This window comes from Pinus tabuliformis, chromosome J, assembly GCF_031772625.1.
Source record: "Pinus tabuliformis cultivar Carrire ecotype Pingquan chromosome J, CPIR1, whole genome shotgun sequence".
Lineage (NCBI taxonomy): Eukaryota > Viridiplantae > Streptophyta > Pinopsida > Pinales > Pinaceae > Pinus > Pinus tabuliformis.
This window is the reverse complement of record NC_142295.1, coordinates 1,021,401,304-1,021,473,392: the sequence shown is the minus strand read 5'-3', so window position 1 is coordinate 1,021,473,392 and position 72,089 is coordinate 1,021,401,304.

The following is a 72,089-nucleotide window of genomic DNA, read 5'->3' as shown; positions in this document are numbered from 1 at the left end:
TAAATTGAGTAATTACATTTACCTATTTACATTGCTAATTAGTAAATTGTTTCAAATAGAATATGACACACAAGTTTGAAAAAAAACCAATAAAAAACTTCTTTGAGACATCCTTATATTAAATGAAAGCCATATTGGGATAAATTTGGATTTAAAACAAAAAAAGAAAAACACTCATTTGATTAAAGATCATTTGATGATATCCAACCATGGCTTGATTGTGGTTGAGCACCAACCATGGCTTGATTGTGGTTTACCATGGTTGATCATGGCTAACCATGGTTGATCATGACCAAACAAAGGGACATTTGCTTATCATTATCGTTGACATTGTTCAACTTTATAGATGTTTGTTGACCATGCTAAACTAGCCTAACAATAGATATATTGATTGACCATTATTGTTCATCAAGGTTAATCACAATCGGCCATGGTTAATGATGGTTGACCATAAAGACCTTGATTTACCATCTTCAACCATAGAGATGTTGATTAACCATGTTGCACCATGCTAACCATAGATATGTTAATGATCATTGTGGTTGACCATAGATATGTTGATTTACCATTATCCCATACCAATTTCAAACATACAAGTCTTGGTTGACCGCGATATGCTAGCATGGTTGTTCATGGTGACCAAGTTGATGTCCATTGACCATTATGGTTAATTGACCATGGTTGACCATGCTTGATTTTGGTTTAGGGTGGTTGATCATGGTTAACCAAGTTAGATGATTCTAACCCTAGAGATTTTGATTGACGATTACCATTGATCACGGTTGATTATATCTAACCATGGTTGATCATGGCTTACCATGGTTGACTATTTGTAGCCATTATAACCATAGTGGTCTTGGTTGACCATTGCGCTTCATCATGGTTTATCATAATTGACCAATAAATCTAATTTTCATTAATTAATCCTTTTTAAAGTAAATTTAATTTTTATTAATTAAATTTTTATAGATAATTTATGATAAATAACACAATAAATTTGAAATAATATTTTGTAAATTTTTAATTTAAACCTAATTTAAACAATAGTTTAAATATGCAATAAAATTATGATTCTAAATTCCTTGTATTAAAATATAACATCAAATAATGATTTGAATTTTGATGAACTGATTAGAAAAAAAGTCATTTAAATATAAATTCAAATAACAAGAGAGAAAAATTCTATAATTTTTTGTTTTTCATTTTTAACTTAAGTTTAATTATACAATCTATAGAGTTTAAAAATTTCATACCTCTCTTACCCTAAATTCATCCCTGAAGTTGAAACGCGGTTATTTTAACACAGTAAAATTCAGAACAGTAAAGAATAACTCCTTTTAAATTTGATTGTGCAGAGTGGTGACCGTGACATTAAATTTTTCAAACCACTTCCTCCAATGCCATGTCTAAATTTTTTATTATATTAAAATATTAAGCGACACTAGAGTGATTAAAAAATCGATAAAAATCGAGCTGAAAAGCATCCTCCTAATGCCACGCACATAAACGTTCTTTACTTTCCGGAGACTATATATATATATATATATAAAGCTTTCCAAATTTTCGTGGTAGCCATAATATGTGAAAGAGGTACAAACTACCACAGTCGATGCTGTGAAAGGAAAATTTGAAATTGTTTGTCTGGATCTTTGTTTTTTTCAGCGGTTTCTTCTTCTGCATCATCCGCTTCTCCTTCCTCGGCTTGCTTGGATTTCGATTCTATAAATTGAGATTCCTCTCAACCACCACCGTTTGACATACTGTCTGCCAGCGCGTCTTTCAATATTGGTGTTTCCCAGGAGAAGAGTCTTGGCCAAGCTTAGCCGCGGCTTCTGTTTTTCTCCCTTCGACCAATTCCTTTCGCATTTTGTCTAATCGCCTCCTGCTTCTGTTGTTCGGAGATGTGACGCAAAGGCAAGGAGATACGGAGCGTTTGATCCCTAAACTCGGCCCTGATGCGCCCATCATTATTCAAATTTTGGGAATGACAATAGCCTTTGTGAATCTTTGCATTTTGTCCAATCTTCCTCGCATATCTAAAGCTGACCAACCAAACCGGGTCGACCAAGATATTGCGCATACCTAAGGAACCATGTTACCGTTGATAAGTCACATGTCGGATCCGCGAATTGTGTAGATAACTCATATAATGCGAGGATATAACTCATAAATTGCGTAGATAAGTGGTATATTACGCGTAGATAATTTGGATACCCTAAGAAGATAACTCGCGTATTTGTCATATTCCGCGGATAAAAATGGTATATGAGCTTGATAAGAAGCATATTTGACTTATATAACCGCGTATCTAAACGACATAAATCGCAAAACACTGGCTAATCGCGATAGGTGAGGCGCATTTGTAAATTATTATGCGATATGCGAGTTATTTGCATTGTATACGCTGATTATCAAATGATATGCGATTATCTCGGTTTAAATATGCGGCTTATCCCGCTTCAATATGCGACTTATCTGACCGATTACGCGAATTATCATAAGGACAGGGGATTATCGCCTCCAGATTATCAACGCGGTCGTGGCTCAGGCGGAAATGGTTCGCGAAGCCCCTTGTAGTCCGTAATGGCGATTCCAATCTCTGTGTGTCAGCAGACGTGATACACATTTCGCTCACTATCGCCTTCATCTACTACTCATTGTTCGCAATCCATTTATTGAACCAGAATTCGATAATGAACTGAAGGCTCTAGGAATGCTGCAATTAGCGTCCATTCTCTTAATTTGAATCTCTGTGCGACTCTCTCCATCAGTTTTAGGGCATACCGTTTTAAACAAAGCCTATCATTGCTGCAATTGGCATCCGTTCTCTCAATTTGAATCTCTGTGAGACTCTCCATCAGTTTACCCACGCCATACTATTTTAAACAAATCCATGAGATACACTTTGTAGAAGAGGTATCTATAATATGTCCCATCTAACTGGTGACACCCGCCTATTATGCGTCACTGTGGCGGATGATTACTTCCAAAGCTATGATCACCCCACTAAATTGGTCTAGCCTCTTCCGAATAAACATATTTTACTTTGGAAACTTCCAAGCATTTTTTTTGTCAACAGAAATTCATGAACGCCATGGAATGTATACAAGAAAGCAAGCTAGGTGATCTGTACGAAAAATGCTGGATAGTATTGAAAATAATTGTATATTAAATCAAATAAACCCAGATAATCCCAGGTAATCAACCAATCAACTAGTCGTGTAATTAATTGTAATTGGATCCCTTAGAATGACTGTTTGACGCTAACACGATTTCCATATAATCTTTTTTGATGTATATAATCTACCCCTACTGTGCCATTTTCAGGCTCTAAAGCTTTTTCTCCGTTATGCACTCACAATCAAAACAACCAAGGTGTCACATTTGCTTCCTATACCTGTCTTTACGAGTCTTGTGAGAGGACTGGAAATAAAAAATTGCGTTTTGCAAGCGATGTTGGACAATGCGAATAAACTGCCGTATTGGCAAGCTGATGTGAATTGTCCAGTTGACATTTCATGTTGGAACAGAAAGCCTTAAATATCAAACATTATGGTAATCAAAATATGGCATCATAAGGCCCGAAAATTAACCTATAGTTTGAAGGTACGTACACAATCAAATTGTTGCTATGATTTCAGTTTTAGATTGCAGGTTTCATTTCATTATGCAACTTGCTATTAGTATTTGCTATTAGTATGCGGTACCTAAGTAAGTCTGCGATGTTACGCAACTTAAGTCTGCGATGTTACGCAACTTGCACGAATTCCTCTTCCTCCCATTACGAACCATTTTATTAAATAGCCCTTTTTTGAATCCCAATGGTGTGAATATTCTCTTTAAACTTCTCTCAACTCTGTTTTTTTTATTATCGAAATTACAAAGCCTCCAGTAGTCGGTCAAACCTCCGTGCCAACTCACAGCTTTGGACTTACAATTACAATACCATAGGCCATGTAGTATAAAGACCAGTAGGTTTATGATCCCGTTGACACCCACTTAATAAAATAAAATATCTGACGTATACTGCTTTTATTCGAAAACGACCTTAGTTGGTATACACCTAAAAGTAACTCTTTCTAATTAATATAGAGAAAGTTCGTTGGTAGCGCCAAAAATAGTGCATATATAGAAGTGTGAGTAGATGGACCTTGCTAATGAAGTTTAGGGCATTATTTTCCCGAGTTTAAATTTATATTTTGCTGTGTTTATTGAATTTAGTGAATTAATTTTTTATTATATTTATATATATATATTTTGGATTTTGATGGTACATGAATTTAGTATTTTTCGGAAATTTTGGGAATTTTATAATTTAAATTTGTTATTTAAACAGATTTTTATTTAATTTAGAGTACATTCCACTTAATAATATATTCAGAATACTCAAAAAATATAATAAATAGAATATTAAAAAAAAATAATAATAAAATTTAAGATATTATCAATCTTTTTGTAAATGAATTTTTAAACATTGTTTCTATTTGAATATTTATATATTGCAATTTATTCAATTCAAAATAATATCTAATTTATTATTTGAATAATAAATTCTTTCAAATTTGAAATTTTATTGGTGTAAGACATGCTGCTTTCCATCTATTTAAAATTCAATAATTATAGTAAAGCATTTTCTTTCCATTCAAATAAAATTTTATAACTAAATTTTGTATATTTAGTATAGTGAGACTAATAAAATAGTTTTCATGTTATAATTATTTATTCAAAATATCTAATTTATTATTTGGATAATCAATTCCTTCAAATTTGGAATTGTATTTTGTAAGACATGCTACTTTCCTTCTATACAAAATTCAATAACATATTAGCGAAACATTTTCTTTCCACTAGATAAAATTTGAGAACTAAATTTTGTTTCTTTGGAAATTATGAAATTATTGTAGGATTAATCGAATAATTTTAATATTATAATTATTCAATTGATTTGAGTTATAAATTTTTAAAATCTAATTGAATTCAATTAGAATTTTTTTTTTTTTTAGAATATGAACCGAATTGATATCAAAGTTTCATCCAATTCTAAAAAATTTTCAAAATTTACCATTAAAATAAATAAAAATAACTCATTATAATATTCTATGAAAATTCTTAGTGAAGAAGCCCCTATTATAATAATATTAATATTAATATCCATTTTTAAGGTCAGAGCCAAGGCAGACACCAAATTGGTGTATGAGACCCCCTTGTTTGTGGGACAAGGGACCCACCTCCGCGCAGAGATTTGACTGCTAAGTCTCGATTTGACTACTAAGTGTACGGAGGCATACATACTCTACCCCCCTCTGGTTTTGAACCTGTGACCTCTTAGGAGGAAACACATGCTCTTAACCATTATGCCCACTCAAGCTATATATTAGGCCCACTCAAGCTGTATGTGTTTCCACTCGAGACTAGAATATTGTTAATACCGAAAGCCAAAAAATTCGGACCTGCCACTAACAAATTCACATAAATTTGGGGGAAAGTACTAATGTAACAAACTTCTAATTTTATACAGTGATATATCTAATTGACCCATTGGAATTTGGATCAATGGTAACAAACCTTAATTTTATATATATAGAGATATGTGAGTAGGTATTTGTTGGTAATATAAAGAATTACCAACAAATTTGACATTGTAAGGATTGAGTTTTGGTCAAGTGAGTCTTCCCAAGATGACGAGGAGGATTACGATGATTCTGCCATGCATTTTTTTGTTAGGATATGTACAATTTTAATATTCCTGAATTTTGTTAACCTATTTCAATAAGGTAATATATTCATTATTATAACTATTGATATCTTAATTTATTCAATGTATCTTATAGCTTAAATTTTTTTATAGCTTTTTTATTTTTATATATTATATTTTCTTTATTAAAAATATATTTTTATCATAATTGTAAAATTTAATTTAATGCTTTAAAAACTTTTCTAAAATTGAAAAGGGTTTTCCCACTAGATTTTCATGTTGCACATTATTATTTTCCTAAAATTTATTATTTTAATAAACAAGATCATAATGAAATTAATGTATTTTTCTTTCAAAATTTAAGAGAGTTCTTCCACTACATATTTATATTGCATGATATTAATTTGGTGAATTTACCACTTGAATTAGAAATAAAAATGTATTAGAGAATGTGATTTCTACCTAAAGACTTTGATTAATTCATTATAGATCACAAAAGCTTGAATACAGAAACGTATTAAATGTTTTCTTAAACAAGAAATTCTTAATATAGTGAGAATTGTTATAGGATTAAGAATAGAAATAATAAATTATAAATTATTGTAAAAAAGATAGAATCAATTCTATGAGTAGTCATTCATGTTCATAATAACATGATGTTCATAGTCAGATTTTTCTCATAACTTAGGTATCTATCTAAGAAACCAACAATATATCAACATATAAACAAGAACGGAAATGTTCATAATAAGATGACGATGTTGATTATATGAGTTTCATAATAATATGTTTTTTCATAACTTAGGTATCTATCTAAGCAACCAATAATATATCAACATATTGTTATGAAACCAACTCACAAAAAGATAGAAAAGGTAGATGAAAGCCTTAGAAATAAACCTCTTTGAAGGGGCAACCTCCTTTACATTACACACATGAACAATTTTTAGATGATTCAAATGAAGAAACCTCCTTTCTATATATAAGAGTCTATGTGGTCACAATATAACCAAGCCAGCCTAACAATAATAATATAAAGGCACAAAAATAACAACAGGGTGATTCTATGGGGCACAATAATAACAATATGGTAACAATATGGGAAAAATAATAACAATGAGGGATACAACGACAATAGTAATGGGCAGATCACTAATATTATAGGGACCTAACATGCCCCTCTCCTTCAAAAAAGTGTTGTCCTCAACGCTTCAGTAGCTCTGGATGTTTATGTATAAAATTCTCATCCTCCCATGTGGAATATTCAATGGGTAAGTTCTTCCACTTGATGAGATAGTCAGAAATTGAGCTATTTCGTAGATGTCGAGTTCTTGTTTCATTGACTGCTTAAGGTTCCAATATTATTTTTCCTTCTTCATCAAGTTCTGGCAATATTGTCTGAGATGGAAGCTTGTCACCTATAACCTTCTTTAAGCCTGAAACATGGAAAACTAGATGCACTTGAGAGGCTGCAGGAAGCTCCAATTTGTATGTATTAGTACCTGTCTTTTGCAACACCAGGTACAGACCATAATACTTTGGTGATATTTTTTTATCCTTCTTAGCTTGCTTGAGGGACATTTGTTTATATCTCTGTAGTCGTATGAATACCAAATCGCCTACATCAAAAATTATTTTTCTACGATGTTGATCTGCATGTTATTTCATTCTATTTTGTGCCAAGATGAGGTTATCCTTTAAGAGTTGGATAACTTGTTGTTGATGCTTGATGTGATCTTCCACTGCTTGAACCTTAGAATTTTATCTTAAATATGATGTGATGGATGGTTGATGATATCCATAAAGTGACATAAATGGGGTCATTTTTGTTGCAGTATGGAAGGAAGTGTTATACCGCCATTCAACTAGAGGCAACCATTTGACCCATTGGGTCTGTTTAACAGATACAAAGCAATGATGATATTCTTCCAAACATTTGTTTACTATCTCAGTTTACCCATCAGATTGAGGATGTTGAGATGAGTTATGAACTAAGTGAGTACGAAGACAAGAAAATAATTATGTCCAAAAATTTCCAGTGAAAATGGGATATCTGTCACTTACAATAATCTTTGGGTTTCTGTTAGGTCTCTATACTACTAGTGTAACCTGTTATTATTATTAATACAACCCCCTTATTATATTGTTGTGCCCATGTAGTCCCCATATTGTTATTATTGTGCCCCATATAAGCTGACTATTGTTATTATTGTTCCCTTACATTATTATTGTTATGTGAGATCTGATTATATTATTACCTCTTAGAGTCCTATATATAGAAAGGAGGTCTTGTCATTTGTATCATCCAAGAATTGTTGACTTGTGTAATGTAAAGGAGGTTGCTCCCTCGAAGAGGCTTATTTCTAAGGCACTCATCTATCCTTTCTATCTCTTTTTGGGATGGTTTCTTAACATTTTGTATCAAAGCATTGGATTTTAGGGTTTTGATTCTCCAAACAGGTCATTGTGGTACTTTTGCTATAATTGTTTTTCTGTGGCATTTCAGAAGCTAAACAAAAACCCACTTTAGAATAAATCTTGCTGAAGTGTGCATCTGAATGTTAGAAGTTGTCTCGCCATATCTCTAGATATATGATCTAAGGAAGTTAGGGTTTTTGCGGACTCCTGAATTACGTCCTAAACAGGTGACCTTGGGAAAATTGTCTTAATTTACTCTCTGAGAAACAAATTGAAATTTCATAAGAAGTTACAAAAGAGGAAGGACTGTAGTTTTCTGTGCCTAGTTTCAAATCCAAATGTCGAAATAATGACACATGGCATGCCGTACAAGTTCGTTATACTGAAATATTATATAATCAGGTCATATTAGGAGATTGGGCATAACTCTTTCTTGGAGAATTAAATGCTGATCAGACTTGCAAGGTTAGAAAGAGGACTCAGAGGGCTACTGCAGTAGTAAATTTTAGAACTTTGAGATCTAAAAGTACATAGTTACAGTCATTTCAAGATCGCATTCCTGAAATCAAGAAAAGGCGATATTATGAAGTTTGATGGGAAGGATCCAGTAAATTGGATACTACAAATGGAGCAATATTTTGATCTACATGGTGTACCACTATTACAAAAGTTATATATTGCATCTCCATATTTAGAATTGGATCAATTTTTATGGTATAGAGGGCTTTGTTCTCATAAACATCTTGTTACATGGTCAATTTTCATAGCATAAATGATAGCACATTATAAGGATACAAAGAGAAACAACTTCTTTAGAGCAACACCACAACAATTGGAAGAAAAGAGAGAAAAAGGGCTTTGTTACAAAGTGGAAAGAAAAATTATGGCAACAAGAAAGTCTACCCCGCACAACTATAAATATGGAAGTGTTGTTTCCCTTAGCTTTCAAAAACCTACAAGGGTCACACCACAACAATTGGAAGAAAAAAGAGAAAAAGGGCTTTGTTACAATTGTGATAACAAATACATTAATGGTCATAAGTGTGGTGAGAAGAAATTATTTCACATTAATTGTGCAGAGGAGGAAGAAAAGGGTCAAGGAACGTCAAAAGAAGAGTATATACACCAGGAACCAACCCCAGAGAATGAAAAAATGAATCTGACCATATCTTGTAAAGAATTGGAAAGAATTACCACTCCTAAAAATATTAAGATAGAACGACATATCAAGAAGAAAAATGTTCAAGAAGTGAAATATCATATCGAGAAAGAAGAAATGAATCTGACCATATCTTTTAATGCCTATTCATGAAACCATGGAGCCCATCATTTGATCCCTCAACAGTAGTCATAACCTCAACAGCAGTTTGGGTGAGATTGCCAAGCATACCTTTGCATCTTTGGAATCTCTCCTCACTAAAAACCATTGGAAATGTAATTGGGAAATTTTACTACAGGTGCCAAGAAATAGAGGAATATGCTCGAACCACCTATGATGTGCATTTGTGTGGAAATGGACTTCAGTGCCGGATTCCTAGCTGAAATAAAGCTAACAAGTAAAGTCAATGTGTGGAACCAGAAACTCGATTATGAAAATGTCCTCTTCAGATTTCGATCGTGCTTTGAGACAGGCCATCTAGCCAAAAATTTCTCAAAAGTTTCCCAGAAAAATTCAGCTAGAAAAAACCACCACTAATCTACATGGTGGGAAGGAGCACAAAAGGAACACTACACTATCATTAAAGAAGAATGCTCTAGAGAAAACTCTAAATCACAAGAAATCGGGCAAGAAAGAAGAAACTCTTAAGACAAGCAGGGAGAAAGCCCCGCCCAACAACAAAAAAGTGAACTCAATGACCACTCAAGCATCAACAGTTATGAGGATTTGGATACCACAGAAAATAAATCTTCATTTAACAGCAAAGCAAATATCCTAAACCAAACTTCTTCTCTGACTATCTTCAAAAGGATGAACACAATAGGTCACGAAGCTAAGACACCAATGTCCCAAGGACCAAGAGAGATGAAGGAGATGCACGATAAAGGAAGTTGGAAGACCATAGAGAAAAAAAGAAAGCTACAATACCAATCTCACCAAGAAAGACTAGGATCTAGACAATTAAAAACTAAGAAAATTATAGGTCCGATAGATCAATTTGGTCCCAATGGACATTAACTATTATCATCATCATCATCATCATCAATATGTTAAATTATTAATGATGTTAATGGATATTTTTCACAAACATATTAATCTATCAACATTAATGAAAAAAATTATGATAAAACTTTGCATTAATCACATTATTATTGTTTTGGTAGTAGTATTTATTAAAAATAGGTATTATATTGATTTAATATGTTAAATGATTAATGATGTTAATGGATATTTGTTAAAAACATATTAATTTATTAACATTAATGAAAATAAATTATGATAAATTTTTGCATTAGTCACATGATTATTGTTGTGGTAGTGATATTTATTAAAAATAGTTACTAATTATGTTTTTTATCTTAAAATATTATGTTAACAAAATGTTTATGTTTTTTTTCAAACATTCAAATTAACTATATATATATATATATATATATATATATATATATATATATATATATATATATATATATATATATATTTTTATTTATATTTATACATTTTTAAAATGATATAAATTTATATTAACCAAATACAGTTAAAAAAAAAAGGAAAAAATAATAATCTCATTATAATTAAAAATCAATAAAATAAATAAACATTAAAAATATGATACGATAAAAAGATAAGACTTAATTAAATATAAATAAAATACACATATTCATGTTTATAATAAAATTCATGGCTAATACAAATCAACATAACAAACACAAGCATTCATTGACAAAACACTCATAATCATACTTAATCAATTTCAAATAAACAAAGATACGACATACAATTTCAAAGGTAATGGAATATAAAATTTAAACACATACATTCACAAACATTGAGAAAGCCACCCACAGATACAAACATTTGAAAAAAGAAGTTCTGACATGTATATGAAATTTTAGACAACACCTAGAATACAAATTTAAATGAGAAAATATACAATTTAAAATTTATAAATATCAAACACAAAATACAAATTCAAATAGAAAAAATGATAATATACAATTCCAAATAACGAAACACACATCATACAATTTTCATTCAATACAAAACAAACTATAAAATTAACTGCAATCACAATTTAATACAACAAACACACTATTACAATTTCAAGTCACCTACAATACAAATATTCATAAATAAGCACACACACACGTATATATCCAATTTCAAATAAAGGAATATACAAAGTAAAAGTTGAAATAAACAAACATACAATACACAAATTCAACTAAACACACAACATACAATTTCAAGTCAATAAAAAAAAATGCTAAAATATGATTATGCAACTTTAAAGAAAAGTAAACTCATAACATGCAAATTAAAATCTACATTATACATACACATTGAAATTCATAATTCAATACAACAAACAAATGATTACAATTTCAAATTAGATACAGATATTTATAAATAAATATTCATACAACCATTCACGTATATATGTAATTTCAATAAAATAAACATACAAAATACATGTTCAAATAAGAAAACACACAATATACAATTTCGTGCCCAAATATAGATGAAAATAATCATTGTCAAAACCACTCATATATAAGAAATTTCAGACAAGAAAACACACAATTCGACTAAACACACCGTCAAAGCCACTCACATATACATGCAATTCAACTAAGCACAAGCTTACACAATTTCAAATGAACAAACAAAAATGGTACACAATTTGAATTCAAAATATCAACATAAATGCATAAAACATTTTCAAAATCACAAACATATATATATATATATATATATATATATATATATATACAAATTCAAATAATGTTACAACTCTCTACATTTAGAGGTATAGTATTTCCAGTGAATTAATTAATTCCCAAATTCCTTCACAAATATCTACTCCTTAGCTACTAATGATACAAGAAAAAACTTAACCTCAACAAAATAGATAAAAATGGTATGATAAAGTCAAAAAATAGTTGTAATAAAGATATTTAGAAAAGTGTGAGATACCTTTTCCTTATCTATCCCTAGAACTATAAATAAACTTCATTTCAAATACCAAGCTTGAAGTTTAATCCTAAAGTAAAAGTGTGACAATCTAAAAAAGTTCCAAAAGATATTAAGTTTGCAGAGACTAACTCAAGGATATTTTACTAAAATCTAGTACTCCTCGGGGCGTTTGAAACACAATGGAAATTAAAATTGGTGCCATCAAGTAAGGCATACATAGATATATACTTTTCTTAGTTTTTAATTTTCCATCATGCATAGTCAAAGTGCTACATATGTAGCCCTTTCTAGTATTGCAAAATTTTCATGAAAACTAAGTGAAGGATATTGTATCAAAAATTCCTACTCTTCGAGCTATTTTAAATAACTAAAAGTTAAAATAAGTACCATAAGGTAAGACATGCTAAGGTGATTTTTTTATTAGTTTTCTAGCAATTTCAAACAACTAAAAATTAAAATAAGTACCATAAGGTAAGACATACTAAGGTTGATTTTTTTGGTTAGTTTTCACTTGTTTTGAATTTCCCATCAGGCATAGATGAAGAGCTAAGCATGAAATATCATTTCTTCTATTTTTAGAACAAAATATTTTGTTCTTGTTATGAAAAAGAGCATAGACTACTGAGGAAAACCATTCAATAATAAAAAAGAACCTAATAGAAGAAAATAAAGGACACATCTATAGATGCTAACAACTAATTGTGAAGACACCACAAAAAGATATATATGATTACCATACCTTGTAAGTAAAAGTAATTGTGAGAAATTGAAATAGATTCTCTTCAACTCAATGTCAAATTGGATGGTGAAATTATTAAAATAAATAAAACCCAAAGGATATACCAAGTATGTAACCGTTGTTGAGATAACAAGGAAGAAAATCTTATCATAATGCTTAAATGTAACACATTTACTCATTTTATCATAATGCTTCAAAGCAACACATTAACTATTGAAGATGACAACATAACAAAATTCCAGGTTATGTCATGTAAGGGAAATATGTAGTCATGACATAGAAATTTTTGTTGCGGGTAATCAACGATTAAGGTAAACATTGAACTGACTTATAACACTATGTAGCAACGTGTGTGAAATTACCAAACATTGTAATTTATCTACATAGTAAAGGTTTGAAATTATTTGTAATCTATCATGACTCAATCTTGCATAGTATCAACCTAATAGCATTGTATGGAAGAATATTTGTTACCATGACTTTTTATAAATTATAAGGGAAATCATTAGTTATTGAAATATGTCGCTTCAAGCTGATAATGTAGCTTAGCTATTCATTTTAATTCAAACAACTAGCATTTTGAATAAATGAATCCCCGAAAAATGAGGAAAATACTAACAAACAAGACATCCTCACCAATTACCAAAACCAGATCGAGAGTATATACCTAAACCAAAATTCTTCCTATAACCAACTGAGCTCATTTCCTTAATATCAACCTCTAGAACGAGCATTGAGCACAACAATAGTTTTCATGAATATTAAATAGGAACACATAGTCAAGTTAATTAAATTGGATTTTAACTTAAGCACATGTAATGTTCATGGTGAAATGTATACTTTGAGAAAACTATTAAGCACACACCTAAGATCAAATCAAAATGTGGGTAGGAAAAAAAATCATAAGTTTCAAGAAGCCATATCAAATTGGGACATTGAGAATAGTAGTCATTGAAATGAGGGAAAACTCACCTGCCAAAAAAATGCCTTCTAGAGTGTGCACATCTTGTTAGGAAATTAAGAACAAAAAATGTTTTTCACTGGGCTACCTATAAAAATGGAAGAGTACTGATAGTTGAGAAATGTAAATACTAAACCATAATTCATAGAAATATATATCTAACTTGCAGTTTACACAAATTGGTTTAAAAAAATCCCATCCACCCAAGTACCTCATACACTGTTAAATCTCAAATCCAACTATATTAGTGTTAATAAACAATATTAGATTACATTTCTAAAAGCACGTAGTAAGCTTCTTTCCTAGATAAGTAAAATGGGCAAGAATCCTACTCCAATAATAAATAGAAAAGGTTTATGGAAGACACACATAAATTATGAGTTTTAAATACAAATTTAATTAGGAGCTTTGAGATGTTCATGATATTTTTTTGGCTTGGCTATGTGAAATATATCATGAGGTGAGTGTTTTGATGTTCATTTGAGTTTTCCAACCATTTCATTTATAGGATACACTAATTACTATATTCCTGTCAAGATCAAAGAGCATGCCTCATTATAAAGATTCACACACACAATTCCACTTGCCCTTTTTAAAATTTATTAAAAACATTTTTGTAAATTTATCAAGATACTTACCCTACATACATATTGCTTTACAATTTTAAATAAAATATTATATTAAAATCCAATAAATTTCATATAACAACTATTAAAAAAAATAATAACATAATATATCCATCACACTCTCCAATCTTAAATCCTTTCAACACAAATAAAATGAAAAATGAATAATAAATAGACACTTAATTATAAACTGCACATCCATATCATAATATGAGTAAATAAAAAAATAAACAAAAACAAAAACATGAATTGAAACCTTATTGTGCATTTGAGATTTCCCTTCGGAAAAAGCATTAATTGAAATAGAATAAAAACAAAAAAATCATCCACGCAACAAAAAAGGATGAACCTGGCAATCAAATCATCACCTCAACATCAACGGAAAAAACATGAACATGGCAACAAAATCCTGGACAGAAAAATCATGAACCTGGCAACAAAATCATCTGTGTGGATGGAGAAAGAATGAACCTCGTAGCAAAAGCATTAGCCCAACCTAGATGGAAAAAGCATGAACTTGGTAACAAAAGCCTCAGTGCAACCTGGACGGAAAAAACATGAACATGGCAACAAAAGCATCAGCGTGGACGGAAGAATCATGAACCTGGCAACAAAAGCATCACCATGGATGGAAAAAGCATGAACTCGACGGAAAATCCATTGTCCTGGCAATAAAATCATTTACCTAACATCTTTTTCAAAAATAGAAAGCACAAGAATAGAAATTTAAAAAAAAGCAGAAGCATCAACCCATTCGTTTCCAAAAAATAGAAAAGTGTGAGAATTGAAATTTAAAAAAAAAACAAATAAAACATGAACCCTATATATATCTATATTAAGTCTTTATGTCTATATCCAGTCTGGTATGCTTGTGTCGGTGTGGTTTGAGTTTTGGGTCTGTTTTCTATCGATGTCTAGGTTGAGTCTGCGACATTCTGTGAGAGGAGGAGGTTGATAATAGAAGGGAAGGGAATGGCAGAGCTAGGCATTCGATTTAATTTGAGTTGTTTAATAGTTTTTTGGGCTTATGGAGATCAATTATCTCTCAGAAATGGTATGGATCAAATTCAATTCTATTTAATTTCATTTCAGTGTTTATTATGTTCATCTCTGCTGTGGTGTGAGAACTAATTCCATTTCATAACCTTATATTTTTGTTGGGTGCATTGTAAATTATTGGCAAGGAAATGAATGAAAGAAGAAAATAGGTGGTTTCCTAGCCTATTTAGCTCAAAAAATTAAATATAATCCTAATTCCAGGTATTTGTATATGTATCTCTCCTTTTGATTAGTTTAAACATGGTGCTTTAGCCATTTTTATATTGAATTTAAGCCTTTGCTTCCTCCTCAATAATTCATAGTTTTTCTTCAATCGGTCCTTGTACACATGTCTCTGGCTCTATCTTCGCCAATTTATCCTATCCCCTAGGAATTCAATCATCACTGTCTATGTCTTATTAATTTACTTTCTTGTATAACACCTCTTCTTCTTTATTATATTAACCCATGGTTGTGTCTTGTGTTCTTTGTTCCTTTAACCTGTGGTTTGGTGGTTGTTTTTTCCCCATTTTTTGCATAACGTGTTGTGTCATGTGCATTAGCCATGGATTTAATGCTTTGTTTCCTCAATAATTTTAGCCTTGTTCCAAGTGCATCAAGCATGGATTTAAGGCTTTGTTTCCTCCTCGAATGTGTCCACCATACCAGTTCTATTAAATTGAATGGATTTTTCATTTAAGGCTCTATTTCCTCGTGGGATGTGTCCACCATACCAGTTCTATTAAATTGAATGGATTTCTAATTTAAGGCTCTATTTTATCCTAAATAAATTCACGAGCCATGGATTTAACACTATCTTTCCTCCCGAAAAAATAGGCAAGACATGGATTTAAGGCTTTGTTTCGTCCTCAAATGTGTCCACCATACGAATGAGTTTTACATTTAATGCTCTGTTTCCTCCTCATAATTTTAACCATACCAATTTTATCCACGTGTGTACTCATGCATTTCTTTGGATTCAGATTCACCTTAACTACCCGCATGTCTGTGTATTGTGTTATGTGTCAATTAAACCCACCCACCAATGAATTTATTTTCTACTCAAACTCAGTAATGGGACCATATTCCTGCTTCTATCATCTTGCGGTTACCCTTCCTTTGTTTTGACAGGTTTATTGAACTTTCAAATTAATATATAATATCCATTTTCAAATTAATAATATATATATACATAAAACTCAACTCCCTTCTGTGAGTTACTAGTTTATTCAAATTTTATTTAGCTTAGCTCACCTCTTTCCCGTCAATTGGGAATTCTACTGTTCCTACTGTTTTTTCCTAGAGATAGTTTAAACCACATAAGTTGAAATGGCCTTCTACATATGATATTTTATATTTTTCACACAGCTGCTGGAGAAACCTCTCATACATTTAAAAAATTAAATTAATTATATCAGTAATTACGATATATAATCATAATTCATACTATATATTTTTATTTAAATTATGTTTATCATTTTTTGGGTTATTTTATGAATAAGAATATTTGTTTATTTATTTTGTTTTCATGAATGACTCATAAATAACTATTTTACATATATATTTTTATTTAAATTATGTTCATTATCTTTTGGATTATTAGATGAATACCAATATTTGTTTATTTATTTATGATGTGTATATTTTTGCAAGTTTGTTTCTAGGAATGACTCACAAATAATTGTTTTATATATATATTCTAATAGAATTATGCACACAATTATTAATCAAGTTATTTTTTATGGAAGGGATTCAAAATACTCCTTCCAAGTGCTCAAGGAGGATGGGGCACCATTCTTCATTGAGTAGTGTAGTATTTCTTGTTTGTATTGACCATATTTCTTTAAACTCATATGCATCACAACACATTTTTTAAGACACATTTACTTTACAACATTTATATTTGAGGCATGTCATCTTACAATTCAATGATCATCCATTCATATTATAACACTTTTCCCAATTGTATTTAAGCCAAAACACACTTACATTGAAAAATTTTTAAATTTTTTTACAAAAATACAAATTATACAATCTTCCACAATGCATTGAAAGGCCCTAAGTATCTCTCTAATTAACAAGCCCTTCACATTGGAATTTTTCTTATTTTTTGGCCCTTTTCTATTTCATTGGCTTTTAAAGCTTTTTATATTGTATTATTTTATATATTTATATAATTAGATAAGATTCTACACATATAATGTAGCTTCTGATATATACTTGGTTAAATAGTAGGATACAAATTTACTTATTCGAAATTCTATATATATTTTTCTGATTTTGAAAATGTTTATGTATTTATGTTGATATTTTGAATTCAAATCGTGTACCATCTATGTTTATTCATTTGAAATTGTGAAATCGTGTGTTTAGTTGAATTTCATGTATATGTGAGTGGTTTTGACCATGTGTTTAGTTGAATTATGTGTTTGCTCGTTCGAATTGTTTATATATGAATAGTTGTATGAATGTTTATTTATGAATATATGTATGTAATTTGAAATTGTAATCATGTGTTTGTTGTTTTTAATTATGAATTTCAATGCGCATGCATAATGTAGATTTTAATTTGTATATTATGAGTTTACTTTTGTTTAAAGTTGCATAAGCATATTTTAGTGTTTTCCTTTATTGACGTGAAATTGTACGTTGTTTGTTACTTGACTTTGTATATTGTATGTTTCTTTATTTCAACTTGTACATTGTATGTTTCTTTATTTGAAATTGCACATATATATATATATATATATATATATATATATATATATATATATATATATATATATATGCATATTTGTATTATATGTGACAATTGTAATAGTGTGTTTGTTGCATTGAATTGTGATTGTAATTAATTTTAGAGCAGAAATAGTGTGTAGGTTTTACTTTGTATATTGTGCATTAGCTGATTTAACGTTGCAAGGGCATGCTTGAATGTCTGTCTTTGAATTGACTTCACATTGACATTGTATGATGTGTATTTCCTTATTTGGAATTGTATATTATGTGTTTTTCTGTTTGAATTTGTATTTTGTGTTTGATATTTAAAAATTTAAAATTGTATATTTTCTTATTTAAATTTGTATTCTAGGCATTGTCAGAAATTTCATATACATGCGAGAATATGTTTTGACAAATGTTTGTATGTGTAGGTGGCTTTGTCAATGTTTGTGAATGTATGTGTTTAAATTTTATTTATATACTTGGTTAAATAGTAGGATACATATTTACTTATTCGAATTTCTATATATATATTTTTTTTATTTTGAAAATGTTTATGTATTTATGTTGATATTTTGAATTCAAATTGTGTACCATCTTTGTTTATTCATTTGAAATTGTGAAGTGGTTTTGACCATGTGTTTTGTTGAATTGTGTGTTTGCTTGTTCAAATTGCTTATATATGAATAGTTTTATGAATGTTTATTTAAGAATATATGTATGTAATTTGAAATTGTAATCACGTGTTTGTTGCTTTTAATTATGAATTTTAATGTGCATGTATAATGTAGATCTTAACTTGTATACTATTAGTTTACTTTTGTTTAAAGCTGCATAAGCATATTTCAGTGTTTTCCTTTATTGACATGAAATTGTATGTTGTGTGTTTAGTTGAGTTTGTATATTGTATGTTTCTTTATTTCAACTTGTACTTTGTATATATATATATATATATATATATATATATATATATATATATATATATATATATATATATACTATATGTGACTTGAAATTGTAATAGTGTGTTTGTTGTATTGAATTGTGATTGTAATTAATTTTAGAGTTTAAATAGTGTGTAGGTTTTACTTTGTATATTGTGCTTCAGCTTATTTAATGTTGCAATGTCATGTTTGAGTGTATGTCTTTGAATTGACTTGACATTGACATTGTATGATGTGTATTTCCCTATTTGGAATTGTATATTATGTGGTTTTCTATTTGAATTTGTATTTTGTGTTCGATATTAAAAAATTTAAAATTGTATATCTGCTTATTTAAATTTGTATTCTAGGCATTGTCTGAAATTTCATATACATGTGAGAATATGTTTTGTCAAATGTTTGTATATGTAGGTGGCTTTGTCAATGTTTGTGAATGTATGTGTTTAAATTTTATATTCCAGTGCATTTGAAATTGTATATTGTATCGTTGTTTATTTGAAATTGATTAAGTATGTTTACTAAGTGTTTTTTCAATGAACCCTTGTGTTTGTTATGTTGATTTGTATTAGGCATGAATTTTATTATAAAATTGAAGGTGTGTATTCTATATAGATTTAATTAAGTCTTGTATTTTTATTGTATAATATTTTAATGATGATGATCATGATGATGGTTAACGTCCGCTGAGACCAAATAATGGTCTATCGGACCTAAAGAAACAAATTATCTATTTTGATTTAAGATTTTATTCCTATGCTCAAAAAGCTTGGAGAGAAGCCTCCCGAGCTCACTATAATTGTGACATTGTAAAAGGCTAGAAAGGTCAGTATTGTAACAAAGATTGTGAAACTGAGATCTAATGTGGTTATGCACGGGGCAATCTAAGAGGAAGCGGTTTTCATCCTCGATGTTCCTATTCTCACATATATGGCAGATCCTTTCTGTCCATGGCATTTTAGGAACTGCCCAACGACCTGTTTCACTATGGAGCTCATGAGAATTCGTTCTAATATTTGCTATATTAATTTTCTTCTTTGAGCTAGTTAAAATAGAGAGATACTTTTGACCTTCTTATAATAACTTAATTTTCTTTTAGCCACTAAGTCTTTGTCACACCACATTATATTGAGTTTTAATTATAATGAGATTTGCATTTTTTCTTTCTCTTCTTTAATTGTATTTGGTTAAATGTATAAATTTAATTAAAAATCACAATATAAATACTAATCTTATTTAATAATTTTATTTTATTTTTGAATTAAATTTTCATCATCATCATCATCATCATCATTATTCTTATTCTTATTCTTATTCTTATTATTATTATTATTATTATTATTATTATTATTATTATTATTATTATTATTATTATTATTATTATTATTATTCTTTGTTTATTTCTCTTCGTATTTGTCATTTTCCATCTAAAGATTAATAAGTTAATTTGAAAATTATCAACATTTTAAGATAAAAAAACATAATTAGTAACTATAATAATGTGATTAATGCAAAATTTTATTATAATTTATTTTCATTAATGTTAACAAATTAATGTGTTTTTAAAAAATACCCATTAACATCATTAATCATTTAAAATATTAAATCAATATAATAACTATAATTAATAAATATTTCTACCACACCAATAGTAATTTGATTGATGCAAAATTTTATAATAACTTATTTTCATTAATGTTAATAAATTAATGTGTTCTTAAAAAACATCCATTAACATCATTAATAATCTAACATATTAAACAATATAAGTAAATCATATTTGCATGTTGATAAGTAAAAGAGCCCATATACAATGAAAAGTTTTTGGGGCATATAAGTTTACACATTCACGTGGTTGACCGTGTTAGAGGAGATTTTTTAATTGTTAATGAAAATTAGCATAACACATATTTAAAAATAAACATATTTAGCCATTTTAAAATACAACATTTCAAGCAAATGAACATGAATCAATCACTACATTATTCTATAAGAAAATACTAATTCAGTGAAACCTTTTCATGAATAAATTGATGTATTAATGTTAGGTCGCCTTGTTTGTTTGGGAAAATCCCATAGGTTGAGTTAAGGAAATATGGAAAATATGATTCAACCAATAAGAGAACCTTTAGGGAACCTATTAGATCTATGCATATCGCTGTATCTAAACTGCTCAATTTGGTGTAAGTCTTCTTATGTGTTACCACGTGTCAAGTCTAGTAGAGAAGGGAAAAGGGGAAAATATTAAGCGAGAAAATCAACATTAGAGGTCCTAAAAAAACTTCTTCGAGGGGGAAACATCCTCTGCTCTCAATAATTTAGGATCCCTCCTCCGGTCATTAAAAAAAAGTTCCAATGCACAATTATATTAAGCTAAATAAATAAAGGGTGAAAGAAGAGAAAGGCTTCTAGTGTAGGGAGGTGAAGCTAGTGATTTTTCCAGGGTATTATTCAGGCTAGCTGGTAGCAAAGAAACTTTTGTGCTCTTGAAGTGAATTCATCAAGGTATTGTCTAGGCCTGCTGGCAGCAGAGCAACACGAATATGGAAAATCATATTATGAAAATCATAAATTTCCATGCACATTAACCTTTCTTATATTGAAATAATTGTGATATGGCGTATGTTTTGTCTATCTTCCAACCAAGCTGAGAAAATTGAGATGCTATGTGTAAAACTGGGTCGAAGAGGTGAAGTCAAGGAAATCAATACTTCCTGAAGGTCTGGCCCTTAACCGAAAGCTATTTCTGGACAAAGAAGTTGAAGTTCACCCAGTGAGACCACAAGTGTTGTCGTTGCTACAAGACCATCCAAAATTTCACTACATTTGAATTTTGGAGCCTATTATTACTATTGAATCTAGAATCGCTTTTATCAACAAATGTTGTTTATGTTATTTTGTGTGTTTATTAAAAGAATTTACTAAAGCGTTATAAGCCCTAAACCCTAAACCCTAAGCATTTTACAACATTTTAAAAAGTGTTTTGTAACTTTAAACTAAGTGTTTATTAAAATAACTTACTAGTTTGTTTTAAACCTTAAACCCTAAACATTAAACCCCCAAACCCTAAACCCTAAGTGATTTATAACATTATAAAAACCGTTTTGTAAGTTTTAATTAAGTGTTTATTAAAAGCATTTACTAAACTATCATAAACCCTAAACTCTAAACCCCAAACCCCAAAACATAAGGATTTTATAACATTTTAAAAAGTGTTTTGTAACATTTATTTAAGTGTTGATTAGAACCATTTACTAAAGTGTTCTAAACCCTAAACCCTAAACCCTAATCGCTAAACCCTAAACCTTAAGAATTTTCTAACATTTTAAACCCCAAGCACTAAACGCTCATTATTTCCTAACATTTTAACAAGCATTTTCTAACTTTTTTTAAGTGTTTATTAAAATCATTTACTAAAGTTATAAACCCTAAACCTTAAGCATTTTATTACATTTTAACAAGCATTTTGTAACTTTCTAAAACACTAAACCCTAAGCATTTGATAAAATTTTAAGAAGAATTTTGTAAAAAAAAATTATTTTTTTACTAAAAGCATTTACGAAAATGTTATAAACCATAAACCCTAAACAGACAACCCTAATCCCTAAACCCCAAAACAATTACCCTAAACCCTAAACCCTAAACCCTAAAAATTTTAGAACATTTAAAAAAGTGTTTTGTAACTTTTATTTAAATGTTTACTAAAAGCATTTACAAAGTGTTATAAACGTTAAATGCTCAACCCCAAACCCTAAATCCTAATCCTTAAGCATTTTATAATCCCTAAACCATAAACCCTATACACTAAACCCTAAACCCTAAGCATTTTATAACATCTTAGAAATCATTTTGTAAATTTTATTTAAGTGTTTATTAAAAGCATTTTGTAAAGTGTTATAAAATTTAAACCCTAAACTCCAAACCCCAAACCTAAACCCTATGTATTTTATAACATTTTGAAAAGCATTGTGTAACCTTTATTTAATTGTTTATTAAAAGAAGTTACGAAACCATAAACCCTAAACCCTAAACCCCAGATGCCAAACAGTTATCCCTTAACCCTAAACCCCAAACCCTAAATCCTAATCATTTTATAACATTTTAAAAAGTGTTTTGAAACTTTTAGTTTATCAAAAGAATTTACTAAAGTATTATAAAACCTAAACCCTAAATACTAAACCCCAAAATATAAACCCTAAATCATAATCCCTAAACGCTAAACCTTAAATGAAAACCCTAAACCTTAAACCCTAAACACCAAACCTAAACCCTAAACCCTAAACCCTAATAATTCTATAACATTTAAATTTCTTTTTTTCGTTTTCATTTAAGTGTTTATTAAAATAATTTACTAGTGTTTTATAAACCCTAAACTCTAAACACCAAACCCTAAACATTGAACTCTAAACCTGAAACCCTAAACCCTAAACCCTCTACTCTAAATCCTAGACCCTAAACCCTAAACTCTAAGCATTTTATAACATTTGAAATCATTTTGTAAATTTTATTTAAGTGTTTGTTAAAATAATTTACTAAGGTGTTCTAAATCCTAAACCCTAAACTGTAAACCCTAAACCCTAGAACCTAAGTCCTCTACCCTAAGAAATTTATAACATTTTAAAAAGCATTTCGTAACTTTTTTAAGTGTTTATTAAAAGCATTTAATAAACTATTATAAACCCTAAACCTAAACCCTAAAATCTAAATCCTAAGTATTTAATAACATTTTAAAAGGCGATTTGTTACTTTTTTTAAGTGTTTATTAAAATAATTTACCGAAGTGTTCTAAAACCTAAACCATGAACCCTAAGAATTTTAGAACATTTTAAAGCCTAAACCCTAAACCCACAACAATTTATCACATTTTAACAAGCATTTTGTAACTTTTTTAAAGTTCTTACTATAATCAATTACTAAACTATTACAAATCAAAAACGATAAAACCTAACCCTAAACCCTAAGCATTTTATAACATTTTGAAGAACATCTTGTAAGCTTTTTTTAAGTGTTTGTTAAAAGCATTCACTAAAGTGTTATAAAACCTAAGCATTTTATAACATTTTAACAATATTTTTTAAGTTTTGTTTAAGTGTTTGTTAAAATCATTTACCAAACTTTTATAAAACCAAACTCCTAAACCTTCAACGCTAAACCGTAAACCCGAAACCTAAAACCCTAAACTCTAAACCCTAAGCATTTTATAACCTTTTAAAAAACATTCTCTAACTTTTATTTTAGTGTCCATTAAAATAATTTAATAAAGTGTTATAAACCCTAAACCCTAACCCTAAACATTAAACCCTAAACCCCAAACCCTAAACCTTACACCCTAAATCGTAATCCCTGAGCATTTTATAACATTTTAAAAAGCATTTTGTAAATTTTTCTTAAGAGTTTATTAAAAGCACTTACTAAAGTGTTATAAAACCTAAACCCAAAACCCTCAACCCTAAACCCCAAACCCTAACACTAGTATTTTTAAAAACATTTTAAAAAGCGTTATAAACACTAAACCATAAGCCCAAACCCTAAACCTTAAACTCCACACCCCAAACCCTAAACCCTAAGAATTTTATAAAAATTTAAACCCACAAGCATTTTGTAACTTTTATTTAAGTATTTATTAAATGAATTTACTAAACTTTTATAAACCCTAAACCCTAAGCATTTTATTACATTTTAACATGCATTTTGTAGCTTTTTAAAACCCTAAACCCTAAATGCTAAACCCTAAGCATTGTATAACATTTTAATAAGCCTTTTGTAACTTTGTTTAAGGGTTGATTAAAACAATTTACTAAAGTGTTACAAACCCTAAAACCTAAGAATTATATAATATTTTAACAAGCATTTGGTAATTTTTATTAAAGTTTTTATTCAAATCATTTACTAAATTGTCCCTAAACCTTAAACACTAAACATTTTATAACATTTAAACGAGTTTTTTGTAACTTTTTGTTGAAGTGTTTATTAAAAGCATTTACTAAATTGTTATAAACTCTAAACCATAATCCTTAAACCCTAATCATTTTATAGAATTTTAAACCCTAAACCCTACACCCAAAACCCTAAACCCTATACCATATACACTAAACCCTAAAGCCTAAGAATTTCATAACATTTTAAAAAGAGTTCTGTAACTTTTTTTGAGTGTTTATTAAAGGGATTTATTGAAGTGTTATAAATCCTAAACCATAAACACAAGCATGTTATAACATTTTAAAAAGCATTCTGCTACTTTTTTAAAGTGTTTATTAAAAAATTTATAGTGTTATAAATCCTAAACCCTACACTCTAAACCCTACGTATTTTATACCATTTTAATGCATTAAACTAAACCCTAAGCATTTTATAACATTTTAACAAGTGTTTTGTAATTTTTTTAATGTTCCTTTTAAAAGAATTTACTAAAGTGGTATAAATCCCAAACCCTAAACCCTAATCCCTAACGCTAAACATAAAGCATTTTATAATATTTTAAAAAACGTTTTGCAAGTTTTTTTAAGTGTTTATCTAAGCCATTTACTAAGGTGTTTTAACCCTAAAATATAAGTATTTATAACATTCTAACAAGCGTTTTGTAACTTTTATTTAAGTGTTTATTAAAATCATTTACTAAAGTGTTATAAACCTCTAAATCCTAAAACCTAAACGCTAAATCCTAAACCTCAAACCCCTAACCCTAAACATTAAGCATTTTATAACCTTTTAAAAAGTGTTTTGTAACTTTATGTAAGTGTTTATTAAAAGAATTTAATAAAGTGTTATGAACCCTAAACCCTAAAACCTAAACCCTAAATACTAAAACCTAAACCCTAAACCTTATGTATTTTATAACATTTTAAAGAGATTTTTGTAACTTTTGTCTATGTGTTTATTAAAAACATTTACTAAAGTGTTATAAACCCTAAACTGTAAAACCATAACCCCTAAGAATTTGATAAGATGTTAAAATTTGTTTGTAATTATATTGAAGTGTTTATTAATTTTTTTTACTAAAGTATTATAAATCCTAAATCATATGCCCTAAACCCTGAACCCTAAACCCTATAACATAAACCCGAAGAATTTTATAACATTTTAAAACCTAAAGCCTAAAGCCTAAACCCCAAACGCTGAGCATTTTATAACATTTTAAAAGGTGTTTTGTAACTTTCATTCAAATTTTTATTAAAAGAATTTACTGAAGTGTTTTAAACCATAGACACCAAAGCCGAAGAATTTTATAACATTTTAACAAGTGTTTTGTAACTTTTTTTAAGTTTTTATTAAAATCATTTACTAAAGTCTTATAAACCCTAAACCCTAAGCGCTAAGAATTTTAAAACCTTTTAAAAAGTATTTATTAGAAGAATTTAATAAAGTGTTAGAAACCCTAAACCCTAAACCTAAACCTTAAAACCTAAACCCCAAACCCTAAACCCTAAAAACTAAACATTTTTTAACATTTAAAAAAGAGTTTTGTAACCTTTTTTTAAGTGTTCATTAAAACACAAAATCTAAACCATAAAACCCAAACCGTAAATAATAAACCCTAAATCCTCAACCCTAAACCCCAAGCCCTAAATCCTAAGCATTTTATAACATTCTAAGAAGTGTTTTATAAATTTTATTTAAGTGTTTATTAAAAGAATTTACTAAAGTGTTATAAACCCTAAACCCAAAACCCAAAACCCTAAACCCTATACACTAAACCCTAAGCATTTTATAACATTTTAAAGCCTAAACCCTAAACCCTAAGTGTTTTATAATACCTTAACAAGTGTTTTGTAACTTTTTTTTAAGTTCCTATTAAAATAATTTACTAAGGTGTTATAAATCCCAAACACCAAAAACCAAACCCTAAACCCTAAATCCTAACTCTAACCCTAAGAATTTTATAACATTTTAAAAAGTGTTTTGTAAATTTTTTTAAGTTTCTATTAAAATAATTTACTAAATTTTTATAAACCCTAAACTTTAAACCCTAAACACCAAACACTAAATCCTAAAACAGAAACATTTTATAATATTAGTTAGATTCTGGAAACAGTAGTATCAATATCGTAAGCTAATTTTATTTCCTGGTCGTGCGCCAGTCAATCTCCGTGACTAGCGTCTCACATAAATACGACTAAATCGAGATCGTAGTTTCCTCAAGGGCTCAACTTCCGCTGTTGATAAAAAGAACGAGGAAGGAGGCATTACAGATGAGTTAAATGTTAGTTTAGGAAGATGGAGGTGGTACTCCAAGTACCCATGAGATTTTCCCAAACAACTAAAGGTTGTGATGTGAAAGGAAGACAAACAGAAAGAGGAATGTGAGTATGGACCACACGACTGAATACAGGTGATAGATAGAAGAGGAAGTGTTTTCTATGGGGTTTGATAAGAGCAAATACAGATGACAGATAGAAGAGGAAGATGTCAACAAAAAAACATCGAACTATTCGCTTGAACTTACCCATATATATGCACCGCACAATAACATTATCTATTTCAAAACGACATAAAAATTCCAGGCCACGGCTCCTTTATCTCAAAAAAGATGTGATCCGTTAAAGGTGAAACGGATCACACTTTACCACAACGTCTATAACAGAAATGCGTGACATGTTTTTTTGGAAGTTCTTGTGCATAAAGATTCCAGGCGTATCGGTTAAAGGAGGAGCGGATCACAGTTTAATTTAACATATCATAAAAACTTAAAAACTAATTAAACATATTGGTGAAGCTTATGGAAATATGATATATTAAATTAAACTCCAAAGTAGTTCAATTATTAAAAATGTTTCTGAAAATTATTATTCATAAAATTCATGGCAGATTCATCGCAAATTCATGGAGCCATGGCCGCTAATCTATTCTATTGAATGAGAATGGGAATGGACGCTATTACATATCTGTACCTTGAATTTTTTTGGAGAAGGATGTTGAAGAGTTTGCATTATATTGAAGTCCGGTGAATTCATTGAAAAGGTCAACATTACCATCCTCCTGCAAGATAGGATGACATGAACAGATTACCAATAAATGAACACGTAATTAAATATGTAACAAACGCGTTGTTAAACCTGTAACATTTTCAATTAAATTTGATACCGAAACAAAAGTTAAAACCATACTATATAAATAAAATTAAGTACCATCCATGCATACAATCACATACATAAACATGGCATGACTGTCACACACAAATCGACATACTCAAACAACAGACTTACTCACTCACTCACACGGAAACCAAAAACACATCTAATCACGCAGACTTGCCAATCTGAATATAGAAGATTGAAACCAACCACACATCTAAACACACAGACTTGCCAATCTGAATATAGATAGATGAGGAGAAAAATATTGGAAAATGATAAGAATTTCCCTCCTTCCTTCGACGAGTATATTCTCCGGGCTGCCGGGTATATGTAGTTCCCACGCCCTTTTGATGGTTTTATCGACGCCGAGCATTATACGTTGCCGAGTGTTAAACGTTGGTTTCCGGTTATGTTCTAACACGCGCCCGTAAATGCCGGCGTGTAATACGCTGACAAACGATATTGATACTACTGTTCAAATCAAAATGTGGGTAGGAAAAAAAATCATAAGTTTCAAGAAGCCATATCAAATTGGGACATTGAGAATAGTAGTCATTGAAATGAGGGAAAACTCACCTGCCAAAAAAATGCCTTCTAGAGTGTGCACATCTTGTTAGGAAATTAAGAACAAAAAATGTTTTTCACTGGGCTACCTATAAAAATGGAAGAGTAGTGATAGTTGAGAAATGTAAATACTAAACCATAATTCATAGAAATATATATCTAACTTGCAGTTTACACAAATTGGTTTAAAAAAATCCCATCCACCCAAGTACCTCATACATTGTTAAATCTCAAATCCAACTATATTAGTGTTAATAAACAATATTAGATTACATTTCTAAAAGCACGTAGTAAGCTTCTTTCCTAGATAAGTAAAATGGACAAGAATCCTACTCCAATAATAAATAGAAAAGGTTTATGGAAGACACACATAAATTATGAGTTTTAAATACAAATTTAATTAGGAGCTTTGAGATGTTCATGATATTTTTTTGGCTTGTCTATGTGAAATATATCATGAGGTGAGTGTTTTGATGTTCATTTGAGTTTTCCAACCATTTCATTTATAGGATACACTAATTACTATATTCCTGTCAAGACCAAAGAGCATGCCTCATTATAAAGATTCACACACACAATTCCACTTGCCCTTTTTAAAATTTATTAAAAACATTTTTGTAAATTTATCAAGATACTTACCCTACATACATATTGCTTTACAATTTTAAATAAAATATTATATTAAAATCCAATAAATTTCATATAACAACTATTAAAAAAATAATAACATAATATATCCATCACACTCTCCAATCTTAAATCCTTTCAACACAAATAAAATGAAAAATGAATAATAAATAGACACTTAATTACAAACTGCACATCCATATCATAATATGAGTAAATAAAAAAATAAACAAAAACAAAAACATGAATTGAAACCTTATTGTGCATTTGAGATTTCCCTTCGGAAAAAGCATTAATTGAAATAGAATAAAAACAAAAAAATCATCCATGCAACAAAAAAGGATGAACCTGGCAATCAAATCATCACCTCAACATCAACGGAAAAAACATGAACGTGGCAACAAAAGCCTGGACAGAAAAATCATGAACCTGGCAACAAAATCATCTGTGTGGATGGAGAAAGAATGAACCTCGTAGCAAAAGCATTAGCCCAACCTAGATGGAAAAAGCATGAACTTGGTAACAAAAGCCTCAGTGCAACCTGGACGGAAAAAACATGAACATGGCAACAAAAGCATCAGCGTGGACGGAAGAATCATGAACCTGGCAACAAAAGCATCACCATGGATGGAAAAAGCATGAACCCAACGGAAAATCCATTGTCCTGGCAATAAAATCATTTACCTAACATCTTTTTCAAAAATAGAAAGCACAAGAATAGAAATTTAAAAAAAAGAACAAGCATCAACCCATTCGTTTCCAAAAAATAGAAAAGTGTGAGAATTGAAATTTAAAAAAAAAACAAATAAAACATGAACCCTATATATATCTATATTAAGTCTTTATGTCTATATCCAGTCTGGTATGCTTGTGTCGGTGTGGTTTGAGTTTTGGGTCTGTTTTCTATCGATGTCTAGGTTGAGTCTGCGACATTCTGTGAGAGGAGGAGGCTGATAATAGAAGGGAAGGGAATGGCAGAGCTAGGCATTCGATTTAATTTGAGTTGTTTAATAGTTTTTTGGGCTTATGGAGATCAATTATCTCTCAGAAATGGTATGGATCAAATTCAATTCTATTTAATTTAATTTCAGTGTTTATTATGTTCATCTCTGCTGTGGTGTGAGAATTAATTCCATTTCATAACCTTATATTTTTGTTGGGTGCATTGTAAATTATTGGCAAGGAAATGAATGAAAGAAGAAAATAGGTGGTTTCCTAGCCTATTTAGCTCAAAAAATTAAATATAATCCTAATTCCAGGTATTTTTATATGTATCTCTCCTTTTGATTAATTTAAACATGGTGCTTTAGCCATTTTTATATTGAATTTAAGCCTTTGCTTCCTCCTCAATAATTCATAGTTTTTCTTCAATCGGTCCTTGTACACATGTCTCTGGCTCTATCTTCGCCAATTTATCCTATCCCCTAGGAATTCAATCATCACTGTCTATTTCTTATTAATTTACTTTCTTGTATAACACCTCTTCTTCTTTATTATATTAACCCATGGTTGTGTCTTGTGTTCTTTGTTCCTTTAACCTGTGGTTTGGTGGTTGTTTTTTCCCCATTTTTTGCATAACGTGTTGTGTCATGTGCATTAGCCATGGATTTAATGCTTTGTTTCCTCAATAATTTTAGCCTTGTGCCAAGTGCATCAAGCATGGATTTAAGGCTTTGTTTCCTCCTCGAATGTGTCCACCATACCAGTTCTATTAAATTGAATGGATTTTTCATTTAAGGCTCTATTTCCTCGTGGGATGTGTCCACCATACCAGTTCTATTAAATTGAATGGATTTCTAATTTAAGGCTCTATTTTATCCTAAATAAATTCACGAGCCATGGATTTAACACTATCTTTCCTCCCGAAAAAATAGGCAAGACATGGATTTAAGGCTTTGTTTCGTCCTCAAATGTGTCCACCATACGAATGAGTTTTACATTTAATGCTCTGTTTCCTCCTCATAATTTTAACCATACCAATTTTATCCACGTGTGTACTCATGCATGTCTTTGGATTCAGATTCACCTTAACTACCCGCATGTCTATGTATTGTGTTATGTGTCAATTAAACCCACCCACCAATGAATTTATTTTCTACTCAAACTCAGTAATGGGACCATATTCCTGCTTCTATCATCTTGCGGTTACCCTTCCTTTGTTTTGACAGGTTTATTGAACTTTCAAATTAATATATGATATCCATTTTCAAATTAATAATATATATATACATAAAACTCAACTCCCTTCTGTGAGTTACTAGTTTATTCAAATTTTATTTAGCTTAGCTCACCTCTTTCCCGTCAATTGGGAATTCTACTGTTCCTACTGTTTTTTCCTAGAGATAGTTTAAGCCACATAAGTTGAAATGGCCTTCTACATATGATATTTTATATTTTTCACACAGCTGCTGGAGAAACCTCTCATACATTTAAAAAATTAAATTAATTATATTAGTAATTACGATATATAATCATAATTCATACTATATATTTTTATTTAAATTATGTTTATCATTTTTTGGGTTATTTTATGAATAAGAATATTTGTTTATTTATTTTGTTTTCATGAATGACTCATAAATAACTATTTTACATATATATTTTTATTTAAATTATGTTCATTATCTTTTGGATTATTAGATGAATACCAATATTTGTTTATTTATTTATGATGTGTATATTTTTGCAAGTTTGTTTCTAGGAATGACTCACAAATAATTGTATATATATATATATATATATATATATATATATATATATATATATATATATATTTAAATTATGTTTATTATTTTTTGGATTATTCCATGAATAACAATATTTGTTTATTTATTTATGATGTGTATATTATTGTAGCCTTTTTTCTAGGAATGACTCATAAATAACTGTTTTACCTATACGTTTAGGAAAAGTTGAAAGGAAGGTAATTTTTTTTTCATTATTTATATATGCAATATGAATGATTATTACCTTTATATAAAAGAGAAATTGATCATTTTTGTTTTCATTATTTATATATGCAATGTGAATGATTATTATTTTTATATAAAAAAGAAATTGACAATTTTCAATATATCTTGTCAAAATTATATATTTTTCTCTAATATTTATGTGGTATTGCATGTACATTTACTTACAGGAACGACCTCACCTTCTAGTCATGCGAAAAGGGTTTTTCCCAAAGTAAATATTGATGCAGTTATATATTATTCTTTTCTCAAATATTCTAATAGAATTATGCACACAATTATTAATCAAGTTATTTTTTATGGAAGGGATTCAAAATACTCCTTCCAAGTGCTCAAGGAGGATGGGGCACCATTCTTCATTGAGTAGTGTAGTATTTCTTGTTTGTATTGACCATATTTCTTTAAACTCATATGCATCACAACACATTTTTTAAGACACATTGACTTTACAACATTTATATTTGAGGCATGTCATCTTACAATTCAATGATCATCCATTCATATTATAACACTTTTCCCAATTGTATTTAAGCCAAAACACACTTACATTGAAAAATTTTTAATTTTTTTTACAAAAATACAAATTATACAATCTTCCACAATGCATTGAAAGGCCCTAAGTATCTCTCTAATTAACAAGCCCTTCACATTGGAATTTTTCTTATTCTTTTGGCACTTTTCTATTTCATTGGCTTTTAAAGCTTTTTATATTGTATTATTTTATATATTTATATAATTAGATAAGATTCTACACATATAATTTAGCTTCTGATATATACTTGGTTAAATAGTAGGATACAAATTTACTTATTCGAAATTCTATATATATTTTTCTGATTTTGAAAATGTTTATGTATTTATGTTGATATTTTGAATTCAAATCGTGTACCATCTATGTTTATTCATTTGAAATTGTGAAATCGTGTGTTTAGTTGAATTTCATGTATATGTGAGTGGTTTTGACCATGTGTTTAGTTGAATTATGTGTTTGCTCGTTCGAATTGTTTATATATGAATAGTTGTATGAATGTTTATTTATGAATATATGTATGTAATTTGAAATTGTAATCATGTGTTTGTTGTTTTTAATTATGAATTTCAATGCGCATGCATAATGTAGATTTTAATTTGTATATTATGAGTTTACTTTTGTTTAAAGCTGCATAAGCATATTTTAGTGTTTTCCTTTATTGACGTGAAATTGTATGTTGTTTGTTTAGTTGACCTTGTATATTGTATGTTTCCTTATTTCAACTTGTACATTGTATGTTTCTTTATTTGAAATTGCACACGCACACACACACACACACACACACACACACACACACACACACACACATATATATATATATATATATATATATATATATATATATATATATATATATATATATATATATATATATATATGCATATTTGTATTATATGTGACAATTGTAATAGTGTGTTTGTTGCATTGAATTGTGATTGTAATTAATTTTAGAGCAGAAATAGTGTGTAGGTTTTACTTTGTATATTGTGCATTAGCTGATTTAACGTTGCAAGGGCATGCTTGAATGTCTGTCTTTGAATTGACTTCAAATTGACATTGTATGATGTGTATTTCCTTATTTGGAATTGTATATTATGTGTTTTTCTGTTTGAATTTGTATTTTGTGTTTGATATTTAAAAATTTAAAATTGTATATTTGCTTATTTAAATTTGTATTCTAGGCATTGTCAGAAATTTCATATACATGCGAGAATATGTTTTGACAACTTTGTCAATGTTTGTGAATGTATGTGTTTAAATTTTATTTATATACTTGGTTAAATAGTAGGATACATATTTACTTATTCGAATTTCTATATATATATATTTTTTATTTTGAAAATGTTTATGTATTTATGTTGATATTTTGAATTCAAATTGTGTACCATCTTTGTTTATTCATTTGAAATTGTGAAGTGGTTTTGACCATGTGTTTTGTTGAATTGTGTGTTTGCTTGTTCAAATTGCTTCTATATGAATAGTTTTATGAATGTTTATTTAAGAATATATGTATGTAATTTGAAATTGTAATCACGTGTTTGTTGCTTTTAATTATGAATTTTAATGTGCATGTATAATGTAGATCTTAACTTGTATACTATTAGTTTACTTTTGTTTAAAGCTGCATAAGCATATTTCAGTGTTTTCCTTTATTGACATGAAATTGTATGTTGTGTGTTTAGTTGAGTTTGTATATTGTATGTTTCTTTATTTCAACTTGTACTTTGTATGTTTATTTATTTGAAATTGGATATATATATATATATATATATATATATATATATATATATATATACATACTATATGTGACTTGAAATTGTAATAGTGTGTTTGTTGTATTGAATTGTGATTGTAATTAATTTTAGAGTTTAAATAGTGTGTAGGTTTTACTTTGTATATTGTGCTTCAACTTATTTAATGTTGCAATGTCATGTTTGAGTGTATGTCTTTGAATTGACTTGACATTGACATTGTATGATGTGTATTTCCCTATTTGGAATTGTATATTATGTGGTTTTCTATTTGAATTTGTATTTTGTGTTCGATATTAAAAAATTTAAAATTGTATATCTGCTTATTTAAATTTTTATTCTAGGCATTGTCTGAAATTTCATATACATGTGAGAATATGTTTTGTCAAATGTTTGTATATGTAGGTGGCTTTGTCAATGTTTGTGAATGTATGTGTTTAAATTTTATATTCCAGTGCATTTGAAATTGTATATTGTATCGTTGTTTATTTGAAATTGATTAAGTATGTTTACTAAGTGTTTTTTCAATGAACCCTTGTGTTTGTTATGTTGATTTGTATTAGGCATGAATTTTATTATAAAATTGAAGGTGTGTATTCTATATAGATTTAATTAAGTCTTATATTTTTATTGTATAATATTTTAATGATGATGATCATGATGATGGTTAACATCCGCTGAGACCAAATAATGGTCTATCGGACCTAAATAAACAAATTATCTATTTTGATTTAAGATTTTATTCCTATGCTCAAAAAGCTTGGAGAGAAGCCTCCCGAGCTCACTATAATTGTGACATTGTAAAAGGCTAGAAAGGTCAGTATTGTAACAAAGATTGTGAAACTGAGATCTAATGTGGTTATGCACGGGGCACTCTAAGAGGAAGCGGTTTTCATCCTCGATGTTCCTATTCTCACATATATGGCAGATCCTTTCTGTCCATGGCATTTTAGGAACTGCCCAACGACCTGTTTCACTATGGAGCTCATGAGAATTCGTTCTAATATTTGCTATATTAATTTTCTTCTTTGAGCTAGTTAAAATAGAGAGATACTTTTGATCTTCTAGGGTGGGGTTGATGACCTTCTTATAATAACTTAATTTTCTTTTAGCCACTAAGTCTTTGTCACACCACATTATATTGAGTTTTAATTATAATGAAATTTCCATTTTTTCTTTCTCTTCTTTAATTGTATTTGGTTAAATGTATAAATTTAATTAAAAATCACAATATAAATACTAATCTCATTTAATAATTTTATTTTATTTTTGAATTAAATTTTCATCATCATCATCATCATCATCATCATTATTATTATTCTTATTCTTATTATTCTTATTATTATTATTATTATTATTATTATTATTATTATTATTATTATTATTATTATTATTATTATTATTATTATTCTTCTTCTTTGTTTATTTCTCTTCGTATTTGTCATTTTCCATCTAAAGATTAATAAGTTAATTTGAAAATTATCAACATTTTAAGATAAAAAAACATAATTAGTAACTATAATAATGTGATTAATGCAAAATTTTATTATAATTTATTTTCATTAATGTTAACAAATTAATGTGTTTTTAAAAAATATCCATTAACATCATTAATCATTTAAAATATTAAATCAATATAATAACTATAATTAATAAATATTTCTACCACACCAATAGTAATTTGATTGATGCAAAATTTTATAATAACTTATTTTCATTAATGTGTTCTTAAAAAACATCCATTAACATCATTAATAATCTAACATATTAAACAATCTAAGTAAATCATATTTGCATGTTGATAAGTAAAAGAGCCCATATACAATGAAAAGTTTATGGGGCATATAAGTTTACACATTCACGTGGTTGACCCTGTTAGAGGAGATTTTTTAATTGTTAATGAAAATTAGCATAACACATATTTAAAAATAAACATATTTAGCCATTTTAAAATACAACATTTCAAGCAAATGAACATGAATCAATCACTACATTATTCTATAAGAAAATACTAATTCAATGAAACCTTTTCATGAATAAATTGACGTATTAATGTTAGGTCGCCTTGTTTGTTTGGGAAAATCCCATAGGTTGAGTTAAGGAAATATGGAAAATATGATTCAACCAATAAGAAAACCTTTAGGGAACCTATTAGATCTATGCATATCGCTGTATCTAAACTGCTCAACTTGGTGTAAGTCTTCTTATGTGTTACCACGTGTCAAGTCTAGTAGAGAAGGGAAAAGGGGAAAATATTAAGCGAGAAAATCAACATCAGAGGTCCTAAAAAAACTTCTTCGAGGGGGAAACATCCTCTGCTCTCAATAATTTAGGATCCCTCCTCCGGTCATTAAAAAAAAGTTCCAATGCACAATTATATTAAGCTAAATAAATAAAGGGTGAAAGAAGAGAAAGGCTTCTAGTGTAGGGAGGTGAAGCTAGTGATTTTTCCAGGGTATTATTCAGGCTAGCTGGTAGCAAAGAAACTTTTGTGCTCTTGAAGTGAATTCATCAAGGTATTGTCTAGGCCTGCTGGCAACAGAGCAACACAAATATGGAAAATCATATTATGAAAATCATAAATTGCCATGCACATTAACCTTTCTTATATTGAAATAATTGTGATATGGTGTATGTTTTGTCTGTCTTCCAACCAAGCTGAGAAAATTGAGATGCTATGTGTAAAACTGGGTCGAAGTGGTGAAGTCAAGGAAATCAATACTTCCTGAAGGTCTGGCCCTTAACCGAAAGTTATTTCTGGACAAAGAAGTTGAAGTTCACCCAGTGAGACCACAAGTGTTGTCGTTGCTACAAGACCATCCAAAATTTCACTACATTTGAATTTTGGAGCCTATTATTACTATTGAATCTAGAATCACTTTGATCAACAAATGTTGTTTATGTTATTTTGTGTGTTTATTAAAAGAATTTACTAAAGCGTTATAAGACCTAAACCCTAAACCGTAAGCATTTTACAACATTTTAAAAAGTGTTTTGTAACTTTAAACTAAGTGTTTATTAAAATAACTTACTAGTTTGTTTTAAACCTTAAACCCTAAACATTAAACCCCCAAACCCTAAACCCTAAGTGATTTATAACGTTATAAAAACCGTTTTGTAAGTTTTAATTAAGTGTTTATTAAAAGCATTTACTAAACTATCATAAACCCTAAACTCTAAACCCCAAACCCCAAAACATAAGGATTTTATAACATTTTAAAAAGTGTTTTGTAACATTTATTTAAGTGTTTATTAGAACCATTTACTAAAGTGTTCTAAACCCTAAACCCTAATCGCTAAACCCTAAACCCCAAACCCTAAACCTTAAGAATTTTCTAACATTTTAAACCCCAAGCACTAAACGCTCATTATTTCCTAACATTTTAACAAGCATTTTCTAACTTTTTTTAAGTGTTTATTAAAATCATTTACTAAAGTTATAAACCCTAAACCTTAAGCATTTTATTACATTTTAACAAGCATTTTGTAACTTTCTAAAACACTAAACCCTAAGCATTTGATAAAATTTTAAGAAGCATTTTGTAAAAAAAAAATTATTTTTTTACTAAAAGCATTTACGAAAATGTTATAAACCATAAACCCTAAACAGACAAACCTAATCCCTAAACCCCAAAACCAATACCCTAAACCCTAAACCCTAAACCCTAAAAATTTTAGAACATTTAAAAAAGTGTTTTGTAACTTTTATTTAAATGTTTACTAAAAGCATTTACAAAGTGTTATAAACGTTAAATGCTCAACCCCAAACCCTAAATCCTAATCCTTAAGCATTTTATAATCCCTAAACCATAAACCCTATACACTAAACCCTAAACCCTAAGCATTTTATAACATCTTAGAAATCATTTTGTAAATTTTATTTAAGTGTTTATTAAAAGCATTTTGTAAAGTGTTATAAAATTTAAACCCTAAACTCCAAACCCCAAACCTAAACCCTATGTATTTTATAACATTTTGAAAAGCATTGTGTAACCTTTATTTAATTGTTTATTAAAAGAAGTTACGAAACCATAAACCCTAAACCCTAAACCCCATATGCCAAACAGTTATCCCTTAACCCTAAACCCCAAACCCTAAATCCTAATCATTTTATAACATTTTAAAAAGTGTTTTGAAACTTTTAGTTTATCAAAAGAATTTACTAAAGTATTATAAAACCTAAACCCTAAATACTAAACCCCAAAATATAAACCCTAAATCATAATCCCTAAACGCTAAACCTTAAATGAAAACCCTAAACCTTAAACCCTAAACACCAAACCTAAACCCTAAACCCTAAACCTTAAGAATTCTATAACATTTAGATTTCTTTTTTTCATTTTCATTTAAGTGTTTATTAAAATAATTTACTAGTGTTTTATAAACCCTAAACTCTAAACACCAAACCCTAAACATTGAACTCTAAACCTGAAACCCTTAACCCTAAACCCTCTACTCTAAATCCTAGACCCTAAACCCTAAACTCTAAGCATTTTATAACATTTGAAATCATTTTGTAAATTTTATTTAAGTGTTTGTTAAAATAATTTACTAAGGTGTTCTAAATCCTAAACCCTAAACTGTAAACCCTAAACCCTAGAACCTAAGTCCTCTACCCTAAGAAATTTATAACATTTTAAAAAGCATTTCGTAACTTTTTTAAGTGTTTATTAAAATCATTTAATAAACTATTATAAACCCTAAACCTAAACCCTAAAATCTAAATCCTAAGTATATAATAACATTTTAAAAGGCGATTTGTTACTTTTTTTAAGTGTTTATTAAAATAATTTACCGAAGTGTTCTAAAACCTAAACCATGAACCCTAAGAATTTTAGAACATTTTAAAGCCTAAAGCCTAAACCCACAACAATTTATCACATTTTAACAAGCATTTTGTAACTTTTTTAAAGTTCTTACTATAATCAATTACTAAACTATTACAAATAAAAAACAATAAAACCTAACCCTAAACCCTAAGCATTTTATAACATTTTGAAGAACATCTTGTAAGCTTTTTTTAAGTGTTTGTTAAAAGCATTCACTAAAGTGTTATAAAACCTAAGCATTTTATAACATTTTAACAATATTTTTTAAGTTTTGTTTAAGTGTTTGTTAAAATCATTTACCAAACTTTTATAAAACCAAACTCCTAAACCCTCAACGCTAAACCGTAAACCCGAAACCTAAATCCCTAAACTCTAAACCCTAAGCATTTTATAACCTTTTAAAAAACATTCTCTAACTTTTATTTTAGTGTTCATTAAAATAATTTAATAAAGTGTTATAAACCCTAAACCCTAACCCTAAACATTAAACCATAAACCCCAAACCCTAAACCTTACACCCTAAATCGTAATCCCTGATCATTTTATAACATTTTAAAAAGCATTTTGTAAATTTTTCTTAAGAGTTTATTAAAAGCACTTACTAAAGTGTTATAAAACCTAAACCCTAAACCCTCAACCCTAAACCCCAAACCCTAACACTAGTATTTTTAAAAAAAAATTAAAAAGCGTTATAAACACTAAACCATAAGCCCAAACCCTAAACCTTAAACTCCACACCCCAAACCCTAAGCCCTAAGAATTTTATAAAAATTTAAACCCACAAGCGTTTTGTAACTTTTATTTAAGTATTTATTAAATGAATTTACTAAACTTTTATAAACCCTAAACCCTAAGCATTTTATTACATTTTAACATGCATTTTGTAGCTTTTTAAAACCCTAAACCCTAAATGCTAAACCCTAAGCATTGTATAACATTTTAATAAGCCTTTTGTAACTTTGTTTAAGGGTTGATTAAAACAATTTACTAAAGTGTTATAAACCCTAAAACCTAAGAATTATATAATATTTTAACAAGCATTTGGTAATTTTTATTAAAGTTTTTATTCAAATTATTTACTAAATTGTCCCTAAACCTTAAACACTAAACATTTTATAACATTTAAACGAGTTTTTTGTAACTTTTTGTTGAAGTGTTTATTAAAAGCATTTACTAAATTGTTATAAACTCTAAACCATAATCCTTAAACCCTAATCATTTTATAGAATTTTAAACCCTAAACCCTACACCCAAAACCCTAAACCCTATACCATATACACTAAACCCTAAAGCCTAAGAATTTCATAACATTTTAAAAAGAGTTCTGTAACTTTTTTTGAGTGTTTATTAAAGGGATTAATTGAAGTGTTATAAATCCTAAACCATAAACACAAGCATTTTATAACATTTTAAAAAGCATTCTGCTACTTTTTTAAAGTGTTTATTAAAAAATTTATAGTGTTATAAATCCTAAACCCTACACTCTAAACCCTACGTATTTTATACCATTTTAATGCATTAAACTAAACCCTAAGCATTTTATAACATTTTAACAAGTGTTTTGTAATTTTTTTAATGTTCCTTTTAAAAGAATTTACTAAAGTGGTATAAATCCCAAACCCTAAACCCTAATCCCTAACGCTAAACATAAAGCATTTTATAATATTTTAAAAAACGTTTTGCAAGTTTTTTTAAGTGTTTATCTAAGCCATTTACTAAGGTCTTTTAACCCTAAAACATAAGTATTTATAACATTCTAACAAGCGTTTTGTAACTTTTATTTAAGTGTTTATTAAAATCATTTACTAAAGTGTTATAAACCTCTAAATCCTAAAACCTAAACGCTAAATCCTAAACCTCAAACCCCTAACCCCAAAACCCTAAACATTAAGCATTTTATAACCTTTTAAAAAGTGTTTTGTAACTTTATGTAAGTGTTTATTAAAAGAATTTAATAAAGTGTTATGAACCCTAAACCCTAAAACCTAAACCCTAAATACTAAAACCTAAACCCTAAACCTTATGTATTTTATAACATTTTAAAGAGATTTTTGTAACTTTTGTCTATGTTTTTATTAAAAACATTTACTAAAGTGTTATAAACCCTAAACTGTAAAACCATAACCCCTAAGAATTTGATAAGATGTTAAAATTTGTTTGTAATTATATTGAAGTGTTTATTAATTTTTTTTACTAAAGTATTATAAATCCTAAATCATATGCCCTAAACCCTGAACCCTAAACCCTATAACATAAACCCTAAGAATTTTATAACATTTTAAAACCTAAAGCCTAAAGCCTAAACCCCAAACGCTGAGCATTTTATAACATTTTAAAAGGTGTTTTGTAACTTTCATTCAAATTTTTATTAAAAGAATTTACTGAAGTGTTTTAAACCATAGACACCAAAGCCGAAGAATTTTATAACATTTTAACAAGTGTTTTGTAACTTTTTTTAAGTTTTTATTAAAATCATTTACTAAAGTCTTATAAACCCTAAACCCTAAGCGCTAAGAATTTTAAAACCTTTTAAAAAGTATTTATTAGAAGAATTTAATAAAGTGTTAGAAACCCTAAACCCTAAACCTAAACCTTAAAACCTAAACCCCAAACCCTAAACCCTAAAAACTAAACATTTTTTAACATTTAAAAAAGAGTTTTGTAACCTTTTTTTAAGTGTTCATTAAAACACAAAATCTAAACCATAAAACCCAAACCCTAAATAATAAGCCCTAAATCCTCAACCCTAAACCCCAAACCCTAAATCCTAAGCATTTTATAACATTCTAAAAAGTGTTTTATAAATTTTATTTAAGTGTTTATTAAAAGAATTTACTAAAGTGTTATAAACCCTAAACCCAAAACCCAAAACCCAAAACCCTAAGCCCTATACACTAAACCCTAAGCATTTTATAACATTTTAAAGCCTAAAGCCTAAACCCTAAGTGTTTTATAATACCTTAACAAGTGTTTTGTAACTTTTTTTTAAGTTCCTATTAAAATAATTTACTAAGGTGTTATAAATCCCAAACACCAAAAACCAAACCCTAAACCCTAAATCCTAACTCTAAACCCTAAGAATTTTATAACATTTTAAAAAGTGTTTTCTAAAATTTTTTAAGTGTCTATTAAAATAATTTACTAAATTTTTATAAACCCTAAACTTTAAACCCTAAACACCAAACACTAAATCCTAAAACAGAAACATTTTATAACATTTCAAAAAGTGTTTTGTAACTTTTTTTAAGTGTTCATTAAAATCACTTACTAAAATGTTATAAAACCTAAACCCTAAACCATAAATCCTTAACCATAAATCCTAAACCATAAAATCGAAACCCTAAGTCCTAAACCCTAAACCCTGAACCCTATACCCTAAACCCTAAGCATTTGATAACATTTTAAAAAGTGTTCTGTAAATTTTATTTAAGTGTTTATCAAAAGAATTTACTAAAGTGTTATAAACCCTGAATCTGAAACACTAAACCCTAAACTCTAAACCCTAAACCCTATACACTACACCCTAAAACCTAGGCATTTTATAACATTTTGAAACAAACTTTGTAACTTTTATTTGAGTATTTATTTAAAGTGTTATAGACCTTAAACCCTATACAATACACAATAAAACCTAAACCCTAAATCCTAAGTATTTCATAACAATTTTAAATGCATTTTGTAACTTTTATTTCAATTATTATTAAAAACATTTACTAAATTGTGATAATCCCTAAGCCTGAAACCCTAAAAATTAAACCGTAAACCCTAAGCATTTTATACTAGTTTAAAAATCATTTTTTAATTTTTATTTAAGTGTTTGTTAAAAGCATTTACTAAAGTGTTCTAAACCCTAAATCCTAAACAAAAAACCTTAAACCCTAAACCCAAAAATCCTAATCCCTAAACCATATGAAATTTACAACATTTTAAAAAGTGTTTTATAACTTTTATCTAAAGATTTCTTTATAACATTTACTAAAGTATTATAAAATCGAAACACTAAACCCTAAAACCTAAACCCTAAACCCTAAGCATTTTACAACATTTTAAAAAGAGTTATGTAACTTTTTTTTAAGTGTTTATTAAAATAATTTACTAAAGTGATATAAGCCATAAACCCTAAACCATAAACTAAAAGCCTAAACCCTAAACACTAAACCCTAAACCCTAAACCCTAGCAATTTTATAAACCTTAAACCTTAAAACATAAACCCTAAATCTCAAACCCCAAACTCAAAACCCTAGATCCTAAAGTCGAAATCCTAAACCCTAAACATTTTATAACATTTTAAAATCGTTTTGTAACTTTTGTTCAAGTGTTTATTAAAATAATTTACTAAAGTGTTATAAAACCTAAAACCTAAACGCTAAACCCCAAACCCAAAACATAAAACCCTAAAACATAAACCCTAAACATTAATCCCTAAATCCGAAACCCTAAACCCTAAACCCTAAGCATTTTATAACATTTTAAAAAGCATTTTTGAAAATTTTAATTTAAGTGTTTATTAAAAGAATTTACTAAAGTATTAAAAACTCTAAATGCTAAACACCAAACCCTAAACCCTAAATCATAAACCATAAATCCTAAACCTTAAACCTTAAACCCTAAACCCCAAACACTAAATTGTAAATGCTAAACCCTAAGGATTTTATAACATTTTAAAAATCATTTTGTAGATTTTATTTAACTATTTATTAAAAGAATTTAATAACGCGTTATAAACCATAAGCAATAAACCCTAAACTCTAAACGCCAAATTTTAAACCCTAAATGTAAACTGTAAATCCTAGACCTTAAACCGTAATCCCTAGACCCTAAACCTTAAGCATTTTATAACATTTTTAAAATCGTTTTGTAACTCTTATTTAAGTTTTTATTAGAAGCATTTATTAAACTGTTATAAACCCTAAACCCTAAACTTTAAACTCCAAAACTTAAAAACTAAATCTTAAGCAGTTTATAACATTTTAAAAACATTTTGTAGCTTTAATTTAAGTGTTTATTAAAAGTGTTTACTAAAGTCTTATAAACCCTAACCCCTTAACGCTAAACCCTAAGCATTTTACAAATTTTAAAAAACGTTTTGTAACTTTTACTTAAGTGTTTATTATAAGAAGTGACTAAAGTCTTATAAAACTTAAACCCTAAGCATTTTATAACATTCTAAAATTCCTTTTGTATGATTAGTTTAAGTGTTTATTAAAATAATTTAATAAGTTGTTATAAACTGTAAACCATACACTCTAAAACCTAAACCCCAAACCCTAAAACCTAAACCCTAAACCATGAGCATTTTATAACGATTTAAAAAGTATTTAGTAACTTTGATCTAAGTGTTTATTAAAAGGATTTACTAAATTGTTCTAAACCCTAACTCCTAAAACCTAAAACATAAACACCAAACCCTAAAACCTATACCCTATATCATATACCTTAAATCTGGAGCATTTCATAACATTTTCAAAAGTCTTATGTAACTTTTATTTACATGTTTGTTAAAATAATTTACTAAATTGTTGTAAACCTTACACCATAAACCCTAAACCCTAAGTATTTTATAACGATTTAAAGACCATTTTGCAACTTGTTTTTAAGTGTTTATTGAAAACATTTACTAAAGTGTTATAAACTCTAAACCCTAAACCATAAACCCATCATTTTATAACATTTTAATTTTTTTTGTAACTTTTATTTAAGTTTTTATTAAAAGGATTTACGAAATTCTTATAAACCCTAAACCCCAAACCCTAAACACTTAACATTTACTAAGGTGTTATCAACCCTATACCCTAAACCCTTAGCATTTTACAACATTTTAAAAAGTGTTTCCTAACTTTTGTTTAAGTGCTTATGAAAATAGTTTACTAAAGCCTTACAAACCGTAAACCCCAAAGCCTAAATGCTAAACCGTAAACTCGAAGCATTTTATAACATTTTAAAAGGAGTGTTGTAAGTTTTATTTAAGTTTATATTAATAGAATTTATTAGAGTGTTATAAAACCTAAACTCTAGACCATAAGCCCTACACACCAAAACAATAAATCCTAAACCCTAAACCCTAAGAATTTTATAAATTTTGAAAACCCCAAACCATAAACCCTAAACCCTAAACTCTAAACCCTAAATTGAGAACCCCAAACCCTAAACCCTAAATCCCAAACCCTAAGCTTTTTGTAACATTTTAAAGAGTGTTTTGTAACTTCTATTTTATGGTTTATTAAAATCATTTACTAAAGTGTCATAAACATTAAACCCTAAAACTGAAACCCTAAACCCTAAATCCTAAGCATTTTATAACATTTTAAAAAGAGCTTTGTAAACCATAAACCCTAAACCCAAAACCCTAAACTCTAATCCTTAGGCCTCAATACCCGAACCCTAAACCCTAAACACTAAACATTAAACCATAAACTTTGTGCATTTTATAATATTTTAAAAATTATTTTGTAACTTTTATTTAAGTGTTTACTAAAGGAATTTACTAAAGTGTTATATTCCCTAAACCCTAAGAATTTTAAAACATCTTAAAAAGTAATTTGTAACTTTTATTTAAGTGTTTACTTAAAGTAGTTCCTAAAGTGTTATAAACCTTAAACCCTACACACTGAATTTCCAAAACCTAAACCCTAAACCCTAAGCAATTTATAACATTTTTTAAATCATTTTGTATCTTTTACATAACCGTTCCTTAAAAGGACTTACTAAAGTGTTCTAAACCCTAAACTCTAAACCCCAAACCCAAAAACTTAACAATTTTTTAACATTTTAAAAAGTGTTTTGTAACATTTATTTAAGTATTTATTAAAACCATTTACTAAAGTGTTATAAACCCTAAACTGTAAACCCCAGACCCTAAACCCTCTACCATAAACCCTAAACCCTAAGCATTTTTGTAACTTTTATTTAAGTTTCTATTAAAATAATTTATTAAAGTATTATAAACCATAAACCATAAAACCTAAACCCCACAACTCAAGCCTAAACCCCAAGCATTTTCTAACATTCTAAACCCCAAACCTAAACAATAACTATTTTATAAAATTTTAACAATTGTTTTGCAACTTTTTTTAAGTGTTTATTAAAATCATTTACTAAACTTATAAACACTAAACCCTAAGAATCTTTATACATTTTAACAAGCATTTTGTAGCTCTTTAAAACCTGAAACCCTAAGCATTTTATAACATTTTAATAAGTGTTTTAAACTTTTTTTAATTGTTTACTAAAATGTTATAAACCCTTAACCCTACACAGAAAACGCTAAACCCTAAACCCAAAAACCTATACCCTAAACCCTGAACCCTAAGCAATTTATAACACTTTGAACCGTGAACCCTAAGCCCTAAATCCTAAATGCCTAATCCTGAACCCTAAACCCTAAACCCTAAGAATTTTATAACATTTTAAAAAGTGTTTTGTAACTTTTATTTAAGTGTTTCTTAAAAGCATTTAATAAAGTGTTTAAACCATAAAACCTAAAACTCAAACCCTAAACCCTAAACCTTAAGCATTTTATAACATTTAAAAAAGATCTTTGTAACTTTTATTTAAATGTTTCTTCAAAGAATTTACCAAAGTGTTATAAACCCTAAAACCTAAGCATATTATAAAATTTTAAAAATAGCTTTTTAAAATTGATTTAAGTGTTTATAAAAATAATTTAGTAAAGTGTTATAAAATTAAAAACCTAAACCCTACACCCTAAACACTCAACCCCAAACCACAAACCATAAACCTAAACCCTAAGTATTATATAACATTTTAAAAAACATTGTGTAACCTTTATTTTAGTGTTTATTAAAATAATTTACTAAACCATAAACCCTAAACACTAATGCCCAAATGTCAAACCCTAAACACTAAACCCTAAACCCCAAACCCTAAAGCCTTATAAAACCTAAACCCTAAATCTTAAACCATAAACCTTCAACCCTAAACCCTAAACCGTAATCCCTAAACCCTAAGAATTTTATAACATTTTAAAAAGTGTTTTGTAGTTTTTATTTAAGTGTTTATCAAAAGCATTTAATAAAGTGTTATAAAGCCTAAACCATAAACTCAAAACCACAAACCCTAAACATTAAACTCTAAGCTTGAAACCCTAAACCCTAAACTCTAAACTCTAAACCCTAAACCCTAAACCCTAAACCTTAAGAATTTTATAACATTTTAAAGGTCATTTTGTAACTTTTATTTAAGTGTTTATTAAAATAATTTACGAGAGTGTTCTAAACCCTAAACCCTAAACTGTAAACCCGAAATCCTAAACTATAAACCATAATACCCAAACCTTAAGCATTTTATAACATTTTAAGAACATTTTTGTAATTTTATTTAAGTGTTTATTAAGAGCATTTACTAAAGTGTTATAATCATGAAACTCTAAACTCTAAACCCTAAAACCTAAACCCTAAACCCTAAGAATTTTATAGCGTTTCAAAAAGTGTTTGTAACTTTTAACTAAGTGTTTATTAAAAAATTTACTAAAGTGTTTTAAACCCTAAATCCTAAGTGTTAAACCCAAAACCCTAAACCATAAACCATAAACCCTAAGTATTTTATAACATTTTTAAAAGTGTTTCGCAATTTCTATTTAATTTTTTATTAAAAGCATTTACTAAAGTGTTGTAAACACTAAATTCTAAGCATTTCAAAACATTTTAAAAAATATTTTCTAACTTTTATTTAAGTGTTTATTAAGAGAATTTACTAAAGAAAAAAAACCCTAAACCCTAAACTCAAAACTCTAAATCCTAAACACTAAACCGTAAAAACGAAGCTTTTTATAACATTTAAAAAATCATTTTGTAACTTTTATTTAAGTGTTTATTAAAAGAATTTACCAAAGTGTTACAAACCCTAAAATCTAAACCCTAAACCCCAAACCCTAAAGCCTAAACCCTAAGCATTTTATAACCTTTTAAAAAGTGTTTCGTAAATTTTATTTTAGTGTTTATTAAAACAATTTACTAAAGTGTTATAAACCCTAAACCCTAAACCCTAAACCTTAAACCCTAAACCCTAAACCCAAAACCCTAACCGCTAAACCCTAAACCCTAATCCGGAAGCATTTTATAACATTTTAAAAAGCGTTTTGTAACTTTATTTTGAATTTTTATTAAAAGAAATTACTAAAGTGTTATAAAACCTAAACCCTATACCAAAAACCCTAAATCATAAACCCTAAGCATTCTAAAAAAAATTTAAAAAGTGTTTTGTAGCTTTTATTGAAGTGTTTATTAAAAGCATTTACTAAAGTGTTATAGAACATAAACACTAAACGATAAACCCTAAACTCCAAACCCTAAACTCCAAACCCTAAAACCTAAACCATAAACCCAAAACCGAAATCCTAAACATGAAACCCTAAAACATAAGGATTTTATACCATTTTAAAAAGTGTTTTGTAAATTTTATTTATGTGTTTATTAAAACCATTTATGAAAGTGTTATAAACCCTAAACCCTAAACCGTAAACCCCAAACCCCAAACACTAAACCAAAAACCTAAACCCTAACCATTTTACAACATTTTTAAAACTATTTTGTAGCTTTTATTTAAGCATTTATTAAAAGAATTTGTTAATGCATTACAAACCATTGACCCTAAACCCTAAACTCCACACCCCAAATCCTAAGTCGTAAATCCTAGACCCTAAGAATTTTATAACATTTTAAACCCAGAACCATTTTGTAACTTTTTGTTAAGTGTTTATTAAAACAATTTACTAATGTGTTATAAACCCTAAACCCTAAAAGTTTTATTACATTTTAGCAAGTGTTTTGTAACTTTCTAAAACCCTAAACATTATAGCCTAAGGCTTTTATAACATTTTAAGCCATAAACGTAAGCATTTTATAACATTTTAATAAGCCTTTTGTAACTCTTTTTAAGTGTTTATTAAAACCATTTACTAAAGGGTTGTAAACCCTAAGCCCTAAGAATTCTATAACATTTTAACAAGCGTTTGGTAGCTTTTTAAAAGTGCTTATTAAAAGTATTTACTAAACTATCCCCAAACACTAAAACCCAAGCATTTATAAAATTTTATCAAGTATTTTGTAACTTTTTTTTAATTGTTTATTAAAAGCATTTAATAAATCTCTATAAGCTCTAAATCCTAAATCTGAAAACATAAGTCCCAATCCCTAAACACTATACCCTAAATCCTAAACCGTAAGCATTTCATAACATTTTAAAATGCACTTTGTAAAATTTTAAACACTAAGAATTTTTGAACATCTGAAAAAGTGTTCTGTAATTTTTTAAAGATTTTACGAAAAGAATTTACTAAATTATTATAAAACCTAAATGGTAAACCCTATGAATTTTATAAAATTTTAAACCCTAAACCCTAAGAATTTAATAAAATTTTAAACCCCAAATCGTAAACCATAAACCCTAAATTCTAAATCCTAACTATTTTATAAAATTTTAACAAACATTTTGTTACTTTTTTTAAGTGTTTATTAAAAGAATATACTGAATTCTTATAAACCATAAAGTATAAACCCTTAACCCTGAGTATTTATAACATTTTAAAGCCTAAACCCTCAACCCTAAGCATTTTACAACATTTTAACAAGTGTTTTCTAACTTTCTTCTATGTGCATATTAAAAGGATTTACTAAAGTGGTATAAACCCTAAACCCTAAACCCTAAGCATTTTGTAACATTTTTACAGACATCTTGTAACTCTTATCTATGTGTTTATTAAAGCATTTACTAAAATGTTATAAACCCTTAACCCTAAACAATGAACACTAATCATTTTATAGCCTTTGGAAAAGTGTTTTGTAACTTTTATTTAAGTGTTTATTAAACAAATTTAGTAAAGTGTTATAAAACCTAAACCTTAAAAGCTAAACCCTAATCCCTAAACCATAAACCCGGAATCCTAAACCATAAACATTATAAAATAAACCCTAGACCCAAATTTAGTAAAGTGTTATAAAACCTAAACCTTAAACACTAAACCCTAAACCCTAAACCCTAAACTCGGAACCCTAAACCATAAAGACTAAATCCCAAACCCTAAACCGTAAACCCTAAGAATTTTATCACATTTTAAAAATGTGTATTGTAGCATTTATTTAAGTGTTTACTAAAATAATTTACTAAAGCGTTATAAACCTTAAACCCTAAACCTAAAACCCTATAACCTAAAACCCCAAATGCTAAAACCTAACCATTTTATAACATGTTAAAGAGTGTGATGTAACTTTTATTTAAGTGTTTATTAAGAGAATTTACTAAACTGTTATAAACCATAAGCAGTAAACCATAAACCCTATACACTAAACCCTAAACACTAAGCATTTTATATCATTTTAAAAAGTGTTTATTAAAAGCATTTACTAAAGTGTTATAAACCTTAAACTGTAAATCCTAAACCCGAAACCCTAATCCTTAAGTATTTTATAACATTTTAAAAAGTGTTTTGTAATTTTTTAACTGTTTATTAAAAGCACTTACTTAAGTGTTATAAACCCTAATCTCTAAATCCTACACCATCAACCCTAAACCCAAAACACGAAACCATAAACCCTACTAATTTTAAAAACATTTTGAGAAGTGTTTTGTAACATTGATTTAACTGTTTATTAAAAGAATTCACTAAAGTGTTATAAACTCTAAACCCTAAGCCCTAAAACATAAACCCCAAACCCTAAACTCCAATAATTTTATAACATTTTATAAAGTGTTTTGTAACTTTTACTTAAGTGTTTATTAAAATAATTTGCTAAAGTGTTATAAAACCTAAACCCTAAACACTAAAACCTAAGGATTTTATAAAATTTTAAAAACGTTCCGTAACTTTTATTTTAGTGATTATTAAAACCATTTACTAAATTTTTATAAACCCTAATCCCTAAATGCTAAACCCTAAACCCTAAGCTCTAAAACCTAACCATTTTATAAAATTTTAGAAATATTGCTTAACTTTTATTTAAGCGTTTATTAAAATAATTTATTAAAGCATTATAAATCATAAAAACTAAACCCTAAGAATTTTATAACATTTTAAACCCACAAGAATTTTGTAACTTTTGTTTTAGTGTTTATTAAAAGAATTTACTAAATTTTTATAAACCCTAAACCCTAAGTATTTTATTACATTTTAAGAGACGTTTTGTAGCTTTTTAAAACGCTAAACCCTAAACACTAAACCCTAAGCATTTTATAAAATTTTAATAAGCCTTTTGTAACATTTTTAAGGGTTTATTAAAACCATTTACTAAGTGTTGTAAACCCTAAAACCTATGAATTATATAACATTTTAACAAGCATTTTGTAACTTTTATTAAATTTTTATTGAAAGCATTAACTAAATTGTTCCTAAACCCTAAACCCTAAGAATTTTATAACATTTTAACAAGTGTTTTGTGACCTTTTGTTTAAGTTTTTATGAAAAGAATTTACTAAATTGTTATGAATTCAAAACCCTAATCCATAAAACCTAATCATTTTATAAATTTTTAAACCCTAAACCTTAAACCCCAAACCCTATATTCTATACACTAAACCCTAAAGCCTAAGCATTTCATAAAAATCTAAAAAGTGTTTTGTAATTTTTTTTAAGTGTTTATTGAAGGCATTTATTGAGTTGTTACAAATCCTAAACCCTAAACACTAAGCATTTTATAACATTTTAAACAGCGTTTTGTAACCTTTTTTAAGTGTTTATTAAAAGAATTTACTAAAGTCTTAGAAACCCCAAACTCTATGCATTTTATAGCATTTTATACCCTAAAACCTAAGCATTTAATGACATTTTAACAAGATTTATTTAAAACAATTTTATGTGTTTATTAAAATAATCTACTAAAATGTTATCAACCCTAAACCCTACACTCTAATCCCTCAGTATTTTATAACATTTTAACAAGAGTTCCACTACTTTTTTTAAATGTTTATTAAGATAATTTACAAAGTGTTATAAACCCTCAACCCTAAACCCTAAGTATTTTTTACCATTTTAATGTATAAACTCTAAACCCTAAGTATTCTATAACATTTTAACAAGTGTTTCGTAACTTCTTTTTAAGTTCATTTTAAAAGAATTAACTAAAGTGGTATAAATCCCAAACCCTAAACCCTAAAACCTAACCCTAAACATTACACATTTTATAACATTTTCAAAAATGTTTTGCAACTTTTTTTAAGTGTTTATCTAAAGCATTTACTAAAGTATTTTAAACCCTAAACCCTAAGTATTTTATAACACTTTAACGAGCGGTTTGTAAATTTTTTTTAAGTGTTTATTAAAAGCATTTACTAAAGTGTGCATCTTTTGCTGAATAATTAAGTTAGCAAAACATTAATATATGTGTTGTGGTTTTATTATACTTTCAAGTGCATCTTTAAATTCCATTCATAAAGGGAGAAATGAGAATGTATTCATGCTTTACATAATTTTAATAGAAAATAAATTCATATACTAAATTAGAAAAATATTAATATATGTGTTGTGGTTTTATTATACTTTCGAGTGTATCCTTAAATTCCATTCATAAAGGGAGAAATGAGAATATATGCATGTTTTACATAATTCTAATAGAAAAATATTTCATATACTAAAAATATTAGTGAAATTTCTTCAAATTGCACTCAGCATCACATTAGAGTTAAACAAAAGACCTCCAAATATAACTTAGCATCTATTAGACAAAACAAAAAGAAAATGAAAACATTATTATTAAAAAATCATATTAAAAATATATATTTATGCACATTAATATAGATATTAGTGATTAAAAATCAAATATGGGAAAACATAATTTACAAACTTAAAATACATATAATTGAATTTGTGAAAACATAGTTATGCTTTATTGATTTTACTATATTGATAGGTGTGTATATGTTGGAATATGAATTCTCGAATATTAATTTAATCATCAATGGATAATAGATTGGTACTGGGATTATTTTCAATATTAGTCAGAGTTGAGATTTATTTGAAATGTAGTTTTGGAACTTTTTCATTTTCAATTTAATTAAAAAGTTTGTTACAAAATTAAATTAAAATATACTATATCGAATATATTTTTTATTATAAAATGATTTATTGTTTTTATTATAACTAACACATATATCTCTGCTCCAATGTTTGATCAATACCTTTAGCAATCAAAGTGTGAAAACAATCAAAACTCTAAACCCATTATACATGTGACATTGTCCACATTAAAAAAATCATAATAATTATCTGAATTATAACTTTATTATTGTTATAAAAATAGTTAATATAAGAGTTATATAAAATATAACAATATCTTTAGGCATGTATATCCACTCCCACTTCCCATGAATACTCTTAAATTCTAAATAGCTCTTCTTACAATACCATTTGTTTGTACCATGGCTTATAAATACAACATTTCCAATGTGACATGTATTGATATGAAATTTTCTTAAGTTAATTAATTTTGAGATAAGTTAATTAAACAAGCATACCTTCATTGCACACAAATCTTATCATCATATAACATTACTACTATGGATATTCTAACATATTCCATGAAAGTTAAATGTCTACCACCAACATAATAATTAGGTTATTACTATGGAATATCTACTTTTTCTATTAGAAGAATAATACTCATATCTATTTTGGAATTTATTTTCAATTTAATTAAAAAAAAATTAAAATTAAATTAAGATAAACTATGGAAACCATAGAAATAAAATGAATGGTAAGTGTATACTTGCATCAATCGATGATGATAGGCATCAAAACAGGAGCCCATGATACCTCTCTCATTTCCGTGTGTAAGAAAACATAAAAATGAACTAAATTATAACTTTGTTATCTATTATGTTTATACAAAACAGGGCCTGTGATACCTCTCTCAATGGCTAGAAAATCATACAAGTAAAATAAATTATAACTTTGTTATATATTATGCTTGCATTATTTATAATATTTTTTTTTCATGCATAGTTGAGTGGCCAATAATCTTGATGAAAAAAAATTGGGGCGAAATTCACCCATGGACAAAATTAAGGGCTTTAAAATTTTGTTTGGGAAATCTTTTTTTATCACAGTTAATTACTAATAACTACTACAAATTTATTTTATAAAAACATTAGCTACGGATATTTTCATGAGCTTATTTCGAGGGAGACTAGAAAAAAATAAATAAGCCTACAACTTTCCATTCACCTCAATTTCCAAAAATGTATATTTTGGTAGATATTTTTCGCTCCTCATTTGGATTAAAATGAGATTATTGCTTTCGTTGGCCACTATATCGTGTTATTTGAATTAATTTTGGGATATGAGATCTCATTTAATGATTGAATAGTATACTTTCCATTTTCTCATTTTTCATATTTTAATGGTAGTAATAATAGTCATATGTAGTATAGGAGATTTGTTTGCAAACTATCATATTATTTGAAGTTAAAATTCAAGGTTCACCATACAATCTTATAGGTAACTCTTCTCATTATGTTTCATAATTTTTTTACATTCCATTTTCTCGAGAATCCTTTCCCTCTTGATTTTTTTGCTTCATTTTTGGGAAGTGCAATAAATTTTGGTTCAAAAGTGATCAATTTTGGTTTCGGATTTGAGGTTATATTTCACTATTAAAAGTCCAAATTTTGGTCACAAGATTTGAAACTACAATTTCATCATTATATATATTACCATATTCCATTATTCTAATTTTTGTACCTAACTCTTGGAGTAGAATAAACTTTAATTTTTAATTTGCGACAGACATATTGGTGATGTTGTATTTATGTTAATTGCAGCAACTTTGAATGTTTTTCTCTTTTTGTTTAGGTATAAATTTTTCAATAGCTTTCTCATCCCTATTATTAGTTGTAATTCATTTCTATTCTAGATTAATGGATTGAAATTTTTTGGGGGAAATTATTTCCCATGGCTAAAACTTGAGGGTTCAAAAATTTGATTCGATGAATTTTTATATCGAAATAGTAATTAACAATGTTTATCCCAAATATTAAATTAAAATTTTTATGTGTTATATCATTAGTTACTATGAACTAAAGGGGAAATCCATAGAATCAAGGCTTTCCCATTCTATATAATGACCAAACATCCAATAGGCCTTCATTTTTAGAGTGAGTCAAGGTTTTATGGCAATGATTTCTCACATACTTTTAATACTGGGGACCATTTTTTAGTCTCCAATAGCACTTCAATTTCTCTAGTGTATTTTCTTATGTGTTTTATCAGTTTTTGTGAGAACAATTTCAATGAATAATTCAAGGCTTTATGGGATTTTATGGATTGGAGGTAACTTATATACATTATATACCCATGCCTCTTATATTAATTCGTCCATTTATAATTGCCTATACCATTGATGTATCAATTATCATGCTAGTGCACCTAATTGAAGAGGAGATAATCGAGGAGGAGAAGATTGTGTTGCTAGTAGAATTCTAGAGGATCCTTCAATGTCTTTAGGAATAATTTTTTTATTTTTTTCATTTCTAGATAATATTTTTTTATCTAATAGAAATAAGTGAGAGGATGGTTTTTAAATGATATGTTAGTCCTCTTTTTCATGGCCTTCTAAGATATTTTTCTGCATTATCTACTATTGACCATGTGTTTCAATGATCAAAATTTCAACGAGAAACAACAAATTTCTTAGACCAACACCCATAATTCTTTTTGCGATATTAAAATAACATTGATCAAAAGGATCATTCTATTATTCTTTTCTGTGTTGTGTTATGTGTTATAAATATTCAAAAGCCTTCTATAAAAGGTCATGAAGATGCTCTCATTTGTCGTGAAGAATAAAATTTAAGACGCAATTTTGACAAGCTTAAATTGACCCCACTTTTCCCAAAAGAAGGGGACTTTTTATAAGAGCTAAAATTAGGTTTTGTTTTTTCAAGGTTAAGGATAATGCTAAGAGGTTCCTTAATATGAACATCTGTAGAGTAATCCTAAATATGGGCATGTTTGGTATAAATTGAAGATAGTGTAACTTAAAATAAAAGAGATTATCCATGTGAATTTATGTCATGATTGGAAATATTCTTTTATACCTCAAAAGAAATTTTAGGAAGAATTACTTTGATTTAGTGTGAGAGATATTCATAAACCTCGAACGTATCCATTAGGAAGCATTGTCAAGCTTTTCTTATATTGCATTGTTATAGTTTTCCAAAACATATCGTGATGGAGAAAAATAACAATTATATGTTTAACCCACACATTTTCCTAAATGCGATAATGATCAAATTCAAAATTTCCTTAATTTTGTTAAACTTGCCTATGCCAATAAATGTAATCTTAGAGATAATTAATATTTTTAGTATTTATATACAACTGTGCTATTAAATTTCAAAAAGGATTATGATTTGTTATTAAAAAAATACAGGGAAGTGAGAAAGGACCATCATTATCTTTGATGTCTTTCTTCAAGAAGAATCTATATTGAATTCTATATATTGAACCATTTCCAAATTTTCATTGCTCTAGATTTCTTCAATACAATTATTCTTCATTAGTTACAGATTTTCATACCTGGATATCACATCATATGTTTTAATAGAATGGCTCAAGCTTATATGTTCCTATGAAAACTTATGTTTTGTTAGATCGTGAATAATACGTGAATCTATTTCACTCTATTTTACATTATTTATGAGTTACAAAATATTGGACATAGATATTTGATTTAGCTCAGTAAACAACTACACACTTCATTTAAGTTAAGAGTTGAAATATCTTTGTGACTTGAAAACATTCCTTCTTTGTTCAAATCTTTTTACACATAAGTTCAAGAGTTTATGGTAATTATTCATTTACATTAGTTATTATATATCTCTAATTAAGAAAGGTATGATATCCATTATAGTCAAGATTTAAAATAAGTCCATTCGCATAAAACAACTTTCAGTCTCAATCTTAAAATACATTTCATTAGGTATGCATAAAATGCATACTTATACGTGTCATTTTTCCATTTATTTTAAATATTTGAGCATCTTAACATAGTCTCAACATATTCTTTCTTGATAATGTGATGATGGAGAAGGCATCAAGAACCTCTAACTCTATTTTATAAATATTTTTGACTTCATAGCATTGTATATAACGATTTTCAGATTCATATATTCCACTATTTCATTATTTCCTTTGCAACCATGGCATACTTACACAATTCATTTATCATCTGTTGAATTCCATCGATATATATGGTCTACAAAAGTGAAAGTCCAAGATTTTATAAACATGCATTGAACTAGGTTGCTTGAACCAATTATCTCTTCATTAATTACATCTTCTATTATTTGTATATCATAGCATCAATTTTAATAGTGTGGTTTCAACTTTCATGATACTATAAAACCTTATTTTTAAGTTACACTATCTCCAATTTAAGCTCATGCACTCTATTTCATTTACTCATTTTATTTCACATTTTTTATCAGTTGTTAATGTTTAGGCATACATATTTGATATATCTCTTTTAATAGATATGCAATGAATTTCTTCTAAGAAACACAACATTTGATGAATCTGAATCAATGTTAAATCAATTTAAATGTGCCACATAATAAATTTTATGACTTGTTTCCTTCACTATTCAATATCCCATAATATCCTTTCTAGCTTATGTTTAAAAAAATACTAACTGAATTAGGAAACTTCCAGTAATAGCATGGCTAATTTTGGTAGTAGGCTTCACCATGTACTCATAATAGGTTTATATAGATCTATAACTTCCTCCTCTTTCAATTGTTTCAACATCTAGTTAAAACATGATATAAAGTACTCACCTTTATCTATTGTGCTAAATATTTCTTTCTTTGGAGAAGTTTGGTTTAGGGTTTTTAGGTTCATACATTAATATATTTTATTAGCTCATTATCAAATTTGATGTATCTACATGCTCCCTTAATAAAAATTTTATTATATCAATACACATCATAATCGAGTGAAAAGAAATCACTCTCCATTCCTTACTATTATGATGTTTTATGGATGATTTACGTTTTTTATTACATTAGTTCTCTCTTTCTAATGCCAATGATCAAATCTATGGTTGTTTCATTAATGGTGAACTAAGAACTTTCATTAAAAGATGTACAAAAATAACCCTTAAGTCCCACAATATGGTGTTCATTTTAATATGGGGACCCAAAATGATATACATCAGGAAAAAAATCTAATACAAATAATACTAATAAGAGAATGTGTTTGGGAAAATATCATTATAATATTTTTGGCATGTATTTTTTGATACAAATTTATGTTATTATAAGGGTGAAACCTTGGTGATAACATCAATCTAAAAACACAATAATTTTCATGTATTTTCTCATTCGTACCTAAATGGTTATTTCCAATATAGCTTCCAACCCCTTTGGTGATGGTACAAGTTGATATACCATAATAACCTATTTACTTTTCACATACTATTATTTTGCTAAATCTATAAATGATCCAATAATTTTTTTTTTGTCACATAATGTATTTTAACAACGAGGTATGCTCAATTATATCTATATTTTATTTGTAATAAAATCATTACTTGGACTATCTACTCAATAAGGAAATACCCTCACATCTGAAGAATATTGATGAGAGATGTCTTTGTCGTAAATCAATGGCACATAGTTTTAGGATTAATCATGGAACCTTCTATTTTGTAATCTTTATGCTCTACAAATACTTGGTGATACTTTGAATATATTCTCAATTACATATGTATCCTTATATTTCATTTTGTTCTTATTCAATTGTAGTAAATATATGGTTTTAATTGGAGTAATATATTAGTTGCAAGCCCTAATATATTGGTTTTAATTATAACTTTGTTATATATTATGTTTGTACAAAACAGGGCCCTGTGATACCTCTCTCAATGGCTAGAAAATCATACAAATAAAATAAATTATAACTTTGTTATATATTATCCTTGCATTATTTATAATGTTTTTTTTTCATGCACGGTTGAATGGCCAATAATCTTGGCGAAAAAAATTTGGGGTGAAATTTCACCCATGGACAAAATTAAGGGCTTTAAAATTTTGTTTGGGAAATTGTTTCTTATCACAGTTAATTACTAATAACTACTCCAAATTTATTTTATAAAAAAATTAGCTACGGATGTTTTCATGAGCTTATTTTGAGGGCGACTAGAAAAAAATAAATAAGCCTACAACTTTCCATTCACCTCAATTTCCAAAAATGGATATTTTGGTACATATTTTTCACTCATTTGGATTAAAATGAGATTATTTCTTTCGTTGGCCACTATATCATGTTATTTTAATTAATTTTGGGATATGAGATCTCATTTAATCATTTAATGATTCAATAGTATACATTCCATTTTCTGAGTTTTCATATTTTTAATGGTAATAATAATAGTCATATGTGGTATAGGAGATTTGTTTGCAAACTATCATTATTTTAAGTTAAAATTCAAGGTTCACCATACAATCTTATAGGTAACTCTTCTCATTATGTTTCATAATTTTTTTACATTCCATTTTCTCGGGAATCCTTTCCCTCTTGATTTTTTTTCTTCATTTTTGGGAAGTGCAATAAATTTTGGTTCAAAAGTGATCAATTTTGGTTTCGGATTTGAGGTTAGATTTCATTATTAAAAGTCCAAATTTTGGTCACAAGATTTGAAACTATAGTTTCTTCATTATATATATTACCATATTCCATTATTCTAATTTTTGTACCTAACTCTTGGAGTAGAATAAACTTTAATTTTTAATTTGCGACAGATATATTGGTGGTGTTGTATTTATGTTAATTGCAGCAACTTTGAATTTTTTTCTCCTTTTGTTTAGGTATAAATTTTTCTATAGCTTTGTCATCCATATTATTAGTTGTAATTCATTTCTATTCTAGATTAATGGATTGAAAATTTTGGGGGAAATTATTTCCCATGGCTAAAATTTGAGGGTTCAAAAATTTCAGTCGGTGAATTTTTATATCGAAATAGTAATTAATAATGTTTATCCCAAATATTAAATTAAATTTTTTATGTGTTATATCATTAGTCACTATGAACTAAAGGGGAAATCCATAGAAGCAAGGCTTTCCCATTCTACATAATGACCAAACATCCAATAGGTCTTCATTTTTAGAGTGAGTCAAGGTTTTATGGCAATGATTTCTCACATACTTTTAATACTGGGGACCATTTTTTAGTCTCCAATAGCATTTCAATTTCTCTAGTGTATTTTCTTATGTGTTTTATCAGTTTTTATGAGAACAATTTCAATGAATAATTCAAGGCTTTATGGGATTTTATGGACTGGAGGTAACTTATATACATTATATACCCATGCCTCTTATATTAATTCCACCATTTATAATTTCCTATACCATTGATGTATCAATTATCATGCTAGTGCACCTAATTGAAGAGGAGATAATGGAGGAGGAGAAGATTGTGTTGCTAGTAGAATCCTAGAGGATCCTTCAATGTCTTTAGGCATAATTTTTTTATTTTTTTTCATTGCTAGATAATATTTTTTATCTAATAGAAATAAGTGAGAGGATGGTTTCTAAATGATATGTTAGTCCTCTTTTTCATGGTCTTCTAAGATATTTTTTCTGCATTATCAACTATTAACCATGTGTTTCAATGATCAAAATTTCAACGAGAAACAACAAATTTCTTAGACAAATACCCATGATTCTTTTTGCGATATTAAAATAACATTGATCGAAAGGATCATTCTGTTATTCTTTTCTGTGTTGCGTTATGTGTTATAAATATTCAAAAGCGTTCTATAAAAGGTCATGAAGATTCTCTCATTTGTCGTGAAGAATAAAATTTAAGATGCAATTTTGACAAGCTTAAGTTGACCCCACTTTTCCCAAAAAGAAGGGGACTTTTTATAAGAGCTGAAATTAGGTTTTGTTTTTTCATGGTTAAGGATAATGCTAAGAGGTTCCTTAATATGAACATCTGTAGAGTAATCCTAAATATGGGCATGTGTGGTATAAATTGAAGATAGTGTTACTTAAAATAAAAGAGATTATCCATGTGAATTTATGTCATGATTGGAAATATTCTTTTATACCTCAAAAGAAATTTTAGGAAGAATTACTTTGATTTAGTGTGAGATATATTCATAAACCTCGAACGTATCCATTAGGAAGCATTGTCAAGCTTTTATTATATTGCATTGTTATAGTTTTCCAAAACATATCATGATGGAGAAAAATAACCATTATATGTTTAACCCACACATTTTCCTAAATGTGATAATGATCAAATTCAACATTTCCTTAATTTTGTTAAACTTGCCTATGCCAAGAAATGTATTCTTAGAGATAATTAATATTTTTAGTATTTATATACAACTGTGCTATTAAATCTCAAAAGGGTTATGATTTGTTATAAAAAAAAATACAGGGAAGTGAAAAAGGACCATTGTTATCTTTGATGTCTTTCTTCAAGAAGAATCTAGATTGAATTCTATATATTGAACCATTTCCAAATTTCCATTGCTCTAGATTTCTTCAATACAATTATTCTTCATTAGTTACATATTTTCATACCTGGATATCACATCATATGTTTTAATAGAATGGCTCAAGCTTATATGTTCCTATGAAAACTTATGTTTTGTTAGATCGTGAATAATGCGTGAATCTATTGCACTCTATTTTACATTATTTATGAGTTAGAAAATATTGGACATAGATATTTGATTTAGCTCAGTAAACAAATACACACTTCATTTAAGTTAAGAGTTGAAATATCTTTGTGACTTGAAAACATTCCTTCTTTGTTCAAATATTTTTACACATAAGTTCAAGAGTTTATGGTAATTATTCATTTATGTTAGTTATTATATATCTCTAATTAATAAAGGTATCATATCCATCATAGTCAAGGATTAAAATAAGTCAATTCACATGAAACAACTTTCAGTATCAATTTTAAAATACATTTCATTAGGTATGCATAAAATGCATAGTTATATGTGTCATTTTTCCATTTATTTTAAATATTTGAGCATCTTAACATAGTATCAACATATTCTTTCTTGAAAATGTGATGATGGAGAAGGCCTCAAGAACCTCTAACTCTATTTTATAAATATTTTTGACTTCATAGAATTGTATATAAGGATTTTCAGATTCATATATTCAACTATTTCATTATTTCCTTTGCAACCATGGCATACTTACACAATTCGTTTATCATCTATTGAATTCCATCGATATATATGTTCTACAAAAGTGAAAATCCAAGATTTTATAAACATGCATTGAACTAGGTTGCTTGAACCAATTATCTCTTCATTAATTACATCTTCTATTATTTGTATATCATACCATCAATTTTAATAGTGTGGTTTCAACTTTCATGATACTATAAAACCTTATTTTTAAGTTACACTATCTCCAATTTAAGCTCATGCACTCTATTTCATTTACTCATTTTATTTCACATTTTTTATCAGTTGTTAATGTTTAGGCATACATATTTGATATATCTATTTTAATAGATATGCAATGACTTTATTCTAAGAAACACAACATTTGATGAATCTGAATCAATGTTAAATCAATTTAAATGCGCCACATAATAAATTTTATGACTTGTTTCCTTCACTATTCAATATCCCATAATATCCTTTCTAGCTTTTGTTTAAAAAAATACTAACTTAACTAGGAAACTTCTAGTAATAGCATGGCTAATTTTGGTAGTAGGCTTCACCATGTACTCATAATAGGTTTATATAGATCTATAACTTCCTCCTCTTTCAATTGTTTCAACATCTAGTTAAAACATTATATAAAGTACTCACCTTTATCTATTGTGCTAAATATTTCTTTCTTTGGAGAAGTTTGGTTTAGGGTTTTTAGGTTCATACATTAATATATTTTATTAGCTCATTATCAAATTTGATGTATCTACATGCTCCCTTAATAATTTTTTAATTATATCAATACACATCATAATCAAGTGAAAAGAAATCACTCTCCATTCCTTACTATTATGATGTTTTATGGATGATTTACATTTTTTTATTACATTACTTCTCTCTTTCTAATGCCAATGATCAAATCTATGGTTGTTTCATTAATGGTGAACTAAGAACTTTCGTTAAAATATGTACAAAAATAACCCTTAAGTCCCACAATATGGTGTTCATTTTAATATGGGGACCCAAAATGATATACATCAGGAAAAAAATCTAATACAAATAATGCTAATAAGAAAATGTGTTTGGGAAAATATCATTACAATATTTTCGGCATGTATTTTTTGATACAAATTTATGTTATTATAAGGGTGAAACCTTGGTGATAACATCAATCTAAAAACACAATAATTTTCATGTATTTTCTCATTTGTACCTAAATGGTTATTTCCAATATAGCTTCCAACCCTTTGGTGATGGTACAAGTTGATATACCATAATAACCTATTTACTTTTCACATACTATTATTTTGCTAAATCTATAAATGCTCCAATAATTTTTGTTTTGTCACATAATGTATTTTAACAATGAGATATGCTCAATTATATCTATATTTTATTTGTAATAAAATCATTACTTGGACTATCTACTCAATAAGGTAATACCCTCACATCTAAAGAATATTGATGAGAGATGTCTTTGTCATAAATCAATGGCACAGAGTTTTAGAATTAATCATGGAAGCTTCTATTTTGTAATCTTTATGCTCTACAAATACTTTGTGATACTTTGAATATATTCTCAATTACATATGTATCCTTATATTTCATTTTGTTCTTATTCAATTGTAGTAAATATATGGTTTTAATTGGAGTAATATATTAGTTGCAAGCCTATCAAGAAACTTAAACCATACTATTAGCATTCTGAAAAAATGGTATTATCTAAATAATAATTACTTACCATTGAAATTTATTAGATAAATATTTTTGACACTATAAAAAATTCACTAAAATGTATTAAAACATCAGCTAACCAATACATGTATATTCACTAAATTAACTACTCCTATTAATGTATTATAATACATGTAAAATTATCATTAATATAGTTTTAAGTGCTACAATTAAGATTTAAAAATACTTACGAAAATAGAAAGTAGGTTAATGACCCAAGCCCATGAGTCATCAGACACCTTGTAGACCACTAACGGGTCATTCCAGATGGAGTAGTTTTCCTTGAATAACAGTAACAACAAAAAATGAATAGCTTAACTAATAATGATAGACTTTTATAGTGTTGGAAGAAAAAATCACCATTGTACAAATTATATATTTATTGATTACTATTTGTTCTTATATTACATTGGATTAAAATTATAATATTTTTAATGCACATATATTTAAATATTATATTAATTATGTGTTTAAGATAATTATTATTTTTACGCGTAGTCTAGCTTATAGACGAAATAGCTTTTATCATTACCATTATTTTAATTAATTTCAATTTAAACCAAATTCTAGTAGCTATTTTTAAAAAGTTGAGTTCTAGTTGTTCAATTTGTAGAATTTCAGTCCCCAAGGTTTCTTCGGGGGCTCAATTAATTTATGAATTCAAAGATGTATTTTAGACAATAAAAAATCAATCTTTCTTGAGATTGTATCCCAGAATGAAAAATGCTATTTTGTCTATAAATTAGACCTTATTTATATATTTAAATATTTTCTAACTCATAGATTTTATCATATTGCTTTGGAACTTTCCTATTCAATATTCTTACATTGCTCAATAATTTTTATTACTAGTTTTATATGGATAACTAATTCAAGTGTTAATGATATTTTATGTTATCACATTAAATACTTACCTATAACTACCTATAACACTTGAAGCTTTCTACTCAATCTTGTCAACAAAATATTTGGTATTATATTTTCTGAAACGATTATGAAGGATAAATATGCACAAAATGAGTTGAATTTGGCTTGTAGCTAAGAATTTTTTCACTAATATAAGGTTGAACCTCTTTACCTAGCACTCATAATTGTGCACACATACGGTACATAATTGTTAATAGAAATTTGAAAACAATATTTGAAATCAATTTAAATTAGATAAATATTTAGTAAGATATATTATATTAGTATTTATTAGTTTTAAGCTAATATTTTATGGATAACTATTATAAATGTGAACATTCAAACTAACACATTGAATACTTATCTAAGACAGGTGAAGCTTTTAACTCAACTGAACTCTTACGTGTTAGCCTGAATGTTTTATCATGGCAATCACAATGTTGTAGAAAAATTGTTAATGGAAATTTGAAAATAATAATTTGGTGGGCATTTAATGAAAATTTGGGATTTATCCCAACAAATAGTAGATTGTCATCTTGGCTTGCCTCACTCCAATTAAAAATTATTGCATAGATTTCAAATTACATCACTGATTCAGGGAGTAGTCATGTGGACTTGGGAAGATGCATTAACCTCAAGTATTTGGGTTTATCACACAATATTATCCTTGTTTGACTCCTACTCTTAGACATTGTCTCTCAGCTTTCAAGACATAAACATCTAGATCTCTCCACAAATAACTTAAGGGTTTAGTCCCTGCCACTTTCACCCAACTACCATAGTTGCATGTATTGAACATTTTCTCCAATTTTCTAATGCTAAAATTCCATCCATTTTAGGGAATCTTCTGAAACTTTTACAATTTAACTTAACCAACAATTTCTGATTGGAGTCATGCCTTTTGAGCTAGGAAATCTGAAGAACCTATAACATCTATGACTGGTGGGTTGCAACCTCACCGGAAAAATTCCTTGGATGTTGTTGTGTCGGGTAATGTTTTTTCTTCCTACAATCGCTTCCATCATTTAATAGATTTTAATGAAATATGTATCAAAATATGTTTACTCCAAATTTATACAGCGACACTATAAAATAAACGCTTACCATTTTTATGATACATGGGATATCGATATATGTCTCCATTACCTCCTCATCATGATAATAATAACATTTATTCTATTATCTCTTTCTTGGTTTATTCTCTTTTGAGTGTGGTAATTTCTACTTTTGGCTATTATTCTCAGTTGATTTCTTCCACTACTTTAATTCTCTTTTCATGTAAGACAAAAATACTTTCCACAATTGAAATTTGAGACATACATTTAAAAATTGAATGCTAAACAAATAATATAAAAAAAATCCTCAACACGGGTACTTCAGTGAATCTGACAGATCTTTCTATATACATTTAAAGTATTATTGGAATTTAGCCATCCTGCTTGTGAAGATAATTCTAATTTCTACTCAGAAATAGGACAAAACTAATGATAGTCACAATGGGTACCTTCTGGAAGGAATCGATTTTGGTATTTTCATAGAATCTAATCAACATTGAAATACAGATAATTAAATTAAGAAAAACATATCTATACTTTGCTAATTTAAGTGCATCCAGGGATAAACCTGAAAAAATCGTATTGTTTTATAAAATCTGAGAAATATACAATTAAATTTGTGAAACAATAAGCATAGTAGTTGAAATGGGCTTGACACACGAAAATTAAGGCCCCAAGTGATCTACAAAATATATGCCATTATCATATTATCGAAGGGAGAATTATAGTACTCATCAATATTGTTTTATAAAATCTGAGAAATATACAATTAAGTTTGTGAAAGAATAAGCATAATAGCTGAAATGTGCTTGACACACCAACATTAAGGCCCCAAGTGATCTACAAAATATATACCATTATGATATTATCTAATGGGAGAATTATGAGTGTTCATCAATATCATTGCATAGACTAACTTCCATAAAGTGCTCTTTCGGTCAATGTCAATAGTCAAAATATCATCTACATAATATTCAACATTTTTTATATTCCCTTCTAATGGAATTTAATTTGAAGGAGCTACAATTGATTCACCTCTACCTTGACTATGTTATGTCAGTTTAAGTATATATAGGTTATAGTTAATGCGTTAAGTATTAAAGTTGATATGTGTCGTGACATTTTAGGAGTCACAATGTCTTTATCGTGACACTGTACTAGGGCAGAATAATTTCTAGAATTCATTGTGTTAAAGATCACTGTGCACTATGGTTTACCAAATTTTAGGGTTTGTATGTTAAGGATTATTATGTAATCAATGCCATTTTTTGTTAACGGCAATAGTTGTTAGAGGTGGCATTATGGAAGATTTGGTTTACGTAATTTTAGAGATTGTATGTTAAGGATTATAAAATCAATGTCATTTTCTCTTAATGGTAATAGTAGTTAGAGATGGAATTGTGGTAGAGTTTGTAATTCTCTAAGAGTACTAGTGGTGACTATAAAATAGGGGTTATATGGGTTATGAGACATCTCAGTTTTTTGGCATTCATAATGCCTTTTGGTTAAGGGACACATATTGTATTAAACAATTAGTGGATGTTAATATATAGCGCAATAAATATGAATATCTAATAATGAATTTATTATAATTAGAGAATTCATATATATATTAATATTTTTATTTTAAAATCAAAATATTAGTGGATGCTTCCATATTATTTCCCTTGTTGTAATCATACAACTAATGGACCTTAAGAAAATAAGCCCTCAAAAATTTAGTAACTATGGCTAAGGTTTTGCAACACTCTTAAGAATATTGAAAAAAATTAATCTATCCATAAATTTGAGATAAATAATTTATTTGTATAATGTATCATTCAAAATTTTAGAATCTAAGATTATTTAGAAAAAAAAACTATAAATTAACTGTCTTTTTATTATTAGTTAAAAATACTATTAATCCATATGATTTTTATTTCTTAGAGTATAGTATTATTAATTCTTATATGGGATTTTGTTGTTAAGGAACCTACCATTTTGAAAATTTTACTATATAGCAAAAAAAACAATAATTATAATTCCCCTCATTGCTCATTGCTGGTTCATAATTCTGCGAATTCCTTGTCATTATTCAAGACATCATCGAGATGTTGTGTAGATAAAGTTTTAGAAGGCATCCACTGTTTAGGCCGCTTATATATATATTCACCCTTTGAATTGATGCGTTAACTTTATGCATTTTCATGCAAGCAATTCACATTTTTATTTTTTAATTTCACCAATAACTTTGTAAGGTTTCTTTAAATTTTTTTGTAAGATTTTTTATTTTTAAATTTAAATGTTTTTGTTTTTCTATGACATTGGAGAATGGAGTTAGGGATCTTCTCTAAATTTTGTATTTCAAAAATTTAATAAATTTAAGTAATATTTTTTAAATTCAACAATTGGAGTTTGCTTAAATGTGATAGAAATATTCAAGAATGCAAATTATTTTCTTGTTTCTAAATATAGTCATTATCGTTTTGCTTGTTTGAACTTTCAAAACTATAATTAATATTTTCTAAATTTAACCATTAAAACTAACTGCTATTATATTTTTACTTTTAACTTTCACAAATATAATACAGTTGTAGAATAAAAATATAATTTCCAAACTAAAATGTCCACAACTGTATTGAGAAAGCTTCTACGGTTAGTATATCATACCAGAATTAAAAAAACAATTCGAAGCAAACTCATGAAGCAAACTCATTATGTGAACATCACATGAGAGAGCCATAAATAATGAAAATCGATTTGAAACATTATTTAGCCTCCTTTCAAAGCCGTGCAATATTAGAAAAAACCAACGCGATTTTTAAATTTGAAATATACCCAATCTTCTCAACAAAAGAATTTATGCGGAGTAGTGGGCACCTGTAATTTGTTAGGATATCTGACCATAAAGCGGCATATTCCACTCGAACAATGGCTGCTGCGTTTGTTTTATTTCAAGTTCGTTATATTCTCTGACAAAAGCATCGTTTGTCAGCGTATTACACGCCGGTATTTGCGTTTGTTTTATGTCAAGTTCGTCTGACAAAAACATCGTTTGTCAGCGTATTACACGCCGGTATTTACGGGCGCGTATTAGAACATAACCAGAAACCAACCTATAACAATCGGCAACATATAATGCTCGGCATCGATAAAACCTTCAAAAGGGCGTGGGAACTACATATACCCGGCAGCCCGAAGAATATACTCGTCGAAGGAGGAGGGAAATTATTATCATTTTCCAGTATTTTTCTCATCATCTATCTATATTCAGACTGGCAAGTCTGTGTGTTTAGATGTGTGGTTGGTTTCAATCTTCTATATTCAGATTGGCAAGTCTGCGTGCTTAAATGTGTGTTTGGTTTCCGTGTGAGTGAGTAAGTCTGTTGTTTGAGTATGTCGATTTGTGTGTGATAGTCATGCCATCTTTATGTATGTGATTGTATGCATGGATGGTACTGAATTCTATTTATATAGTATGGTTTTAAGTTTTGTTTTGGTATCAAATTTAATTGAAAATGTTACAGGTTTAACAACGTGTTTGTTGCAGATTTAATTACGTGTTCATTTATTGATAACTTGTTCATGTCATCCTATCTTCTAGGAGGATGGTAATGTTGACTTTTTCAATGAATTCACGGGACTTCAATATAATGCAAACCCTTCAACATCCTTCTCCAAAAAAATTCAAGGTACAGGTATGTAATAGCTTCCATTCCCATTCTCATTCAATAGAATAGATTAGCGACCATGGCTTTATTAATTTGCGATAAATCTGCCATGAATTTTATGAATAATAATTTTCGGAAACATTTTTAATAATTGAACTACTTTGCAGTTTAATTTAATATATCATATTTCCCATAAGCTTCACGAGTATGTTTAATTAGTTTTTAAGTTTTTATGGTATGTTCAATTAAACTGTGATCCGCTCCTCCTTTTAATAATTGAACTACTTTGCAGTTTAATTTAATATATCATATTTCCCATAAGCTTCACCAGTTTGTTTAATTATTTTTTAAGTTTTTATGGTATGTTCAATTAAACTGTGGTCCGCTCCTCCTTTAACCGATACGCCTGGAATCTTTATGCACAAGAACTTCAGCGTGTCACGCGTTTATGTTATAGACGTTGTGGTAAAGTGCTTTCTGCTTCACCTTTAATGGATCACGTCTTTTTTGAGATAAAGGAGTCGTGGCCTGGAAATTTTATGTCGTTTTGAAATAGATAATGTTATTGTGCGGCGATATATATGCGTAAGTTCAAGCGAATAGTTCGAATTTTTTTTTGTTGGCATCTTCCTCTTCTATCTCTCATCTGTATATGCTCTTCTGAAACCCCATATAAGACACTTCCTCTTCTATCTATCACTTGTATTCAATCGTGTGGTCCATACTCACATTCCTCTTTCTGTTTGTCTTCCTTTCACATCACGGCCTTTAGTTGTTTGGGAAAAGCTGATGGGTACTTGGAGTACCACCTCCATCTTCCTAAACTAACATTTAACTCCTCTGCAATGCCTCCTTCCTCGTTCTTTTTATCAACGATGGAAGTTGAGCCCTTAAGGAAACTGAGATCTCGATTTACTCGTATTTATGTGCAGACGCTAGTCACGGAGATCGACCGGCGCACGACCAGGAAATCAAATTAGCTTACGATATTGATACTACTGTTTCCAGAAGCAACATTTCTGAGATACCATTCTTCGAGAGTTGATGATGGTCTATGGATCTCTGCTAATGGATTCTTTCATTGGGATTTTACAGGAGGCAATATTTAAAAATGAATCTAGCAACTTCACATATGGAAATTTTGTTATGTTCAACGATAGTTGGGCTACCCCTTTTGATAATGCCCTTGGGGCTAACGAGTGAGTTGTTCATAGCATGGAGCTCCTTCTCCCAACATCTATGCATTTATTTGGTGCTCATCCTTGAAGATATGATGATTTTCATTGGTCAACTATGAGTTCTCTATCTAATTAAAATTTTTGGTGCTACAATGACTGCCATGGTGACCAACAGTCAGACAAGTTTTTAATTAATGAATCGATCAGAAGGACTCGACTCAATGCACAGGAATTAAACAGAGTTCAACAAACACACTAGCAGACAACGATGTGGGTATGGAGGCTAGAATGTTATGTGTATAAGTGATGCGTAGGTTTTAGGGCCTTCGAGTGGATAAAGCATCAGAAATCATATGGTTAGAATAGACAAAGTGTCAAAAAGGAGTTACGAAGGCAGAGAATGCAACTAAAATATAGCTGATAGGATATTCATCAAATGCGAGTTACTAAGGCAGAGAATACAGCTAAAATATAGTTGATAGGATATTCATCAAATGCAGGAATCATAGCCGAACCTTCATGCACATAGAAATAACAAAATCAGTGGCTCAAAATGAAGCAGGGCAAGAGAACGCTCGCTTTGATACCATGTTAAAAACATACATGGCAGAGGCAGAATATGACTGATAAACATTGAGTTGCATAAATTATCAACATGATATACATTTATAGTACATTGGAGTGACCATTGGTTTCCATATTCCAAGGTCTCTTGGACTCCGGTGGCTATTCACATTTCACACCAACCCATAGAGGATTAGGTATCCAACACTTACACTAATGACAATGCTAAATGTTACATTAAT